Genomic DNA, 70,746 nt, shown 5'->3' with positions numbered 1-70,746 from the left:
CTTTCCAACTATCTCTTTTGTGGTGATGTACAACCAATTACTATTTTGACAGCACATTGCAAGAAACAAGGCCTAGAAATTGAATCACATACTCCATAAAGAGGAGGCCTTGCAATTTTCGAGTGCAAAGTGCAGACCAAGAGAAAGGAGTAAGATTTCCAACAGAAACCGCAACAAGTCCAAATTGAAAGTGTAAGATCATTACAACCAAAACTCCTAAAGCCAACTACACTACTCTAGTTTCAGTACCTGAGTTCAAACTGTAACTTATAAAGGATCTAGCTAAACCAACTAAACCCAGAAATATTTGTGCGCAAAACTAGCGAAGCTGAGATGTAAACAGGGAAATAGATACAGATTAGTACATACCTGCGGTTGTTTTCTCAGATAGTGATATGCACCAGGTGAAGAGAAGAAGAAAGAAGAAGCAATAAAGAAGACGATGCGAACTGCGAAGCTTCAGGAAGTTTCAAGCTTTTGGCTTTGGGGCCTGCACTATTGGAATTTTTGACTCAAGCATCGACACGTCTGCACTCATTTTACGCTGACGCGTGTATACATATATCTTCCATATTGGGCTAAAGAGAGAGCTCTATTATTCCATTTTGGGCTAAGATAGACAGATCCATAGCATTCTTTTTTTTTTGTTAAAGAATAATTCATAAAAGGGACAAAGCCCAACAAAACAAGACCCGCACAAACGCTAGGTCATAAAGTAAATAATACAAAGAGCACGGCTCACCAACTCAATCAATCTAGAAAGAGTAATAGGAAACCGACAACTCACTAATCTATGAGTTAAAGACCCTATAACTGAAAACATAAAGACACATATGCTAACAATTCTACCACACCCACCACTAAAGTTAGCTAACATTAACATCAACATTGGTAGCCATAATATATTAGAGTGTACTAAATCAGAGCGAAGAAGCCCACATACCCGATACCAATCTATATCCAAGACACAAATTATATGGAAACCCACAAACAAAACAAGATTGAACAAACCACCATCGAAACTCAACACAAAAACGAGTTGTGCCTGACGGTAAGGAACCAAGAACAGTAATCATAACAAAGAGCCAGTACCGAGGAAAATGGGGGGGGGGGGGGGGTGATGAACCCATGCGTGAGAGTGAAAGCGTGCACCCACAATCCAATTGCTAAGTGCCTAAATGCACTTTAAGCGCGTAGACATACAAGCTTTCATGAGAGTATACAATAGCTGTCGAATTGTTTTGGCTTTGAATAACCAATAATCTAGTAACCTTTGGGATAGATTGACACCAATTTAAGGAACTAAGTCCTTTCGAACTGGACCAAGCCAGTAATATCCTCCAAGGGATAATGCATCGCATGTTGGGTGAGAACTGTACCACAAAACGGGTAAAATGACTACAAACAATAGTAATCAAAGAAAATAAGATAGATACCTCATATGGGCCAAAACCCCAGATCCAGTCCAAGACCCAGGCCCAAGTTCTGGACCCATGAGGCGGACGCCCAATGCCAAGAGGAAGGGACCTGGCCCAACGGATCAGTGCAACCCGCACAATAGTCGTCGTCCACGTCGCTAGTTGCCGGATCTGATATGACGCGCCACCGCCATTATCAACGCAAAACCGGGATGGGAAACCCAATAGCATTGTGCCTCCAATCCAACAGCATATCCACCAGCCATCGAGAAAATTCAGTATGTGCTCCGACGTCGGGATCGCCGCACCACCACCAAAATCCTCAATATGCCGTCGGGTTCGATAATCATTAACCAGATCGGACACATGGAACCACCCACGCATCCATCAATTGTTGAAAGTAACCCAAATGAGAACCAGATATGGATCTCGTAATAATCCAGAAATCCCGATCCGCCAGCCACTAACACCATCGAACCACCAACGACATTGACCCGCCAATCTCATACAAGCTACTCCTTCAACCATCGCTGCTGACCTAACCATTAATCTCTCCAATTGTACAAACACCGCACCACCAAATTGGTAATCACTCTCCGATGCAACAACCACGAAAGAAAGGGACTGATTATTACCAGGGGATCTCCGTGAATCCTTCCTCTGAGCCAAAGTGACAGCATCCCGTCCGGCCACACACCGCGAGCACCAGCTAGGCCAATGGCTGTCACCGGCGCTGCTGCGCTGCCGGACGAGAGGTAGACAAGAAATGGTTTTTGCTATTTTGTATCGTGCACGTGAGGCGCGTACTAAAGGAGAAAAGCCAGCGCTAAAGGGAAATCCCATAGCATTCATTGACTCAGTTCCTTTTTTTTTTAGAATAAGTTAGGATTTAATTTAAACTAGCCTAATACTTGTGGTGTTGAGATCAAGGTATGTCAGTTCCCTTCAATTATAGAGATTGTGGGGGAGCAAGTCAATAACTGTAAAAAAAAACTTTATTTTTGGGTTTATTCTTTGTCAAATTACACTCTTATCCCTCATGATAATATACTTACATATAGTGGTGGTCAAAAATTTAACCATTCGATTTTTTTTTTATTTCTTTGATGGCTTTGTTAATAGAAGATATATCAACTCTTAGCCAACTTCCCTCCCCCAAAAGAAAATCAAATGCTCAATATCATTTGATCTTATGGTATAGTCTCTTATTTGTACGTAAGAGAATGTAAATTCAACTTACGAAATGCACGTTATTATATTTGAGTAGTTTATTTGATCAAGCAATAAAAATAATATTTTAGAGAATTTAGTAGATTAGTACCTAGTAGGCGTTGCGTTAAAAAAATATTGTGCATTCTTAACGTAGTATCTACTGGTTGAATAATGTCTCTATTGAGGGGAAATAACAATAATGTTGAGTTGATAAATTTACTAATTAAATACCAGTGAACCATTTGAGAAAATTTGGGCCACATACCTCAAACACATAGATCAATAGCTAGTATCTACCGCAGAGCTGAAATTTGTCATGTGTTTAGGTTCTTGACCTCATGGGCAAGGGAGACGTATAAATCTAGCACGAACATTTGGTTAGGCGTACTACTGCCAACCCAGCCAAAATGAAGTAGACATTGATAGAGAGATGTCAACCAAAAAAGCTTTGGGGGATTGAAAGAGTAAGTTTGCTAGCATTATTGTCTTCAAGCTCAATATGATCACCTATATGGAGGAGGCAGGGCTTGTGCAAAGAAAAAAACAGTCTAGTTCTCCCAAACTAGTAAAGGGGACAAATGCACAAAGAGGTAAAGTAGGTGACTAATAAAAGGCCACAAAATGGTAACTCCGATCCCATTGCTCAAATAGATTGATCGAAGTACCGACTCGATCAAGAGACGGTGCCGCTTAATATAAGTCTTCAGTACATTTTTGATAACATTGATCAAGTCATCGATATATAGATGAATCGATGACGAGGGCAGGCAAATTGTTTTGGCGATCAGCCTGTGGTTTCTCGGTTCCCCCATAAAGAATGTTATTGACTGTGATATATGTGATATATATATTGTTGGCATAGGCTTATGCTCGTCATAATCAACACAACTATCAGCGCATTAAGGCTAATGTATAGCACAATCTTACAATACTAATAGCAAGTCAGCCGTACTAGTTACCCAATGGGCCTCTCCGCGGTCCAAACTGACTACGGACGCGCCCTCACGCGCATCTCAAAGAAGACTCCAGAGAACATCTTAATCGGACGTCGTCCCACATCGAAAGATAGATAAACGATCTATCTCAACTCAACAATAAAAGGTCAAACTCCTAACCTCATAAGGTAAGTACACTAAATTCCCTACTGTAACTCTGCATAAATTACCATCACCCTAACTTAAGCGTCAGAGAGTTGAAGACCACGCCGCCGTGGTCTCTACTTTGACGATGTGTGCTACTCGTGACAGGAATGAGACAAGGCATACGGCGTATCACATCCACAAGGAGTACGGCGTACTAAATCGAGTGTAATCACAACATTAACATATATATAGAAAAAAATTCACCATCAATACTTAAACTCTGGTGTCAATGTAGTACTCATACTTATAAAACTATCAATGTGGTACCCAAACTCATTATTTGTTATCAACGAGAAGCCGGATGCCATTTTGCGGCACGGAGGCGTTAGTTTGCTCACTTATGCAACACATGCCCATTTAAAAAAAGACATAAATGACTTTTCTCTCTTTTAGTCTTCTTCTTCTTCTTTCTGTTTCTGATGCTAGTCGATCCCGAGACCTCATAGTCTCTACAATTCAAGCAAAGCCAATGGACCACTGAGCAGCTTCTTCCTCTTCTTCTTCTTCTTCTTTTTCCTTCTTCTTCTTTCTAACACACAAAACATGCCGCAATCTAATCATCATCATCATACGACATTCCTCTCCTCCTATGTTCTCCTCCTTCTCTTTCTCCTTCTCCTTCTTCACGTAGCTGCAACCTCTGCTCCATCTCTCTATGACCACTTCGTTCAATGCCTCAACACCCATCCAAACTTCTCAGCCTCCCAAATAGTCATCCCCCAAAACAACCCTTCTTTCACTTCAACTCTCAGAGCCTACATTTGCAACGCTCGCTTCAACACCACCTCGACTCCGAAGCCAGTCCTCATCCTTACACTGATGACTGAGGCCCACATCCAGGCTTTCGTCCTCTGCGCCGTCAAACTCAAATCCGAAGCGGTGGCCATGACTACGAGGGAGTCTCGTATGTCTCGACTAAACCCACTTTCATAGTCCTCGACCTTTGCAACTTCCGATCAATCGACGTCAATGTGGAGGACGCCTCCGCGTGGACCCAGGCTAGCGCTACCCTTGGAGAACTTTACTACAGAGTCGCCGAGAAGAGCAAAACTTTTGGGTTCCCCGCTGGGATTTGCCCCACTATCGGCATCGGTGGACACATCAGTGGCGGCTATTATGGAAACTTGTTGAGGAAGTACAACCTTGCCTCCAATAATGTGCCAATGGAGGAGGGGTGGTTGCTGGCGAAGCTGGTGTCGGAGTCGTGGAGGCGGAAGTGTTTGAGTGGAGTTGACAACGGCGGAGGGCGTGGGTTCATCAAAGGCTTGGGTCGGCGAGCGCCTCGCATATTGGCGGTGGAAGTTTTCGGGTGGGTTTCTAATCGGGGGGTGGAGATGAGATATTTGGAGATTTTGTAATTAAAACTAAGAAAAGGAAGAAGAGAAAAGTCGTTTATGTCATTTTATAAATGGGCATGTGTTGTGCACGTGAGTAAACTAACCTTCCGTACTGGAAAATGACTTCCGGCCCCCTCGTTGATAGCAAATAATAAATTTGGGTACCACAGTGGTAGTTTTATAAACCTGTGTATCATATTGACATTGCCACCAAAATTAAGACATTGATAGTGAATTTTTTTCATATATATATATATATATACACCTCACATGAACCGCAGCAAGAACCAGCTGTGTTCATTACTTGTTCTTCCGATTAATAACTGGAATTAAGGTTCACTGCAACTGTCGTATAATATAAAGAAAACAGACCAGGGTCAAGAAAGAATGAGATCACACGTACAGAAGCAACAAAATTTCCTTTCAGAGCTTAGAAGTTTCTTTCGACAAAGTTTGGAGCTTGGGAATTGGGTGAGCCAACACTGCTTCAGCTCTTTTGGCACATAGTTAATAAGTCCATATGTAGGTGTTGATAACTCAGAAATTTTGAAGAAAATAGTTCAAAACCCTTCAAATAAATAATAAGGAAACAGCTTGGCGGTAAAAGACGTACGTACACAGTCAATGTTACCCATAGAAATGTCATTTTACTTGGAAGGATATGTACATTGACCTCTTTTTTGTTATTAGGTACTCTTTTTATTTTCGTTTAAGTATAAAATGCAGGCCGAGGAGGCGAGGAATCTGTTTATCAACAAGAATAAGATATTTTCTGGGTTTATAGCATACATGGTTATATGTAAACCTGATTTGATGATAAAAATTTAGTGATCGAGTTAATATAGCTCTTTCCGTTTCACATATAGCTAAGGAAGACGAAATTTGATAATAACATTTTAACTTCTAAAAAAGAAATCGATTGGCATCTTTCAGAACACAAGTTTATTTAGAAAATTTCTGCTATGCAAAGTATAATTTGAGGGGCGGAGCTGCTAGCTAGAGATTCGGAATGATATATTACAAGGTCACATTCAGTCTTCTTGAGCTGTTGCTTAATATGTCTGGCAAGTGCTTTCCAATTATAGAAGCTCAAGGCCTTGGAAATTAAGAACTTTGCTTGCACGACTAGTGTTGCAGTTGGAGAAGTCACTGAGTTTGAATCTTCCTTGCTTAATTTGTTGTGTAAAGAGTTTCAAAAAATGAAGCAATCGCTTCAAATGATGTCAACTCTTGGCTTTAGTAATTTTAGTGCTTCTCTGCTTGATCACTTTTTCCAATTCCTCCATGCCTCCAACCTCTTCTATTTCCTGCAAATCACATGATTTAAAACCACTCGTTAATACAATGTATTCTATTTCATTGGAATATCAGAAATCAATATAATCATTGTGTTACCTTAGGTCCCAAGAATAAGCCATACGGCACTCCATTCAATATGTACGTATGATGAAGCTATATATTTAAAATTCACGAAGAAATGAGTATGTGAAATCGAATAAGAAACATAGGAAAGTGAAATGTGTCAACTTGTTGTGTCACTAACCTGGTGAGCGGCAGCAACTTTTCGTAAATAGGGCACATCCGCGATCGGTCCGACCGGGAATCGACGGTGGACGAGGCCGTCGTGCACAAACATGTATGCTATCCCAAATACTGTGATCCCTAGCCCCTGTGGACCGAAATGAAAGGAAAGCGCTAGCGACTTAGATTAAAGAACTGTTAATCAATATTTTTCCTCTTTTAGGTGTGCAAGTTAGTTGAAGGTCATAATCAAACTCATTTGCCGATGCCCAGTTTAGGGTTGTGACCGGAAAACACAAAAGTCGATTAGGACAGGCACTTACAGCACCAAAACATAGTCCGGGAAAAAGACCCTGGTTGAAGAAACCATAAGAGAGGAGAGCAATAGCAGGACCAGCATTGACTATAGCAAACACATCGTTAAGCTCGAAAGCACCATCCCTAGGTCGATGGTGAGACTGCAAATTCCATTTAAGTTACACCCCAAAAATCTAGGATCACCAATATGACTTAAGAAACAGAGTATTCAGCACCAAATAATGTAAACGATTAATTGTTGTACATGAAAATTAACCTTATGCATTTGCCACAATGAAGCATGCCACAGAGCTCTATGTGCCCACCTTGCCCAGAACTCCATTCCCACCTGTGTTAAAGAAATTTCAATCAACTTCACCACCAATCAAACAAACCCTTTTTGAAATTTAATCCAATACTTACAGCAGAGCCCACAGAGAGTAAAAATGTGCCCAACATCTCTGGAACAAGAATTTCCCCAACCTGTATGTATGGTTTGATCAAACTCATGTCAACAAATAGAACTTACTGTTTGAATTCCAATTTTCTGAAGCTTTACTATTTCATTACCTCTGTTTGCCAGGAAAATCTGTAGTAAACAGCCATGGCAGCAGCTGAAGTGACCCCCAGGCTGGAAATGATTGCAGCAACAAGGTAAGTATTTCTCTCCGACCTCTTTCTTGCTAATCTCTCTGAAACTCTAGGAGTTACAACACTCGATCTTTCTGTTTGTTTCAAGCTTTTCTCTGTAAATTCGTGCTCTGTTCTCTTTTCCATAATCACGCGTCGTCTCTTCTTTGTTGAAGCCAATACAAAACAGGGGGTGCTTGTTTGGATGATGGGTTTTCTAGCAAGTAGATTGTTTTGGCCAAAACAGTACCATACTGGGACCGAAGTGACCGAAACTCCGGTCGCCATGGGTTCAAGCTGATCAAAGCTAGCAGATATCAGAAAAGCTCAATATGGATTCTTCTCAGACTCTTAAGAAGGTAGAGGTTAATTTGTATGGGGTGCGTAGAGAGGAACCTTGTGATCAACAAGCTTTGAGGGAAAGGTAAGTGTAGGTGAAGAGGGACGTACTCGTACATATAAGCGTTCGGCAGGACAGCGTCGCTAAGCAATGAACGTGAATTGTAAATTGTGAACTTGTTCCTGCTGTGCAGATTACTAAGTAAAAATGATTTTTAATTTAAGAAGAACAAAATTTGTACAATTCTTTGTCCTTTCAATTTAAAACAGAATCTGATTTCCTGCTGAGTTTGCTAGAGATGAAAATGTAAATGTCAACGTGAAACGTCTGGGCCTATTTGTTTAAATGGAATGTGAGAAAATGAAAAAGATTTTATTTTAATTTTAGACTCATATTAAAATGTAAAAGATTTTGTTAATTCTATTTGGGTGTTTAGTAGATATATAATCTAAAATTTAGAATTATTTTGGTAAGTCATTAGAATAGAATATTTAATTAAAAAAATTTCATTATAACTCATTTATAAGGAAATGAAATACAATTTAAAAGGAAATTAGTCTTTATTGATGGAAAGGAAATAGAATACCACCCCTAGGTAGGGAAATTCATTTCAGGCTTTAAAAGGGAGTCAATTTCCAGTGAAATCACTTTTTTATTTTCCATTTCAATATCAAATGATAACCAAACAAATTCTAGAGATGGAAACTGAAATGAATTCATTTTTCATAGCATGATTTCCTATCAACCAAACAGGGCTCTAACGTAATAACTATAATATTTATTGTGGCACCGACACTTACAGAAACAGACGACAACAATATTGAAGTTAAACTATTTGAATGAAGACGAGAAATATTGAAAGAAAACATTGGCGGCGTCTGAAATGGTTATTGATGAGAAACAAACATTCATAGCTAATAGTTTTATGTGATTCAAAATAGATACTTGATTCGACACGTTAATTGTGACGTACTGTCTTTTGATTTTTATCTAATTTTAGGTGTTATCTTGTCTGATGCACATTGCAACAGATTTCAATTTAAGAGTAATACCATGATGCAGTTAGTATTGTAGTTGCAATAAAAGTGCCAATTATGGTTACATGACAACAAAGGCGTAACATAACGTTATCATCACATGAACATTTTATAGAATTAGCTATAATTGTTCACAAAAGATGATAATTAATGACTACTTTGTTTGTTTTCACTGTTTTGACTTTTGAAAAATATTATAGTTGACCGTTGTGGCAAGGCGCTCCGACGTAAACCGATTAAGTTCTTGGGCCAATTACCGGAAAATAGACGGAGAGTAAGAGCGCAGATTCCGGATTCAGCTTGTTACCAAACACAGAGATCTCGAAATATAGTACGCATTTGACCGTGAGTAGTTACTTACTGTGGTGCAGATTGACCCTTTTTGAATTGTAATGAATTTGATAAAAATCATGTCAAGAAGACAAGAACTCGGTTCGTCACTACTCACTACAAGCCTGGGAAAGGAAAGAACTTTCCTAATGGGCCCAACTCTTGATGAATGGACCTGTAAATTCCATATACATTGCATTCAGTATGCAGATATCAACCCACAACCCATGAATGAAGGGTTATGAAGCCTTTTTCTCTCTCTTTTTTGAACAAACATGAACGAGTTATTGTCAGTTCCATTCCCGGATCGCTATTCCTGACGTTAGGAGAGCCGGGGAGAGAAGAAGACGTACATGAAAGCAGTAGTCCGCATGGGACAAAGAGGAGAGAATAGAAGATGGTCCTCCAAAGCCCTATTAGGTTTTGAGGCTGGCTTTGCATTTTTGCTCAACAAAAGAAGTTTGTAACGTACGTGCCAAATTGCCTCAACATGGGAAATAGCAGTGGTACTTCGTTTTAATTTACTAGGTGTTCACTAATTGCAAACATCTACTTTAAGAGTTCGATAATTAGGTATCATGGTTTTTTTCTTATACTCGAGGTTCTCCTCGAGATTATTTGTAAACAGTAAATGTAATAGTCACCGTGATTGAAGCCTTTATGTTTGATTAACTTAGCATAAGGATAACATATGATATAGCGTACTTGTTAATGTATAAGCCATATAATTTGTGTAGAAAGAAAAAGAAAAGTATCCCGTTAGCAATATTCGATCATGAGGAGAGACTACGTACACTGAGATCATCTTAATCGATTAGTTTCAGCACCATGTTACATCATACGTACATTCATAAGCCAGAATATATCAATATATGAACCAACTCTTGAAATCACCCGAAATTTTCTTTATGGTTTACAAGCATACGCGGTATTGTGGTAATGTAACTACATGTGAATATGTGATCGATGGTCCTCAAATTTGTATCATTTTGTCATCAATGACTGTAACGACAATGCCATTGCAAAACATTCAAAGTTTCGATTGATCGAGGAGGAGTTGAAATGACTTTCTGATTGTATTATTTCCAATAATATATGTAATTACATCCTCTAATCAATGGATTATTCATTTGACAAAATGAAATGAAGAATCAATGGAGGACTAGCTGCCATCTATCATCCCAAATTCGATCAGGGCCCCATTAGTCTCAGACTATTACATATGAAGATCCTCTTTTAGAAATATTTACGTGTCATGTAGAGTAAAGAGAATACATATACAGGGCTTTTTCTTCAAAGACTGGTCCATGCCGATATAACTCGATCTACTCCCATTTTCCAGTTGTGTACCTATATATGATTATATCCTTCCTTCATTCCCAGATCTCTCCCCAAGTTTCATTGTCAATTTCATCACCTGAATCATCTCTAGCTTGAGGTTTTAATGATTCATTTATGATTGGACAAGGTAATAAGGTAATTATCCTGCATTACCATCATGGATACCAGAAAATTTTATAGGCTGAGGACGATGCCACAGGTGTTTAGGGTCAAATGATCACGGAACTAAAGGATCGATGGGATTGCTTGTTTTGTTAAAAATTCTGGTGTCGATCACTCCATGTGTAGATAGTAAGTGTCAGAATTCAACTTAGACATAGAAGGCTCTTGCAGATAACGAAAGAAATGAATTATGCAAAAACTTCCTAAAATCTAAGACCAACTCTAAATCATAAAGGAAATTGTAATTTAGAAGCCATAATATGAAATCCAGAAGAACTAGAACCAGAACCGGCCTTAGAAAACCTTAACTTTGACTAAGAGACTTTAATTGCCACTATCAGAACCACCACACGTAGAGGGTGCTTCTCCAAGAACACTAAGAATCTCAGTCAGAGGCTAGGTTAGGGGGTCTTTTCCATTAAGAACCATTTTGTTGAGGACCAATTTGATTCACCCACTTTTCGATCTCATGTTCATATCTTGACCGTTTAGTTTTTAAATATATATGAGTAGATCATGCATGCAAAATTTCATCAAAATTGACAATCGTTAAGACATTCTTAAATATAATTTAGTCATTATGAACTTGAACGGTTTATATTGAACTTGAACGGTTTATATTTGACAATTTTAGTTAGTTCACTCATTTGATCTAATTTGATATTTTAACGTTCACTAAATTTACTGAAAATTTGTATATCTAATCTATATTTATATACATATTATCTAAACGGTTGAGATGAAAAAATATAATCGAAAAATAGGTCTAATTAACAATTCATTAGAAAGTCTTCAACTAATTATCAACAAAATAGTTCTAATTAGAAAATCTCCTGCTAGGTTAGGCTCGAATAAGCTAAATTTCGGTGCTAACGAAAGACCGAAAATTCAATAGAAATTCTAAGATATATACATATATTTGCATATTGCAATAACTTAGATTCTCTCTCTCTCTCTCTCTCTCTCTCTCTCTCTCTCTCTCTCTCTCTCTCTCTCTCTCTCTCTCTCTCTCTCTCTCTCTCTCTCTCTCCGCTCAAAGGCTTTTATCTTCTTCGGTCGTTTTTGGGTTTCTCCTATTTCTTTCTCCAATTAACAAAAAATAGTGGTTGTACGTTTTCGCATTGCGCGCAAAAAAAAATATACCTTGTGGCCAGAATCCACAATGATCGATCAATATATTTTACTTGGTTTAGAAATGAAATTATACAACTGCTAAGTGCTAAATAGCTAGGTCACTGTCATCATACATTCGATCATAATGCAACATTTATGTGTAAATATTCGGATTTGTCTACTATACATCTCATGCATGTTATACATCTTACATCTGACAGTTGATAACGGTTATTATTTTTTCTACCCTACTTACAAAACAATGTCGACTATCAGATGTGAGATATATATATATATATAACATGCATCAATGTATACTAGAATTTTCCGAAATGTTCATATACGTAATACTGGATGAGGAAATCAATCATAGTCGATAGAGTTCGCATATCATTAGTCGAATATTATTTCAAGACTACATATGGGACTGTTGCAAAGACAAACTCCAAATAAGTGAAGCTGGTAGTACTGACCATCACAGTGAACACTTACAATCGATCGATCGATCAAATGTTCGCAGCTTCAGCAGCTCGAAGATAGTAGATATTATTCGTGGATTGTTTATCTCGTACATCGATCGAAAACTGATAGACAAAAATAGACACTAGTTTGACGTACGATTATTGTTTGACACTAAGTAGGGACCATTGATATCAATATCATCATATGTTGCTCCGTCATAACTACCAGTAAAGGGGTATTAAAACAAACTGCTGACAGCGGTACTCAATTGCTGACAAGACCTCAACATGTTCATCAGTCATCACCGGCCGGGCAGTTCATTCGTAACTCCATCTGCCAATTCAATTCTCAACGATCTATGCTCCACTATAGTTAATGTACCAAACTACCAATATTGGATAGCTGCATGTATATCTGATCAGTTGGTAGAGTTCGGGCCGGTATTGAACATTCAAGGGCATAGTGCAAAATTTGAAATGGAAATTACATAACAATAACTATAAAAAGAAGAAAATGATATTCGATTTTTCATTGAGATTTTGCTCTAAATTAGCGGCATTGACTAAATTTTGTGGTTCCTTAATAAACAAGATCCCTTTTTTGAGATATGAATTGGTTAACTGTTTCTTCTATTTTCTTGAGTTTAGTGGGTATACACTACAAAAAAAGGTAGCAAAGCCCACGATTTTGGGCACGTATTTAAACGAATCGTGAAAGAATCACTGTTCTGCACTGTGGGTGTAGTGCCCCCACCTCCAAAGTCTATATATTGTCACATTTTGATACTAAACGTGGGAAACAGTAACTTTTGTTCTGACACCATCACACTACAAATATATATCTTATAATTTCTTCCCTTTAACTGCTACAATTATGCCAATATCGTGAAATTACGCTCCACTATTCTGTGCATTCGTGGGGGTCTTAAAACACTTAAATTAAACACGGGCATAGCAGAGAACCAATAGTGCGGCTTCTCTCTCAATTTCTAGATCCCTTTTCTAGTTTCTATTAACCCTAGAAATGGATTTAAACACTCTGAAATCAGCTGCTGTTATCAGAGAAATCAAGTGCAGAGAATTCTCCCACAATCGAGCGCGCCTCCTCAATTACTCTTCCGAAATCGTGAGTTCGCAGAGCTCTTATGGTCCTCTATTATTTGTCTTACTTCCATTTTCTCCCAAGGTTGTGTTTTTTTGTGCAAATCGCCAATACAGATTACCATTGCAGCTCTACAATTGTGTTTTTTTTTTGTAGTATATTGGGGTTATATTGTATTGATCAATTATACATATAGTGAATTTTCTGTTGAACTTATTTATTGTTGAATCTCAAATCAGTATTCAGGATTTGATCTGGGTCTCTGATGTGTTGCATCTTCGGTTTTTTCTTCATTTTATGGGTGATGGATCGATTAGCATGATTCAAGGTTCATATTTAATGATATGAAGATATGTAGGGTATGTATATATGTGGCAATACTTGATCAGTTTGATCTTGGTAGTATTTCGAAAGAGAAACCCTGGCTCTTGCTTTTATCGAGTTGGCAGTATGATTCCTGGCTGTAATTGGCATGTTGGTCTTTTTCAGGTTTGGACTTTCTATTTTTTGGTCACGTCAACTGTATATATAAATTGTTGGTGTTATAAGGATGGTGTACAATTTACTTGGATAGTTTCTTATTGCAATACAAGTGGGTGCAATGCAAGCCTTGCTCATCTTCTCTTTGCTCCTCTCTTGTTTCTCGTGTTTTTCCATTTTTGCTTTGACAGCTTGTATAACTCAATCGATGTTGGCTGAATATTGACATCTCTTTTCATTTTAGCACTTAGCCTCTAGCATTTAATTTTTGCTCTGCAATGTTGAGGCTCCTATACTTTTTGTTTACTTGGCATACCATACCAAATCTTCGATACCAGATCCACTTTCTCTATCTTATTCTAGAAAAGATGATATCTTCTAATTTTTCTTACAGATCTATTTATCTCTCTCAAGTGAACCCCCAACCAACGCAGATTCAGTACATACAGTGTCGATCATCATAGCTAAATCTCTAACAAGTACTGTTTGGTCGGTTTGGATGATGAACCCTCGTTTGAAGGAAGATTTCATGATTTATTTCTCTGTTGTGATAAATTTGGGAATCCTTTATAACTTTTGTTTAATTTGGGTTGCAGAATCTTTCAGGTAAAGGCAGACTTAACCTAAAAAGAGATGGTAGTTCCTTGAATTTTGGGACCAAATGATTATATTGTTCTTCTGATGTTTAAGCAACACTTCTGGAGTTCTGGAAATTTTAGGTCTACTCTTTACATTTTGCAGGAATATAACTAGGTTGGATGGATGACTCTCCTCATGCTGTTAGTGTTCAGCTGAAGCAGATGTTTGGATTTTAGACATCATATCACTAAGTTGAAATTTCATTATTTTAAACCTCTTTAATGGTAATTGTATAAACATCCCAATGTGAAGGCCATGATGACAAGAAGTGGCAGGCTATTAGATGTTCCATTGCAGCCAATCAAGAAGGCCATGCCTTCTAAAGACAAAGAGGCCGAGAATTTCAATGCAAATGACCAAGAGAAGGACCCTGCCTCCTCTGAGGTCAATGATGTCGTGCCTCTTCCCACAAGTGATCATGACGCGCATGACAAAGGTAAGGATCCTAACTCTAGTGGTTTAGTTTCAACTAATGCCCTTCCTCGTGTTCCCTTCCCCAATAGATTTGCAAAGCAAAAGAAGAATGACTCTGATCAAGTCATGCTCGACATTTTCAAAAAGGTGGAAGTGAATATGCCTCTTATTGAATGCATACAACAGAATCCTAGGTATGCTAAGTTTTTGAAAGAATTGTGCACTAATAAGAGGATGACTCGAGAGAAGGAGGTTGTCACAATGAGTGAGACGGTTTCTGCCGTGCTCCAACGGAAGCTACCACCAAAGCTTAAGGATCCAGGGAGTTTTTCTATCCCTTGTACAATCGGAAACATGACATTTGAAAAGATAATGTTAGACTTAGGTGTATCGATCAATGTAATGCCTTACTATATTTATGAGGATCTAGGTCTAGGTGATTTGAAACGAGATAATGTTGTGATTCGATTGGCAGATTGTTCCAACAAAGTCCCTTTGGGCTATGTTGAAGATGTTCTTGTGCATGTTTCGAGCTTGATATTCCCTGCGGACTTCTATGTCCTTGACATGGAGCCAACTGAAGGAGATGACAAGGAGGTCCCTATTCTGTTGGGGCGTCCCTTTATGAGGACTGCAAGAACGAAGATTGATGTGTTTAGTGGATCACTCACCTTTGAGTTCGACGGTGAAGTGATTAGCTTCAACATCTTTGAAGCTATGAGGTATCCCCTTTCGGAATTAAGTGATTGTTTTTCAGTTGACATTCTTGATTCCCTTGCAGATAACTATCTAGATACCTTGGCACATGACGAGTTGGCACTCACCATTGCCCAAGGGGCCGGATTTGCAAGTGATGGCTCCAACATTTCTGAGTTGGAAGCCAATGATGCCGTGCCATCATTTGTACTAGAGAATGTGGCCTCTCTTGAGGTTTCGCCACGTGAGGTAAGTTATGTCTCTCCTAGTCCAATTCTCTTAACTACTAACAAGAATCTTCCTTCTGTGGTGCAAGCCCCAAAGCTTGATCTTAAGGTTCTTCCGGACCACTTGAAGTATGCATTTTTGGGAGATGAGGATACATTGCCAGTGATCATTTCCTCTACACTCAACGAGGAACAAGAAGAGAGATTGATTGAAGTGTTAAAGAGACACAAGACGGCAATATGATGGACCCTAGCCGACATCAAAGGAATCAGCCCTACCATGTGTGTGCATCGAATTTTGCTTGAAGATGGTGCCAAACCAACCAAGGAATGTCAAAGACGCCTTCACCCACCAATGATGCAAGTTGTAAAGAATGAAATCACTAAGTTGCACGACTGTGGCGTGATCTACCCCATCTCGGATAGTAGGTGGATCTCTCCCATTCAAGTTGTGCCAAAGAAGTCCGGAATCACGGTGGTAAAGAACAAAGAGAACGAGTTGGTGCCTCAAATGACAGTGACCGGTTATAGAGTGTGTATCGACTATAGGAAGCTGAATGCTACAACAAGGAAGGACCATATGCCATTGCCATTTATTGATCAAATGCTTGAGAGGTTAGCTGGTCATTCTTTCTATTGTTTCCTTGATGGATATAGTGGATACAATCAAATTAGTGTTGCGGAAGAAGATCAAGAAAAGACTACGTTCACATGCCCTTTTGGTACGTTTGCTTATCGTCGCATGCCTTTTGGTTTATGCAACGCTCCAGGTACGTTTCAACGCTGCATGTATCACATTTTCTCTGAGTATATTGGTTCTAAAATTGAAGTTTTCATGGATGATTTTTCTGTTTATGGTGAAAATTTCGAAACATGCCTAGAGAATGTTGAACTTGTGCTCAAACGTTGTGAAGAAACTAACTTGGTTTTGAATTGGGAGAAATGTCATTTCATGGTCACACAAGGCATTGTCTTAGGCCATATTGTTTCATCTAGAGGAATTGAGGTTGATAAATCTAAAATAGATCTTGTGCGTCACTTACCCCTCCCCACAAGTGTGAGGGATGTTCGATCTTTTCTTGGACATGCAGGTTTCTATCGTAGGTTTATCAAGGATTTTTCCAAGATTGCGAGACCAATGAGTTCATTGCTTCAAAAGGACGTTTCCTTTCACTTTGATGATGATTGCATGCATGCATTTGAGACTTTGAAGAAGCTCTTAACTTCGGCACCTATCATGGCACCACCGGATTGGTCCTTGCCATTTGAGTTGATGTGTGACGCCTCCGACTATGCAGTTGGAGCCGTGCTAGGGCAGAGGAGGGACAAGCAGCCCTATGCCATCTATTATGCCTCACGAACACTCAATGATGCTCAACAAAACTACACCACAACCGAAAAAGAACTTCTTGCCGTGATCTTTGCTTTAGATAAGTTTCGTTCTTACTTACTTCAATCCAAAGTTATTGTTTACACTGACCATGCAGCCTTGAAGTACTTAATGATGAAAAAGGATGCCAAACCAAGATTGATTCGATGGATTCTCTTGCTCCAAGAGTTCGATCTCGAGATCAAGGACAAGAAGGGCAGTGACAATGTTGTGGCGGATCACTTGAGTCGTTTGGTGAGAGATGCCGAGCCCTTGGCTATCCAAGAGAGCTTTCCGGATGAGCAACTCTTTCGAGTTGAGGTAAGTGAGCCATGGTATGCAGATATTGTCAATTATCTTGTTTCTAAGCAATTTCCGGATACTTTATCGCATGCTCAAAAGAATAGACTCAAGGCTTTAGCTAAGTATTATGTTTGGGATGAACCATATTTGTGGAAACATTGTGCTGATCAAATCATTAGGAGGTGTGTCCCTGAATCTGAACATCATTCTATACTTACTTTTTGCCATTCTGAATCTTGTGGAGGACATTTTGGTTCACGTAGGACTGCTCTAAAGGTGTTAGAATGTGGTTTCTTTTGGCCTACGATTTTTAACGATGCATATCATTTTTGCATGACTTGTGATAGATGCCAACGCATGGGAAATTTAGGATCTAGAGATCAAATGCCTATGACACCGATTATATATGTTGAAATATTTGATTGTTGGGGCATTGATTTCATGGGACCTTTTCCTAACTCAAATGGTTTCTTGTACATACTCGTTTGTGTTGATTATGTTTCGAAATGGGTGGAAGCAAAAGCCACCCGTACTAATGATTCTCGAGTTGTTGCAGATTTCCTTCGTTCTAACATTTTCTCTAGGTTTGGTATGCCGAGAGTTATCATTGGTGATGGAGGATCTCACTTTTGCAACCGGACCATTGAGGCGTTGTTGAAGAAGTATGGAATCAAGCATAAGGTTGCTACGCCTTATCACCCTTAAACAAGTGGACAAGTGGAGCTATCTAATCGTGAGATCAAGAAATTTTGGAGAAGTCTGTTGGACCATCACGCAAGGATTGGTCTCAACGATTGGATGATGCTCTTTGGGCCTATAGGACGGCATACAAGACTCCTCTTGGCATGTCACCATTTCGATTAGTCTACGGCAAGGCGTGCCATCTTCCTGTGGAGCTTGAACATCGTGCATGGTGGGCTGTGAAGAATTTTAACATGGACATTGATGAGGCCGGATTGCATAGGAAGTTACAATTGCATGAGCTTGAAGAGATTAGAAATGAGGCCTATGATTCGGCAATGGTTTACAAGGAGAAGACTAAGACATTCCATGACCGCATGATTAGGAAGAAACACTTTGTCGTTGGGCAAAAAGTTCTTTTGTTTAATTCTCGACTTAGATTGTTTCCGGGCAAGCTCCGTTCTAGGTGGCTTGGACCGTTTGTTGTTACTAATACTTTTCCTTCTGGTGCTATTCAGATCAAAAGTATCGTGCATGGAAAGGAATTCACGGTCAATGGACATCGCTTGAAGCCGTACTATGAGAATTTTTTGGAGCATAACGTGGAGGAGACGTCTCTCCTTGATCCTACGGCAAGCAAGTGATGCTTTGAAGATAGTCTAGGCTATAGACTCTAAACTTAAGCCAATGAAGGAGCCATCAATGAGTGTTTGCATCCCTTATTTCTTTTTAATTTTTGTTGCTTATCATATTGTACATCGAGGGCAATGTAAGTTTCAAGTGTGGGGTGGGGTATACATCATTCGTTGTATTCTATTGTTTGATGTTTATGTGTTTCGATTTTGTTATTTTGATTTTCAATTTTTAGTGTTATTTTCGGTTTTGTTTTTCGATTCTAAGTTGTTTTTTGTTTGTTTTTGAGTCTTAGGTATGCCTTTAACTGTCTAGGATGAGTTGATCTTTGAATGATTGGTTGAAAGATGATCACAAGATTGGAAATTGAACTTAATTGCAATTTGATGGTTAATCGATGTGTAGAGATTGTACGAACATGTAATAGATGAGGATTTTGAAGCTTAGGTACATAATGAGCATGTTCCCTACTTGTTTGAATTCATGTAACCTATGTGAGTTTCGAGCCATATATGTGTTTTTTTTTGGAGAGTTTAATCTATCATTTCTTGGCTATATAACCTCATTACATCTATTTTGATCAATTCATATGCCATAGAATTGCAATGAACTAGAGAATGCTAGAACTTACTTTGTGAAACTTTCAAAACTTTTATCATAATATACTCTGATTTTGAAAAGGATTGTTGGATCTTTTTAGGACTCCACCACTTAAACCAAAAAGCCGTATGCCTTATTTGAGCCCTGCTTGGGACACCTTAGTATTAACCCATTTGAGCTTACGTTAAACCTTTTTTTTCATCACCAGCATGTTAATATCCTTGCTTAGTATAGTTATATCTCTACCTTGTTCTCAAAGCTTGGCAGAGCCAATTTCTTGGTGTTAATATGGATGGAGTGATGATTCGATTCAAGTGTGGGGTTATGCTATCTATGTATTTGTGCCTTAAGAAAAAGGTGAAAAGAATGAAGAAAAAATAGAAAGATGCCGTGAGAAGAAGAAAAAAAAAATACATGAACACGGCTTGAAAGAAAAAATATATATATACAAAAAAGTTACGGCATAGCTATGTTTGATGTGAATTTGGAGTTGTAATGTATTTGTTGAAGGCTCAATAATGTTGTACTTTAGCCTTTGTTCGTTTTCACAATGTTTAAAGTGAAGAATGGGTCCAACATGATAAAATTGGCCCTTATTTTATGGAGTATGGCGACATAAGGTGAATGATTATTGCTCTGCTAAGTCTTAAGGATGACATTTGTGATTCCTTTTCCTTGAAAAATGATATCCTTACCGAGCCTAAGCCTACCTTTTATAAAGATCCGCATGATTCTTAAAATGAGTAGCTCTTGATCTGTGGAGTTTGTTTCATGAGTAAGCATATGGTTTTGGTTTATTTGTGCATATGATTGGTATCTTTCATGAGGTTTTCGAATTCACTATGTGTTCATAACTCTTATGTGTGAAAAGCTTTTAAGCATGTGACATGTTCTTGAGAGAAAATATTCGGAGTGCATATCCCTTGTGAGTTGAATTTGAACTTGTTTTGAACATGTTGAGCTTAATATCACCTATGTTTTCTATCTTGTCTTACTTGTTCTGCGAGATCACATGTTTATTAACCATTAAATTCATTCTATCTATTTCGATTAAGTGTTATTCTTGATGCTATGAGTTTGAAGATCGCTGAGACAAAATGTTGAAGGCATTATAGTTGAGTCATTAGTTTAGTTGTTTTGATTTTTGTTTTATGTTTTTGTTTCCCTTTTCTATTATTTGCTAAGGGACTAGCAAAGTTCAAGTGTGGGGTTGTTGATAGGAGCACAAAGTGTGACGTTCTTAATGTGATTATGCCCTATTCTTACTCTTTGTTACCTCTTATTTAGTATGTTTTAGTTTCTTTTGTAAGAATAAGTGTCTAGGTAGAGCTTATATCAATTATGAGTGAATTGATGATGAAATCGTGCTAAGTGTTAATAATCCTTGTTGAGATATGATTCCTTGTTCGAGTAGGATTCATCCTTTCATATTTCTTTATTTCTAACATACTTATTCTTATTAGGAAATACAAATCCATGTTGGAGAAGGAAAGCAATCCTAGTTCCACAAGGAAAGAGAAGATTTGCACTTAAAAGCCCAATCAATGCAAGAATGAAAATGCTGTCAAGATTCGTCGTCCAACTTCGACGGGCTCCCCTGGATAGCTCCGATTGCGTTAGAAGACGTACCTTATATGGATCAAAAGGATTTTGAGTCTAGTTTCTGTAGGATTTGGAATCAAATCAATATCTTATTCCTACAGGGAGATATGACCAAATCATTACTCGAAGGTCAGGTGAGCTCGGCGGAATTATCTCAGCCATTGATTTGCTTTTGATCCAAGGGTTATGAGGGAAACTTGGGACCTTGTTTGTCCTGCATATAGAGCACAAATATGATCAGAATCTCCATAAATCCCTGCACCAAAGAATGTCAAAGAAGGCATGCAGCAAATTAAATGAAAAGAGGCAAGAAAGTCAAAGAAGGCATGCAGCAAATTTAATGAGGAGAGGTAAGAAAAGTCAAACATGGCTGCAACAATTAAGACTTTTGCTGCCTCCCTAATTCAAATGAAGAAATTTGTGCAAAAGAAATCAGCATTAAAGGAGGAAGAAGATATGCAATTAATGCAAAAGATATGCAATCCTTATAGAAATCAGAATTCTGGCACTGCAGATCATCCAACTTTGACGAGCTCTCCTGGACAGCTCAAAAGGTTTGAGAAAATCTACCTTATATGGATGAAAAGCCACGGAAGTCTAGTTGAATTTGCCAGTTGGAATCATCTCAATATCTATTTTCTAGAGAAAGTTATGTCCACAACAAGGGACAAAGGTCAGATCTGCCGAATCTTGGAAACCTCAACCAATTTGGTTTCAACTTTGTGGACTTTGTGGCCATCCTCCCTTGGGTTTCCTCCTCTATATATAGCACCTCAATTCCACAGAAAAAGATCATCAACCTTGTGCACATACTAGCCAAAGCTCTACCAAATTTCATACTCACCCATTCAAGAAATCCTAAAACCGATTCCACCATTCTCCACCAATCCTTAGCCTTCAAGCACGCTTGTGAAGAGGTTCCATCCCCTTGGAAAGCCACGGCTACACCTTGTGAGATCGCTTGATTGATAAAGTGTAACCATGATTCTCTCTATGTTTATTTCGGTTTTTGGTTTTTCTTGTTCTTGGTTGTGTATGTGTTTTGGTCATTGTAAACTTATTTCGATTTTGTTTATGAGATAGTTACTTGTTTCAAATTATATAAAGTTTCGATTTTAGGTTTGTAGTTCTATGATTTTAGTTTATGCCGTGACATGTCTTTGTGTGATTTCGAGAGTATCTATGTGTTATGTATACGCTTGTAGCATGATATTTAGGTTGTTGGATTTATGACTTGTGCTATGAACATGTTTATCTTTTCTATGTGATTTTCGAAATTGCATGATTGGGGGTTAAGAGGTGACATGCTTAATGAATTCAATATGCGTGGCTTTGAAGTTACATGGTAGGATAAGTATGTTAGATTTCGATTAAGACCGCTTGGAATGAATCGAATGTGTTAAGTGTCTATGTGTTTAGGTTACTGCTTAGGACCCTAAGTGCATGATCCAACCTTAGTTATTCATGATAGTGTCTCGGTAAGACTGTTAAAGGAGGACTAAAATCTGATTTTCGTTAGCTTTGTATGATTTGTTTTGGTAATGTATTATGTGTTGGTTGGTTGATCACATGTATATATTAGTTTAGGTTTATTTTATGTTTGATCCGAAATATATCTCAAATCTTTGAAACACTCATGAATTCGTTGATAAATGTTTGTGATTCTTTACCCTGGTTGGATCCCCGGTTTGTGAACGATACCCTCTTGCTTTATACTACTAACGATGCTTACAGGGTTAATATTGATCTCGAGTAATCGAACCGATCAATGATATCTTCTAATTTTTCTTACAGATCTATTTATTTCTCTCAAGTGAACCCCCTACCAACGCAGATTCAGTACATACAGTGTCGATCATCATAGCTAAATCTCTAACAAGTACTGTTTGGTCGGTTTGGATGATGAACCCTCGTTTGAAGGAAGATTTCATGATTTATTTCTCTGTTGTGATAAATTTGGGAATCCTTTATAACTTTTGTTTAATTTGGGTTGCAGAATCTTTCAGGTAAAGGCAGACTTAACCTAAAAAGAGATGGTAGTTCCTTGAATTTTGGGACCAAATGATTATATTGTTCTTCTGATGTTTAAGCAACACTTCTGGAGTTCTGGAAATTTTAGGTCTACTCTTTACATTTTGCAGGAATATAACTAGGTTGGATGGATGACTCTCCTCATGCTGTTAGTGTTCAGCTGAAGCAGATGTTTGGATTTTAGACATCATATCACTAAGTTGAAATTTCATTATTTTAAACCTCTTTAATGGTAATTGTATAAACATTTTTCGAGATGAAAATCTTATATTACATGAAAGAATTGTGTGGTAGCAATCTCATTTTAATATATAATTATTAGTTATTATATTTTATGATTGATCAGTTGAATGCTTGTTTTTGCTGCATAGAAGTAAAATTGATAGATTGATTACTGCAAATTAGGACTATAAATCAATTTGTATATATTTTTTATTATTCTGAAAGCCTCATTTTTGCTAAAACGTGGGATAGTCTTACTACTTTCATTGAGGTGGGTCCCTTCTGTTATTTACCACGTAATTGCAGTATTTGTGCCTTTGTTGAGCAATAGTCACGGCAGCAAAGCCCACGTTATTTTAAAATGTCCCCATTTAAAAATGTGGGGAATGAGGTCAATGCCCATGAATGAGGAACGTGGGTACCGTCAAACTTTTTTGTAGTGATATATTTTCTAGTATGAGCGAGTCATTGAGATATATAGATAATTATTAAGAATTGTGGGGAGTTTCTAATGTTTCTACACAAATATTAAGTTAGGATATCAAATTTTTGATTAAAAATTATAATAAATGCTAATTTAGAAAAACAAATTCAAAACTAAAGTGTGAGTACTGTTGGGTTTTAAACACAAGACGTTTGCAAACTTAGTCAAGAAAAAATAACCTCTCTTGCCAATGGGACAAAAATGTATAGTGTGTACAAAATTATTTTAAAATAGTATTTATTAGAGTTTTAGGTTTTAATAAAATTCGACTTCTGGGGTTTTACCGGATAAGAGGGCCTTGTGCGACCGCTCAAGTGACACTCCCCATGGCTGGCCCGGGTAGAGTTCGTGCACTAGTTTAAATTGAGCTGATAATTTTCCATCAGATTCTTGTGTATAACTTTCGTATGAGCTAGCCAGATAGAAAAATTTAAACAGCAAATTAAGTTCCAATTAAGATATACAAATTTAATTTGTTTATGCACGCCCCGGCCGGCCTTTTCAATCTTTAATATCCCATCTCATCCGTATATATACACCACTGTGTGCTGTGTGTGTTATGAATGACTCATCGCCCATACCAGTGAAGTAGCACTGCTTTATTAGCTCTTTATATAATGTGGGTTTAGGGCCACAAATCCACAACCCACCTGATCCTGTCGAGTTAAAGACAGTAGTTAATTGATTATGTTATGGTTAATTTATTGACAGTGATTTATTTGATTTGCATGTTCAATAATCAAACCATTAATTAAGGGAATAAAGAAAGAATCCAGTAGGGTACTTGATAATATGTGGAAACAAATTTGTGGTCTGCTCAAATCATCCTCACCGTTCTAAGTAAATCTTAACTGTCTTTTATAATAGTTATAAATTTATTAAAAAAATTACACTTGACATTTACTTAGGATAATGAACATAGAATGTGCATAATAAAGGTTAACGAAAACAAATTTTTCGTAATCTGTGGCCTAAAATTTCATACAACAGCAACAATGGTCAACTTGTAAGAATTAAGCCATATGTGTCCAGTTGTGCAATTACCATATATCGCTAAGTAATAGAAGCTTAAAATTGCTATAAAGGTAATCAAGTTCAGAATTGATTCTGACCTTCAACCAACTTAATTATATAATTCCGTTTAGCCACCTTTCAAAGCAACAGTTCTAGAATATAACCAGGATTTATTTTTGGTTAAGAACCAGGATTTTAATTTCTCTTGAAATCCAGGAATTATAATCAAATAGATATGTGTGTGTACGTACGTGTAGTGCATGCTTATACGTACGTACATCAATTTCCGGTTGTAGATGGTCAAAAACAACACATCCCTCTTTTTCATGCCTGTATATGCATGCCTTCTAGCTTCTATTTGTGTAGTTAGAGACACAAGACCTTAAGAACAAAAACAAATGCTGAAGACTTAATTAATTGATTAATTAGTTAATTACCCCGCAACAAATTAAATTGCAACATATTTAATGACAAATTAGGTATGCACTGTCAGCCTCAGTGTATATATTAGGGCTCCCTTTCCTTCCCATCCCATTTCTGATATTCCTGATCGACTGAGAAGCCATGAGTAGAGGCGGGAGCTATGGCGGTGGACCGAGTTCATTGGGTTATTTGTTTGGCTCAGAGGAGCCACAAACTCCACCCCCAGCTGCTAAGCCAGTATTGCCGCCATACGGCATCGATATCACCACCATTGATGATTATCAAAAGCCATCATCAGATCATCAGACTCCTACCAATTCCAACAACTATCCAAGAGCTGACGGCCAAAATTCTGGAAACTTTTTAACTGTAAGTACGTTAACTGTCATATCATTGTTATAGATTTTTATATTTACGAGTTATATTATGGAATTTAATCCTGGATCTGATCATTCAGGATCGTCCAACAACAAAAGTTAAATCAGTTCCTGGAGGAGATTCATCACTTGGCTACTTGTTTGGAGATAAGTGATCGATGCCTCTATTCTTTAGCTTCCTGCTTCGATCAGTAACAACCAATTAATAATATATATCTTGTATATAGTTTCTAATTTTCTATGGATTCTTTATGTGTTATAAGGGTCTCCTGTTATAATAAAAGGGATATATCTTTCCCCATGAGTGTCGTATTTGCAAGGGTTTCTTTCAGGGTTGGACGAAGAAGATCGAGTGGGGTGTAGAGAGATAAGAAGAAAACTTCTCTAGCTATGTGTGTGTGTGTGTATCGTGAACAACTAGGTGTAAGTTTATGGATTTACCTTCTGCTATTTGTAAAATTAGGTTTCATAGATTTGAATTTTCATTATTAATCAAGATTGACATTTATGATATATATTTGGTGTTCTGTTGTGATCGATATGGCTGAATTATATAGAATTATACGTTTGTCTAGTGATATTCTTGGTCAAATTCGGAAACCCAAAAGCGACACTTTCCGTTCTGGTGTGAAATATTGGAATCCAGTACTAGTATTAAAATCGGGCAGCCATTAATCTTCTGACCAGCCGATTCCTGATAGAATTGTTTATATGAATTAGAACCCTAAAGACTATACATATCCCTAAAGACCGTAGAAAATTTGGAATCAATCTCATAAAATGAGAAGTTTCTTATATACTTTTTTTATAGTTCTAATCAGCTTTTTTTTTCTTATTGTAATCATATTGTCTGAACATAAAGATTATTCTAGTGCTATTTCCTATACTAAAATTATCACCCTATCCCTATATAAGTTGGAGATGATATATAATACTGCTAACAAAATATATTAAGCGGAACAGGTCAAAAAAGGAAAATGCTCAAAGACGTACCTCAGGTAGGTTCAAATTCAATAACACCCATATGGATACATGCTTTGTTTGATTCTTTTCCCCTCTGGGCATCTAGCTAGTAGCTGGTTGCCTGGTTTTGTGTAATTGTGTTGAAGCTATATATCATTTCGTGCCCTCAGAAACCAGGTCCTGAGTTACTAAATCCTGCTAATCACCGGCCAAGTACTTAATTATTGAAGTAATTGTATCAATACTTGATGGTATTAAACTATTAATTGCTAGCTAGATAGCAAATCAACCAAATGAATTGAAAAATTAGCTAGAACTGGCCATGAATTGATGATCGAGTGATTGAACAAGATGCATGAGCAACTAGCTGGCCATGAATTGATATATTGTCATCTGTGATAAATTTTAGTGAAGCTTATGCTTGGGACTGATCAAGACTGAGTAATGCATTTAGATCAGCTTTCGTGCTGTGGTATATATTTTGGCTGCATATGTATTCATATGCATATAATGCAGCAGTAGCGTGAGCCTTCAATCAATAATTAACTTCATTACATAATAATGATAAAGATATATATACATATTGTACATGCATTTGCACTGCACAAAATGAGCATATGCTGATATACAATTGCTAGCGGTTTTGCATGGAAATGAATATCGATGGTGAGTGTATATATATAGATCGCAGTTTTGCAGTGAAAGGATTACCTAACTAGTCTAGCTAGTTAATTAGCTAACATCCAAATTCCATGTATCACATTCACCTCGATCTGGATTAAACTTAGATATATAAAGACACCAATTAATTAGGATATATAACGTACAGAGTAGAAATCAAGTTCTTATAATTGAAGTGCTAGCTCGTGCGAAGATTTGCTCTTTGTGAGATAGCCTTATATTATATAATTGGGCTATAAAATTACCAGGTGAGATTGGCCTTGCAATTGTTTTATACTTGATATTTGATCAGACCAGCAAAAGAGGCCTAGCTGGCTAGCTCTAGTTGGTTTTGTTTGTTGGGTGGGCATTTTAATTTGGTTCAAAACTGAGCTAACTTGATAGAAGAAATCTCAACCTGATTAATTCTCCCCGCCATTGAAACAAATTGCAACAGTACTTTACCTGTATAAACTATAGTTATAGTATGATGATTAATGGCTATTTTCTTTAATTTGGTAACATGTAATCTGTTGCAACGTTCAAGATGATCAGGGTCATAGTACGTAGCTACTAGCAATTGATCTGCAACTTCTTGACCGATGAATCTGGCTCAGTTTGATTAACTTGTAGTCTTGTATCGCAATCCAATCTCACCCACAATCTGTCTATCCTGCATATCGTATTCTCTTTTCAAATGTGGCTAGCCATTGAAGTTGACAAGGATATATAATGCATCGAAGTTAATGGACCAAAAGGTGCATGTACTTTCTTACCTTCAGAAGCACATATATAAGGCACACGATTTACTAGAAGATTCAGTATTTGTTCGATGTTACAAGTTTCAGAACTCATGCTAAATTGTACCCAAACAGTCTATATCCATCTACATTATGGTTCATAATTCACACGTACTAAACCGTTCTTATTTGGGGGACAGCCAAAAATTGAAGGCATGTGACGGATCTAGAATTAGAATCTAGGGAGGGTTTCAAATTTGGCTGAAGGCCAAAAAAATATTTTGACAATGTAAGTGTATTATTATGCAAATTGTATACATCAATGAAGTTTTCAATCGTTTGACACTCTCAATTGGCTCATCTAACATTATGAAATTAAGCATACAAAAATTAAAGATGGATTCAAGCAAACAATGTACACAAAACATCACCTCTTAATTGTCAAAATTGAATCATAATAAATCAAAAACCTGCTCAAACGATCTAATCATCCAAACACACAACAACACAGATTCTTAGCTTATGAGCTTGAAGTAAACACAAAATCACACTAAAAATGAGATCACAATCATCACATACTTCAAATTTCAATTCGATGCAATAAACTAACAAACACAACTAGTCAACTACAAGAAAATAATCCATATGAGCTTTGGAATCAATCGAATTGAAAATTTGAAATCAGAGAATTGACACAAAGGAAGGTGAAATCGAAGGAGTCACAGAGGTAAGGGTGGGAGGAGTGCGGCAGAGGCCACGGAGGACTGGAGTTGTGGAGCAGTAGTGGGCGGCTGGGCGCAGAGGACTAGAGCAGGCCGAGCAGCAGTGGGCACGGAGGTCAGAGGATTAGAGACGAACGATGCCGGAGGATCTCGATCTTCTTATCCTTATGTGTAAAGTGTAGATTGATATTAGTGATATGTTTTTTTCTTGGGCAACAACCCAAGCAATCCCTAGGCTAGATCCGCCACTGATAATATTTTCATTACAATGAGGTCCATACACAGTCCTTAAGATTCCATTTTCACCTATTAACTTTTGAAAGAATGAAGTAAAGCCTTGTATTGCTAATCGTTGATTACGCGGACACGATTCACTCTCGTGGGTCACGTTAAAATCAAACCATGTGAAACTACCAAATTCTAACAAAAACTAAGAGCATAACAATTTCAATGAAAACCCTTGAAATGAAGCTCAAGAATCTAGAACTAACAAGGTCCAAATCATCTTTTTTTTATCAACTGGAAATTCATTAAAAGGGGCAAACCCCAAAAAACCAAAGCAACAGAATAACCGAAACAAGGGAAACCAAAACAAACATAAAGAAAACAAAAGTAAAGAAACACAAACAAGCTTAAGAAGAAAGAGGAGGTCCTGGCAGACCATCATTCCTCAAAATATCAATTGGGGAGGTAGGAGACATGCTTTCCCAATCCGAAGAGCTCAACCTTACTACATGGTTAGCTTTCCTAGGGACCCAATTCCAAACCACCTTCTCAAACAAAGGAACCAACTTCAAAATCTTTTTGTACTAAGGTAGAACTTTCCAATTGAGAATAAAATCTTGATTGGAAAAAAGCATTAAGGACCTCTTTGCAATCACATTCCATAGCCACAACCCTCATGCCAAGATGGTTAGCAAATTGCAAACCTTTGACAACCGCCTCCGCTTCTATAGCCGAGTTGTGTTTTCCAACTAAACTAACACCAGCCAAAGAAGAGCCTCTATGATTGCGCACCAAAACACCAATGCCACTACAATGACCAGCCCCCTTCCAAGCAGCATCAACATTCACTTTTACCAACCCCGGAGAAGGAGGCATTCAATTCTCCATCTGAGCACAAGTTGACTCACACAATAGTCTGTCCTCTTAAATAAAACAAACCTAAGACCATTTCCGGAAAGATCGATTAACATTCTCAATCACCATCATCCGATTTGGAGCCACTCCCTTAGACATAGTCGCACATCTCTCCTTCCAAATTTCCCAAAGATGAAAGCAAACAAATTGGAATGATCAAACTTACCAGCCACATTATCACCAAGCTTGTTGATTCCCATCAACCAATCATTAAGAGTTGTGATTAAAGCCATATCCATCTTGTAGTTCAGAGAGCTTCCAAACCAAACCATGGAAGTTCATAGACAAAGAATGAGACAATGTTCTGTTGTCTCAGGGAACTTTCCATATAAAGAGCACATAGGGGACTTGATGATTTATCCCCGTAAAACACTCCAATTAGTTGAGATAACACCCGACAAAGCCCTCCATAAGAAATTGGACACTTTCGGCTTGAAGCTAGGATCCCAAATCAATTTCCAAACTTATGGACATATAGAGTGAAAAGAAGAAGCTTTAGGGGAAATGTCATCATAGAGCTTTGTAACCACACTTTACAGAGTATAAGGGCCGCCCTTGTTAGGAGGCCCTATAAGCATGTCACAATCATCCTTATCCCCAATTGGAATGGCTTTGATAGTCTCAAAATTAGTTTTACCAGAAACGACTCAAGATGATCAATATCCCACGTTCTCTCCCTAGAAATAATATCTGACACATCAATAGGAGTGAAATGATTAGAGGTGATAATGGGTTTGATCATACCTCCATTCTTGTTCTTTTGGATCCAATTATCACTCCACACCTAAATAGCCTTCCCATTCCCCACTTGCCAAAAGGAGTTCTCATCAATTACTTCACGGCTGGCCAACAAACTATTCTAAACCCAAGAAGGCATGGACCATTTCCTTGCCTTGAGGAAGCTAGAATCAGGAAAGTATTGAGCCTTTAGGATCTTACACCATAAAGAGTCATGATTGCAGATCAGCCGCCAACATTGTCTTCCAAATTGAGCCTTATTAAAAGCTTGCAGATCCTTGAACTCCATGCCCCCGTTGGGCTTACTCTTGCACATTGCATTCTAAATCTTCCAATGAACCTTTTCCTTTGTGTCATTAAAGCCCCACCAAAAATTTGAAATATCTGAATTAATCGCTTTACACAACGAAACATGCAAGAAGAAGATAGACATCAGGTAAGCTGGTATTGCCATAGCGACCACCTTAATCAAAATTTCCCGCCTCGATTGCGACAACATATTACCTCTCTAACCATCCAACTTCTGCTGAATTCTTTCTCTTATGTAAGAGAGCACAACGCTGTGAATTCTCCCAAATTGTTGGCATCCCCAGATAAACCCCCGGCTTCTCTGCCACTGGGATATGAAGAATTAAAGCAATAGACTCTTTAAGATCCAATGGAGAGTTACCCGAGAAAAAGACCGAAGACTTCTCAAAATTGACTGCCTGACCTGATGCCTTACAGTACGAATCAAGGATAGACCTTAGAGCAATACAATATGCAATTGTAGCTTTTAAGAAGAAGATTGTATCATCCGCAAACATTAAATGTGATAAGCCCAGGCACTTTAGGCTAAGTTTGATGCAATGAAGCTAATCATTAGCAATTGCATGAGACACATCCCTCGATAAAACCTCACCAACGAGCATAAACAAATAAGGGGACAGCGTTTCTCCCTGATAGAGACCCCTAGTGGGATTGAAGGACTTCCCCTGATTTCCATTGATGAATACTGAAAAAGAAACCGAGGTGACAATTCTCATAACCATCCTTACCCACCTCACATCAAACCCAAACCGGAGCAACGTAGCTTCCATGAAATCTCATTCAACCCTGTCGTAAGCCTTATTTATGTCTAACTTCAAGGCTAACTCGTGCACATGTTCAATTTCTTCAGCTTTAAGTAATGATAAGCCTCATGTGCGATAATCAAGTTGTCTTGAATTTTGACGCCCCGACACAAAGGCATTCTGATGCTTAGAGCTCAGTTGAAGAAGTAAGCACTTCATTCTATTCACCAAGAGCTTATAAAATATCTTGATGGAGCTGTTGCACAAGCTTATTGGACGGAACTAAGACATAGTGTTCGGATGAGAGACCTTTGGAATCAAAACAATGTTGGTTTTGCTAAGATTAGCAATAGAATAACTATCATTAGTAAGCCCCATGGCAATCTTATTTACATTTTTCACAAACTAATTCCCAATATTGCTTGTAGAACAAGCCTTGGAACCCATCCGTCCCCGGGACTTTGAGATTTCCACATTGTTCAGTTGCAATAGTGACCTCCTCGATTGTGAAAGGCCTAAACATACCAAGATTGTGATTAACTGAAACTTGGTATGAAATAGCATCCAAGGTACATCTAAATTATTCTATAAAACCTCTAGAACCACCTTTTGCAAAGGACGATTGTCTCCACAGGAGTAAACTATAGCGAACCCAACACCTAAGGTCTCAAATTTGGCACAGTCCTTGAAAAGACCCAAAATCCAAAATCTACAAAGACTAAGGGCCAAAGAAGTGGAGAAATCAAAACTACTCGGGACACCCAGAGAGATTCAACCTCCAATCACTCTTTTTGGTGTTAACCCCAACCGTCAACCCATCTAACATCTCCGTCGTCTCCCACCGACCCTTGCCGGCACTCAAAAGCCGACCACCTTCGATGCACCGATGTCAACCACCACGTATTGAGTGTATTCTCTATTACTTTCCTGGCCACAATTAAGATTCTCATGTTCCCTTGGGTTTGGTAACAGATAAAAGTTGGTGGCCGGCTTGGTGCCGATACATTTCTTTCTTATTTTTTAGACCAAGAAGCGCAATTACAAGTGAATCTTAATCATTATGTATAACCAATTCATTTTCAAAGATAATGCGGAAGAATGTGATAACTATCCTCAATTCTCTAGCATCCACTACTTGAGTGTCCGTGAAGAGATGGCCATAATTCCAAGTGTCACGGGGACAATATATTATGCTACACAATCAAACAAATCATACCATACAATGATACAATCGGACAAATCCACCGTGAATTTGCGGACCCAATCGGCACTGTTCCACAGGCCCCTGTTGTAGCGTTATTTTCTGTTTCAATTTTGATTAAAATCAATAGTAATCTAATTTTGCGGCTTTGAACTGATGTCTATTTTGTGGTTTTCACACCCAGAAATAGCAAATTCTTCGTCATACTAGTCATCAGAAATAGCAAATGTGATGATCAGATTTTCAAATGGAATAGAAATGGGAAAAGTGGGAATGCTTTCTATAGTGCGCACAGTTCATAATGTGAGTTCCCTTCCGCATGTTCCACATCATTAGTTTATCATCGATGTGTATATCTTTCTGACCCCATATTGCCATATTGGAATACACTGTTGGCCTACTCCAACTTCCCCCCATTCTAATTTCAGAACTGACCATGTGATCTCACAATGATGCCCCTTTCTCTTACTCCAGTACACCAAGAATCAAAGTATCTTCGAATAGAGATGAAGCTAAAGATGGCATTATCATAATCTATTTATGTCATAGATATCTCAACTCACAGAGTCGCAGTACGCAAATCTTTCTTATATATACATGTCATAGATTCTAACGAATAATTTGTTGAGATAGATCTATACAATATGCTACAGTTAATTAGGGATGATATATCGAGAAAGAATTACACTATAATTGACCCAAAATTCTAAAACTTTGGAGTCCGAAAGCTGTTTGATTATTCATTGTTTACTATATTGCGTCACACCAATTGATCCTACGTAGGCTTTGGTCCCCAAACTTTCAATGATCCAAAGACTATGTAGAATGATTACAGCGCTTTAGGACTTGGCCATTGCTTATGTTTTAGGCTTTATTCTCAAACAAGTCACGGAAAAAGATGTGGCGTGAAATTAGCCGGTAAACACAGAAAACAAACTGCAGAGTTTATATATACTTTGGCTCTGCAACAAACCAAAATACCAGGTTTGAGAAACTACGATTTGTATGATGGGTGGATTTTGGAGGACTCCTCAAAGAGCTCAGGTAACCTTTATTCCATTCCATTACATTCAATCATTCTCTCCTATTAGCTCTACAAATTTGGTTTCACAGACCAAAGACATTAGACTTTGATGTTCATCATTTTCATTGGAGCTATAAATGAAAAGAACAATCTTTATGCATAAAGTTCTCTCCTTTACATTTCTAGCTATGATTGCTAGAAATGGCTCTCTTAATGCTTAGTTTTCGAGCTATGCTTGTGAGTTGTAGTCGGAAAAATAAAATGGCAGTTATTGAAAAATCATGTTGAACGTTCTGGCTGTGGTTTCAATGTGACAGTTATCTAAGATGGCTATGGTGGTACTACTGGTTCTGGTCTTCTTATGCACAAACGGAGTTGAAAGCCGGAAGGCTAAGAAGGCGGACTGCTTTGAGTACTCAGCCATTAGTTGCAGAGCACAAAGTGCATCACTAATAGATTTTGGAGGAGTTGGTGATGGTACCACATCGAACACCAAGGCTTTTCAGGCAGCAATTCAGCATCTGAGTCAATATGAATCACAGGGTGGATCTCAACTTTTTGTTCCTGCTGGGAAATGGTTAACTGGGAGCTTCAACCTCACCAGCCATTTCACTCTCTATCTCCACAAGGATGCTGTTCTTCTTGCCTCTCAGGTTAGACAACAGAAACCTGTTAGACAATAACCCTTTTTCATTGACCAAAAAAAAAAACAATAACCTTTGGTCATTTTTTTTTATCCAATTGCTGAACATTTGATTATATTGTGATAATATTATCTCTTCATAATTGTGCTAGGATGAGAATGAATGGCCTGTGATTGATCCACTTCCATCGTACGGTCGAGGGAGGGATACAGCTGGTGGAAGATTCATCAGTCTGATATTTGGAACCAACCTCACTGATGTTGTAGTAACAGGTAACAAGCACGAGATATGCTTCAATTGTGGATAATACTGTTGAGAAATTTTGCTGAGTTTATGAGGTACATATATATTAGGGGAAAATGGCACAATTGATGGTCAAGGTGAACTATGGTGGCAAAAATTCCGTAAAGGGGACTTAAAGTACACTCGGCCATACCTGATCGAAATCATGTTCTCAGAGAATATCCAGATTTCCAACCTCACTTTGGTGAATTCTCCATCATGGAATGTTCATCCTGTTTACAGCAGGTAATTTCTTGCTCTGGCTCTGCTATTTGTTTCTCTCTAATTGCTATGCGATTATGTCTAATGCTGTAAGAACTGCATTCAGAGTTATTCAGTCAGCTTGCATATATCAGCTCTCAAACTCACTAAGTTTGAGTCTTTTGTAAGTTAAAGATTTGAACTAACAAAGATGAAAAATGCAGCAATGTTCTTGTTCAGGGCCTTACAATCCTTGCACCAGTGACATCACCAAATACAGATGGGATCAATCCTGGTAAGCAAGCTCAATTAGTATATATATTGATTTCTTGCTTTTGCTAATCTGCAAAAAATGTTAATTAAACTTTAACATAAAATAGTAAAGTGCTCCTCAATTATTAACCAAACTATCACATTTTATTGTGCAGACTCTTGCACTAATACTCGAATTGAGGACTGTTACATTGTCTCCGGAGATGATTGCATAGCCGTAAAGAGTGGTTGGGATGAGTATGGTATTGCTTTTGGGATGCCAACCAAAGCACTTGTGATCAGACGTTTGACATGCATTTCTCCATTTAGTGCTGTGATTGCACTCGGAAGTGAGATGTCCGGTGGGATCCAAGATGTCAGGGCTGAGGATATCCTTGCCATCAACACAGAATCAGCAGTCAGAATCAAAACCGCTGTAGGAAGAGGAGGTTTTGTGAAAGACATATATGTCAGGAGGATGACTATGAAAACCATGAAGTATGTATTTTGGATTGCAGGAGATTATGGATCGCATGCAGATGATGGTTATGATCCTAATGCACTTCCAGTGATTCAGAACATAAATTATCGTGATATGGTAGCAGAGAATGTAACAATAGCAGGTAAGCTGGGGGGATTAACTGGTGATCCATTTACTGGGATTTGCATATCTAATGTTACAATAGCAATGGCAAAGAAGGCAAAGAAAGTACCTTGGAACTGCACTGATATTGCTGGGATTTCAAGTGGAGTGGTTCCGCAGCCGTGTGAGCTTCTGGCAGACCAGGGTCCAGAGAAGCTCGGGGTTTGTAATTTCCCAGAAGAAAATTCACCAGTTGATAGTATGCAACTTCAGCAGTGCACTTACAGAGGAAAATACTTGTGACAGATCCAAATATCCTCAGAACACTGTACTTTAATAATCATTGATTAAAAAACAACTAATGATTTCTTCTCAAGATAGACGAACTATATCTAGGCAAAAACAAAATATTACTATGTAAGATCATATATTACTCTTCTGGTCAGTGACAGATTACTTTAATATTTGTACTATCTTGAGAAACTGCTTCCATAGAGGTTAGGATCCCTATAATATTGCTAAAACAGATTTTCAGAACCAAATCCATAATTACAATAAACGAACAAGCAAGCAATAATCCATCATTAGAGAAGTATCTACTCGAATCGAGGTTTGGATATGACCCCAAGGTTGATACTCAGGGAGCTGCAAGAAATTCACCTCCGATCCAGTAAGTTGGGATAGAGCTTTGTGAATAACTATTTCTTCTTCATTCTGTAAGAGTACGAAAACTTCAATCGACTTAACCAACATAAAAAGATCTAGGGAAGACACAGGTTGAGACACTTGGCAAATGCCAGAGACCGCAGATCCAGAGAATGACCAGAGATGTTTACCAAATTAAGTTGTACATTGGCACTGATTGCAATTGAAGTTAACAAATGTGCTATATTTTGAAGACCAAAATCAAAGCAATGTTGATTTCATGAATATGAGAATATCCAATCAAATGAAGCATATAATACACGTAATTCACTAATTCCATAACACAAGGATGACCACAATCGAGGTCCAGTGTAAGAAAATTAGGTAAATGGGAGATGTTCAAGCAGGCTCATAAAAATTCTGGTCACTGAATTTAAATATGGCGTTTGTAATCATCCCAAACAGGGGAGTACCATCCAAAGACGTGGATTATGAAGTGGATCGTTGTAAATGATGATGAATTGTGCAGACGCAATTAACTTAAAATCGGCCGCCTAGCCAGCCTAGGTGCTAGGGGGTGGGAGACCTTGGAGAAGAATGCCTGCCTAATCGGGGCTTCTAAGTGTTTTAGGCATTCTTCCCCTAACGAGTGTTTAGCCAATAAATAAATAGTTTCTTATTTGGTGGGCTCTTACGGTCTCACCCTAATGGAGGCAAGCTTAAAACAAGGAACACCAGATTCATTCTTACAATAAAAAAAGAAGCAAGCTTCACATCTATTGATTTTACACCAGGTGGTTAATTGTAAAAATCCATAATACAGCATGCACAATCTTTCTGTCCCAACTGAGATTCTACTATGCCCTGGAGTCTGTCAAGAACATAACAACCATCGAATTCAGCTCCTTGTACATCAGTTGAAATCAATTTGCAAGTACACAATCTTTAAGTAGCTATTCCGAATGTGATTCATGATACATTGTTACAGTGGGACTCGTTCATAATATGTATTTGCAGACCTAGAAAAGCATGCCTTCTAATGAGTTGGCTCTGGATTATACTTCACTGCTTCCCTCCAGATGAGCTCTTTGATGTGCTCTTCAGTGCATGATGGTTTCTCAAAATCAAAATGGAAAGGCCTGGGGCAAATAGGCTCATCATTGTTGTCGTGAAGGGACGACAAGTACGGGTGACAAAGTGCTTCGTCAACTGCAAACAGATATAACCATGAGTCAGATAAAAACATTGACTCAATATGATCCAACGCTTGGAAAAAGCTCTACAACGTATAAACCCATTTCTTGTACCAGTAATGCGTCTGGTGGGATCAAAGACAAGCATTTTCTCCAGCAAATCCAAACCCCCAGGCGACATATTAGGGAATCTAGCAGAGAACTGTTGCCTTCGGAATTGTGGGAGCTGTTTTACATATCTGCGGGTGTTATCACTTCGAAGGAATCCGAGACTTGCATCATCAGGTGAACCTATTAACTTTAACCAACCAAAACCATAACATTATGTTCCATGCACATCTGACTATCACTTGTAATCAACTTCCCATGTTAAAAAAAAAACTCATAAATTTGTTCACTAAGAAAGTGGCAGGACGTAATAGACCATCGGCTACAGCCAGAGATTTTGCGTGATGTACTCTAAACATATGAATACCTATCTTTAACTAGCATATATTATTACAGCTTACTGAAATTAGTAGCTTTTGAAAATAGAACTTGGCAAGAAACAACAATGCCCAAACCATTTCCCAGGACTATAATCCCCTGGCGATAACTTCGCAGACTAATGATTTAATGAACTATTAACGTATAGAAACTGAGCTGTTTTGTTTCATTATTGATTATGGTGGCACCTACAAATGTCCAATATGAAATATATTTTTTATATTCTTTTATCACAAGGAGGTCTGAACCAAGGATCTCCCCCCCACACACACAAAAAAAAATAGCATATGCTATAATGAGACAGGAACTCTCCAGACAAAGAGAATGACAATAAACAGAGAGAAGTGGATTGAAGAATGTAGAAAACTATCAAGCTAGGTTGCATTTTCCTTTTATATTCAATATTTATTGATGCAAATTCAACCACAGATCAGCAGAACAAAATATAATGCTTGTAAGCTTGTTTATGTTCATCTGAAAGATCTTAAAGTAGTACCTCTGTGATAAGCCTCAGCTGATGAACATAATCCTTCCCAGGAAACAGAGGTTCTCTGGTTATGATTTCACCAAGTATGCAACCAACAGACCATATATCAATTGCAGCAGTGTACTCTGAACAATTAAGAAGCAACTCTGGTGCTCGATACCAACGAGTAACAACATATTCAGTCATGAAATCCGTCTCAGATGTTGTTCTTGCTAGTCCAAAATCTCCGATTTTAAGGTCGCAGTTAGCATTAAGAAGCAAATTACTTGGCTTCAGATCCCGGTGCAGAACATTGGCAGAGTGAACATATTTTAGTCCTCTTAACAGCTGGTACAGAAAGTACTGCATGTTTCAGGATAAGAATCTAGAATTAGTTCGTCAGAAACACTCAAACTAAGAGACGAGCAAACCCACACTAAAACATTCAAGAATTACATCACACACTCACATCTTTACTTGAGAGGATATCACACTCCCATCTATAATTTTAACCGGGATAGGTAAACATAATCAGACGGTCCGTTGATTGACAGAAAACATTAATACCACACACAGTCCCCATCCAGAGCGGAGCCCCGTTTTGAAATTAAAGTGCGGGGTTCCTTATTTGACTCACTTTTCAATCAATTTTTCACATTTTCACCATTCAGTAGTTAGGTATGTATATAGATCATCCACACAATTTCATTCAATTTGGTGATTTAATTGTTTTTCAATGCCTTAAGGATCACCAATAATTACTGAATGGTGGAGATGTGAAAAAGTGACCGAAAAGTGGGTCAAATAAGGAACCCCGCACTTTAATTTCAAAACAGAGCTCCGCTCTGGAAGGGGACTGTATATATATATATATATATATATATATATATATACTCAAAATCAACAAGAACTTTTGAATTCTAACAGTTGAAATTTTTTAAAAATGAGACTACTTCTTTTCTTTTTATAAGTTTATATAACAGAATCTTTACATATCAAACATTAAACAATTTCCCTTCTATTAAGGTGTTTATCTTAAGATCTCATCAACCTTTTTCATTAAAATGTACTCATCAAGCATCAAAATTAGGAAGTTCAATTTTGAAAGCTATAATAATTACTGCAGCAGCAAAAAGATATTGAAATGTATAAGAAAAATGACAGGTATGAAGACTCATTGATGCCGTTGTTCCGTACCTGACAATGATCATCTGTGAGTTGTTGGTCAGAACGAATTATCTGATGAAGATCAGTGTCCATCAACTCATAAACAATATATACATCATTGAAGGTGTCTTTTTTGGGCGGTCGTATGATGTCCTTGAGGCCAATAACCTGAGGAGACGATTAGCTGAGCAGTTATACAGAGCACTGAGAGCAGACCCAAATATAAGTAACGTATGAAATTTAAGAGAAAAGAAACTCATAAGGGCACTTGTGAAAGAACCAGGTCTGGATATGGCTACACAAACGTGGACATGCCTATACATAATCCCAGACAGACAAGAATGAGGTACCAAGGTCATAGCACACTGATCAGGTGTGTGAGATGTTTCCCCTCATAGCCAGTGAAGTGCACTTATTTGATACACATAAGAAACACCTATCTGAGTATTAAGCATGGATAACTGATAACCATTTTCAGAACCTTTTAGGCACTTGTTTACCGTCCCCATTGGCAGATGCTATTTTATGGAACACCAATTCAATAAGTATTTTTCCCATGGGATAAGTGAAACTAAGAGTTGCAAGTGGATGAGTAAATTTGGCATATTTATCCAATCCATAGCCACATAACACTGTATCAGAATGAATTTTATCTTAGACTTCCTTATAAGTTCAATTATTACTCAAAAATAAAACTTACATTCTCATGATCCATATGGCGAAGAAGCTTGATTTCTCTCAACGTCCTCTTGGCATCTATTATGTTATCGAAAGCATTACCGATCTTCTTAATGGCAACTTCCTCATGTGTGTCTGAATTAACAGCAGCACTGAAGAAAATAAGAAAAAGGAAATTGTTATCAACCACTATCATACTATGTCAAAAGAAACAAGACATGCATCAGTTTATACGCAGTATTGTAGACTAATTTGCTCTTGATTACAGATTGATGACCCGAATAAAAGCATAAAACCTAGCAAACCGAGCCTGCTCAACTACCAAGAATCATATTCAAGAAATCAGCTCCATGGTATATCAGCAGTTATCACCAAATTCATGTAACAATAAGAGAAAAATAATCAGTTGACATGGTAACTGCAACTTCCACAAGAATAAAATTCCCACCATATTCCCTCCTTTTTATATGTTAGTACAATACCAAGAGATCAAATAAATCCAACAAACAAAACTGGAATAACAAACCATACCAATCCAAAACAAAATATTATCAGTTAAATAGTCCCTCTAAGCTTTATTTCATACACGTTTTCTTCATAATGGTCCTGATTATCATTACCCATTTCACCACATAGATAGTACACAAATATTAACCCAATTCCAAAGCCAAAAAGATCAAAACTTTAAGCAGAAACTTACCAGACAATGCCATAAGCACCTCTACCAATTGGCCTAATAGGCGGGACATACTTGCTAGAGACCTCAAACAAGTTCCCAAACACATTGTACTGCGCATATCTACCATTGTGTGTCAGCACCCTTTTGATTTTACAATCTGTTGAAGCAGCAGAGCTTGATTCCTTAGCAGCCATTTTGCAATCTCTACTTGAAAGCTCAAACTACCCAAAGGACGCTCCTTTCTGTGATGGGTTCAAAAACCCTCAAGTGGGTTGTTCTGGGCTATAATGGTGCTCGTGATTCTCAGCTGAATATGTGATCTCTTTGGATAGGGAGAAATGGGTTCTCTGTGAAGCTCTGAATGCAATGCAATGCAATGCAAAAAGCTAGCTTTCTTCAACTTTGCTAGAGCTTTCGGTCTGGAAATGGTTTGCAAAATCCGTGATAAAAGTGAGAGACTTGACTAAAGTTACCTCAAAATATATTGGAGAAAGTAAATAGGGGAGTTGGGCTAGGTTACATCATGGAGCACACGCGTCTAGTTTACTTTGACCACCAAACCAAGCATTAGATTTTGGACTTTGATTTTATAGGTTTTAGTCTTTTCTTTTCTTTTCTCCTACAGCCTACAGTTACAATAGTGATCAAACCGTTGATTTTATAGGTTTTAGTCTTTTAGATATCTTCATAACAATATAAAAACAAAATATTTATTAATGTCATATTTGAAATCAAGGACTAAAATATCCATTGGAAATATCGACAATCTAAAAAATAGAAATTTCTATGAAAATTTCGAGAAATATCGACAGACATTATGAAGTTTGTGGAAATGTCTAAACACTAAATGACATGTATATATTAATTTTATTAGATCAATTATCTACCTTACATCTAAGTATATATGATATAAGTTTATTAATTTAATTAAAATTGACTTAGTAAATTAAGTCATCACACCTTTATAATCCTTGATAATTTACTATTTCATTTTATTTGAGTATAAGATATTTAAGAACATGTAATTAGTAATTACATATAAGAAGTATAACTGATAAACTCATTTTTGATCATATATAGATTAAAAGTTGGTAATACTTAACTGAAACTGTTGTTGCACCAATGGTTTGGATGTTTGGTTTACACACTCACTCTTAGCGAAAGTAATTAGTGCCATAAGCTACTTGGTTGGCCAATCTCCGACTCTCCTTATACGTTGTAATTAATTTGTCAATTCTTAATTAGGCAATAATACAAAGTTGATATCATTTACATGACTCGATAATAAGAGGAACTAATGATTCTACAATGTTATCTTAGCGTTGTGCAAACATTCTTCAAATTCAGCATACGTTTTAGGAAAAGAAATGTAACTGAAGCGTATATGTTTAGGCGAATACGTTTAGTATGACACTATGACATACATCAAAAATACGTAGGGAAGTTTTCTACAGACGTAAAGTTTATTGCTGCAACTTAAGCTTCTGGTAAACCTTCAAATGACTGTTTATATGGTTCATTAGTCTCTTTCAATGCCTTTTTCAAAGTCAGCAGCTACCCATGATATTAGACTTTGGTGCAATTTTGGCCAAGGTTCCTTTATCACCATTACTTGTGCATTGAACCAACATAGAAAAATTGGTCACCAGTTCAATGAATTTTCTCAACATTTTCTGATTTTTCTCTTTTTAATTTTTGTGCCCTACTGTTTGGTTAGGTAATAAACAATTTCCCTCGGAAAATACTTGTGTCCATACACACACATGTTTATACCCTTTTTTATTTTTATATTTTTTAGAAGTGTGATTTTAAAATATTAATCGTCTAAACGATCAATCGATCAATGAAGATTATCTATGTAAAATATGAATTGAAACAAAAATCATTTGCTAAGTCGATTACATCAAACAAATGAATAGTCATGATAAAAATAGTTATCTCATAATCAGTGGTATGTTTGTTTGTTACAATTGGCTACGCAAACGATATTTTTTTACATTGATTTTTTTACAAAATGTGATATTTATTGATTATTAAAATTTTTCAACAGTTAGTATTTTAAATTCACATTATGAAAAGTAAAGAAATAAGAGGAGTTTGCACCCATACGTCCAATACTAGTATATGGACACAAGTATTTTCCATTTCTCTCCTGCAAAAAATATTTGGGTTCCTAACTTGAATAACATTTCAAAGAAACCAGAAAATAGAGCAGAGAGCTGTAAGGATAAAATGCTCGGGTGTACTGACTACTAAGAGAGACACAACTATTTGTTATTGGGAGTTGGCCAGTTGGGATCTTCATCATAAGCTCATCTCATTTCTTCCAATCCTTGGACTTGGTTTGTTGATTGTGTCTGGACTCTGGACCTTGGCCCGTGAAAAGTTGAGGACACCCAAACAGTCAAATATATCTCCATTACTATAAAGCCAGCATTCTAAGTACTACCAAATTACGAACATCCAAAAATATCATTTCACATCTCACATTAACATACAAAGAAACATAGATTTTATAGTCAAAACATAAATATTTTTAGAAAATCACATATTCACAATAATAACCGCTCATTTTTTCACACTCATAGGGGTGTGGGCAGTTTCTAGTACTATAGTAAAGGGAACACATATCACCTTTGCTTAGAGTGCCACGTGGAGCAGCGAAAACACAATTGTAGCAAAAATAAGCTTATAGGCGTTGGCAGGAAAGTTCTAAACGAATCAATTAATGCGTCTCGTTACAATCATAAAATCAATGTGACTATTTACCAGCTTTAACTAGACTCGGAGGCAGTGAGGCTCGTTGCGGTAGCGCTCATCAAAATGGAAGGTCTGGGCGCATTTCTGTAGGAAGCGGGGGAGCTTTTCTTCTAGAAGCTTCTGGGGGAGTGAGTCTTGAAGTCTTCGAATCCCTCTACACCCAACATTTGGTTTAGACTTTAGAGAAAAGTGTTGGATTGAGATAATGGGAAGAATAGGAGGACCTTAGCCAAGGGAGAAGTGGGTCCTTGCCGGAGTAGGATTTGATGTCGGAGATTAATGACGTGAAGAGATTGTTGCTGGCCATCGCGGCAATGGTGGCGGAAGAGGTGGAGGGAGGTTTTACTTATTTGAATTAGAATTAGAGGAGCCTGCAACCTTTTTCAAAGTGAAATAAACGACAGCAAACACGAGACCAAGGTATTCAAATTGTCTTACAAAGGGGTAGAACTGTCTTTTTGGCCACGTATTGTAAACGTTTTCGATTGTTTGCGTCTCATATTCAGACCTTTCCGGCGCGTTTCCTGACATTTTCTTGGATTGGGGGACATTGCACCGTCAAATACTATCGGAGTCACTTTAAAAGCGCTCAAATAAGCGTCAAATAAGTTCGGCAGTGTTTGAGAAAGACAATTGTACCCTGCATTTTCTAAAGAGCCACATTGGGAACCCTTGGTGCTAATGCCGCAACCGGCTAGGGTTCAATGAGGGTAGAGCCGTAGAAGCGAATTCTTCTACAAATTGTTTAACCACTACTAGTGATCTAGTAGTTTTTATGATGTTACCAATACACTAGTCTCCTAATTTACGTGTAAATCACGAATATTATTATATAAAAAATTAGTAAAAGGGCTACAATATTTTAAAATACCGTCATTTAGTATGAATTACAAGTCTTTTAAGTTTTAACTTATTATGCTTTGATGATATAAACAATTTTTTATTGGACTTTCTTTAAGCTCACTACAAACACTAGTTCTTTGAATTTGATAAAAGGAATTTGAACATCTAAGACATAGTCCAGAAAGTAGAAGCAGCAAGATCGATCGTACATTCGTACCATCTATATCCGACTCGCTAGGTCGGCAACGAACCCACCAAAACCTCATCCAAATCTCTCTCTCTCTCTCTCTCTCTCTCTCTCTCTCTCTCTCACACACACACACTGTGAGTGGAATGTAGTAGGTATAGTGGAGATAGTGGAGTGAGTAGGTGGTTAGTATGAATTAGCCTATATATACCATTGTAATCTGTATATGAATTCATCAATTCAAATTCAAGCAATATACAAGCTTCATACCTTTTCTAGTTGGTATCAGAGCCTTCGTACTCTTTTCTTCTTTTCGCTTTTTTCCGGCCGGTTAACCGCTGCTCCGGTGCTCCTCCAGCCGCTGCCTAACCCTCTCTCGCCGCTGCTCCTCATCGCCGCTACCAGAGACTCGCCTCTCGACGACGCCTCCGTAGCCGCGGCCTACCTCCGGAGCTCATCGACCCGGCCTGCTCCTCCGCGACGCTCCAGTCTCTCTCTCTCTCTTTGGTGCTCCCACTGCCGGTCCGGTCACGTTCCACCACCGTGACGTCGCTCCTCCTCGCTCTGGTCACGCTCCACCACCGAAGACGTCGCTCCTCCTTGGTATCCTCCACGAGCTTTCAAGCAATTTCAGAAACCCCAATTTCAAAAACCCCGATTTCGGCGAAACATATTTATCTACCCGGATCCGACCCGGCCCGCTCTTGATCCGGCCCGGTCCACATAGACCGACCTGGTCAACAGATCTGACCCGGTCCTCCGACCCGACCCGGTCCTCCAACCCGACTCGGTACTCCGACCCGGTCCATCGATCTGACCCGGTTCGCCAGATTCTGTCATTGCATACTCACCGTCAGTGCAAATACACCGGCGACAGATTGTTCTCAATTTTGTTTTTGTTTGCTATCTTAATACCTTGTTTCTTTTTAATGGGTTCTGGACACGAAACTGAGGGTTCTCAGCTCCCGACCTTCGAAGTATCTGTCAAAAGTTCTGACAGTGGGTCATTTGGGGGCACCAAACTGAACGGAACCAATTTCCGTAAATGGAAACGACTCATGACTGCTCATCTTCGAGGCATGCACAAGAAGGGACATGTCACCGGCGTCACTAAGGCTACTAGTCCTGAGGATATTGTTGCCTACAACAAATGGGACGACGACGACGGTCTTGTCAAGTCCATCTTATGGAAAGCTATGAATGATGAGATAGTTGATCTGGTGGAGGCATGTGCCACCGCACAGGCAATATGGGAGACACTAACTAGCTTATTTACTAATGACTCTGATTTCATACAGGTTCATGAGTTAATGTGCACAGCTTTAGCCATACACCAGGATGGGCAACCGGTGGCGCACTATTTCACCAAACTAAAGAATATTTGGGCTGAGATTGATGTGAAACGTCCTTGCATGATTCAAAATCAAGAGGATATCGTTTGGTACCAAAAGGAGAAGGAGCTTGAACGAGTTCACCATTTTCTGAAAGGTCTTGATGCAAAGCATACCAGTGCGAAAGGCGAATTGCTCCGAATGACCGAACCACCTAGCCTACTCACCGCTTTCACCTATATCCGAAAGGATGAGTCTCAGCAAGAGAGTATTCTTCCGGCACCGGCTGTCATTTCCAGCCTTACTGTTCATGCTCGATCTCCGGCACCACCCCTTCCGCAAGCAACTTCCGCTCCCCTTCATCGACAAGGACCACCACCAGGTTTCGGGAATCAGCCCCGCCCTCCTTGCTCTTATTGCCATGACACCAACCATGCTCGTGCGACCTATTGGAAATTATATCCACATCTTAGGCCCAAGAGGCCTAATTATCGTCCCCAGGAAAAAGCAACAGCAGCTCTTCACTTAGTTCCGGAACCCGATATCTATGGTGTGGTTGGGCAGGATCATCATACTGCTGGAGGAGCACCTACCGCATCCATCGTTGGCCGTGGTCAAATTGGTATGGCCTTCAATATTTCTCACTCTGTTAGTTCTGATACCTGGATTATTGATTCTGGTGCATCTGATCATATGACTTATGCCAAATCTTATTTTACCGTATTATCCTCTCCACCCGTACCTTATGTTACTAATGCTAATGGTGAGGCATTCCCCGTATTAGGGACAGGGTCTGTTCGTATTACTCCCACCATAGAGCTTCACAATGTACTCCATGTTCCTGCTTTATCTCATCATTTGATATCTGTTCCCCAATTGAACGCTGACGCTCAGTGCTCTGTGATCTTTTTTCCTATGTATGTGATATTTCAGGATCTTCTCACCAGACGGGTAATTGGTCGGGGGTATCTGAGGGGCCGGTTGTTTCATCTGGATCTGACATACGCAGGGGAAAAACCAGGGGGACCGTCTCAGACCGCTTTACTCTCCACTTCTGACAAGCTAAGTGAAGTTTGGTTATGGCATCGTCGCTTAGGGCATCCATCCTTTAGTGTTATGAAAAAATCCATGCCTACTTTATTTATTAATGTGGACGAGTCTTGTTTATGTTGTGAGACATGTGTTTTGGGCAAGAGTCATCGATCTACTTATTCCCCTAGTACTTCTACTAAAAGTTTTCTTCCTTTTGAATTAATCCATTCTGATGTTTGGGGACCCTCGAAAGAGTCAACTGTATCAGGAATGCGATATTTTGTGTCATTTATTGATGATTGCACACGTCTTTCATGGATTGTTCTTCTTAAAAATAAAAATGAGGTTTTTCCAGCTTTTCGTGCCTTCTATACCTCTGTCCAAACACAATATAATGCCACCATTCGCATTCTTCGGTCTGATAATGGGGGGGGGGAATATGTGAATCATGTCTTTCAAGAGTTCTTTAACACACACGGGATTGTTCATCAAACAACGTGTCCTTACACACCTGAGCAAAATGGGGTTTCTGAAAGAAAAAATCGTCATTTACTTGAAATGGCTCGGTGTATTCTCTTTAGTGCCAACATGCCTAAATACCTTTGGGGTGATGCTGTCATTACTTCCGCCCACCTTATTAATCATCTTCCATCTCGTGTCCTTCAAGGGAAAGTTCCCTATGAGGTGCTTGCATCTCATGTCTCCTTACCCTCTTTTCATAATCTTCTTGCCCGTGTTTTCGGTTGTGTTGCTTTTGTTCATCTTCCATAACATCAGTGTTCTAAGTTGGATGCCCAGGCAATTAAATGTGTGTTTGTTGGGTACGGAGGACATCAGAAAGGATACCGGTGCTATCATCCCCCTACTCGGAAGTACTATGTCACTATGGATGTTACCTTTTTTGAGGATATGAGTTATTTTCCCTCTTCTGATACTACTCTTCAGGGGGAGAATTCATATTTTGAAGAGTTATATCATGGAAAGGGGAAGAAAAGTGAGTCAGTCGATGTGGTAACAGGTCCCGTTGAGATTACCAAAGTGTCAGCCACACAGGCGCCACCAGAGGTTGTCACTCAATCGATTGAGACACCAGAAGCTGACAACACAACTGCCCCTCATGTCTCCCGTATCACTGTTTATACCCCTGACCAATGCTCTCCTGGTACAGAAGATCACTCATCTGAGGTTAGTCATTCTATTAGGGATAATAGTAGACAATATGTTTTGCCAAATAGGTCTACTCAGGGACAACCAACAAAAAAACATGAGCCTACCTTTCAGACTAAAGCCAAGTATCCAGTGGAAAATTTTATATCTACCAAAAGATTATCTAAGTCATATGAGTCATTTGTGAATCAAATATCTACTGTATCAGTACATACCAAAGTGCAGGATGCATTGGGAGATCCGCAATGGAGGAAGAGATGGAAGCATTACAAAAGAACAATACTTGGGAGCTTGTACCTCCACCATATGGTAAGAAAACTGTAGGATGTCGTTGGGTGTTTACAGTGAAACATAATCCAGATGGGTCAGTAAGCCGATATAAAGCACGCCTAGTAGCTAAGGGGTACACCCAGACATGTGGCATAGACTATGATGAGACATTTGCACCTGTGGCAAAGATGAACACTATCCGGGTATTGCTCTCTGTCGTTGCTAACTTGAACTGGCCACTTAGGCAGTTTGATGTCAAGAATGCATTCCTTCATGGAGAATTAACAGAGAAAGTATACATGGATCTTCCGCCTGGATATGTGGCCACCTCCCCAAGTAACTCCGTATGCAGATTGAGAGTCTTTGTATGGTCTTAAACAGTCACCTCATGCTTGGTTCGGAAGATTCTCACAATTCATGAGGAAACTTGGCTACAGACAAAGTAATTTAGACCACACGTTATTTCTCAAACATCAACAAAGGAAGGTAACAGCCCTAATTATATATGTTGATGATATGGTAGTTACTGGGAATGATACTTTTGAGGTGGATAGATTACAGAAACAGCTTGCCACAGAGTTTGAGATGAAGGACCTAGGTACACTCAAGTACTTCTTAGGCATTGAGGTAGCCCGGGGAAGCAAAGGTATCTATTTGTGTCAAATGAAGTACATCCTTGATCTACTAACAGAGACAAGTATGTTGGACTGCACTCCCATTGATACTCCTATTGAGCAGAACCACCAGTTAGCAGAGTATCCAGATCAAGTCCCTACTGACAAACCGCGTTATCAGAGGCTAGTCGGGCGCCTGATTTATTTATCACATACCAGACCAGATGTTGCGTATGCAGTAAGTGTAGTAAGTCAGTTCATGCATAACCCCAGTGAGGACCACATGGATGCTGTTGTAAGGATCTTGAGGTACTTGAAGTCAGCTCCAGGGAGAGGAGTAATGTTTTCTAATCACAACAATATCGTTGATGTTTGTGGCTTCACAAATGCAGATTGGGCTGGAAATATTACAGATCGGATGTCAACATCAGGGTATTTTACCTTTGTTGGAGGTAACCTTGTTACGTGGAGGAGTAAGAAACAAAATGTGGTAGCTCGATCTAGTGCTGAAGCAGAATACAGAGGTATGGCTCAGGGAGTGTGCGAGTTGTTGTGGATTAGGAATTTGCTACAAGATTTGGGTGTTAAACCTAATAGTGCTATACAACTGTACTGTGACAACAAGGCAGCTATTAATATTTCACAGAATCCTGTGCAACATGATCGTACAAAACATGTAGAGGTTGATCGTCACTTTATAAAGAGAAGCTAGACGCTAAGATCATTTGCTTTCTGTTTGTTCCTACAGAAGAGCAACTTGCAGATATACTCACCAAAGAAGTGTCCAAGAATGTTTTTTATGACTCACTTTGCAAGTTGGGCATGGTTAATGTGTATGCGTCAACTTGAGGGGGAGTGTGAGTGGAATGTAGTAGGTAGAGTGGAGATAGTGGAGTGAGTAGGTGGTTAGTATGAATTAGCCTATATATACCATTGTAATCTGTATATGAATTCATCAATTCAAATTCAAGCAATATACAAGCTTCATGCATTTTCTAGTCACACACACATACATTATATATAATCAGAAAACAAAAGAACACATGGTAACAAAATCAAAGCATTGCAAAACGAAAGATCGAGTTCTAAAGTTAGTAGTAGTGAAAATGGTTGAAATGGAGATGGAAGCCGACGTCGAGACCTTCACATTTCAGGGGGAGATCAACCATATTTTGAGTTTGATCATCAACACTATCTACAGAAACAAGGAGATTTTCCTGCGCGAGCTCATAAGCAATGCCTCTGATGCATTAGACAAGATACGGTTCGAGGGCTTGACAGATAAAAGCAAGCTCGAGTATCAACCCGAGCTCATCATTCGGATAGTTCCTGATAATGAACACCCTTTTTTGTTGCTTTCTTAAGGTAATATAACTATAATTTCGAATGATTTAACTGATCAATTTGGTGTAGAGCTGGTGAACAATTTGGGGACGATTGCGAGGTCCGGGACAAAGAATATTATGGAGGCTTTGGAGGTTGGGGAGGATGTGAGCATGATTGGGCAGTTTGGCGTGGGGTTTTATTCGCCTTATTTGGTGGCTGAGAATAGGTCATTGTTGTGACAAAGCACAATGATGATGAACAATATACATGGGAGTCTCAAGCTGGTGGGTCTTTTACTGTTTCTAGGGATGTAAATGGAGAGCCGCTCGGTAGAGGGACCAAGGTGATTTTATTCCTTAAGGAAGATCAGCTCGATTTCTTGAACGAGAGGAAGCTCAAGGAGCTTGTGAGCGTGTGAGGAAGCATTCAGAGTTTATAAGCTACCCGATTTACCTATGGGTGGAAAAGACCGTGGAGAAAGAGATAAGTGATGAACTGATGATGAAGATGAGGTAGGCGAAGATAAGGTTACAGAGGAGGGTAATGTTGAGGAAATTGATGAGGAGAAATACAAGGCAAGGAAGCCGAAAAATAAGAAGAAGAAGAAGGTGACACATGAGTGGGAGCTACTCAACAAGTAGAAACCGATTTGGCTGAGGACGGAAGAGGTTTCGAAGGAGTATTGCTCTTTCTACAAAAGCCTTACCAATGATTGGGAAGACCCTATTGAGTGGAAGCATTTTGCTGTGGAAGGCCAGCTCGAGTTCAAGTTCATCCTCTTCTCGCCAAAGAGAGCAGCTTTTGATCTTTTTGACACCAGGAAGAAGCCGAACAACATTAAGCTTTATGCCCGCAGGGTGTTTATAATGGACAATTGTGAGGAGCAATTATTCCATAGTACCTTGGTTTTGTGAAGGGTGTTGTGGATTCTGATGATCTTGCCCCTCAACATTTCGCGTGAGATGCTGCAACAGAACAAGATTCTCAAGGTTATTAGGAAGTATCTGGTGAAGAAGTGTCTCGATATGTTCATTGAGGTTGAGGAGAACAAATAAGATTATACCAAATTCTATGAGGCTTTCTCAAAGAACCTCAAGCTGGGTATACACGAAGACAGCCAGAACAGAGCTAAGCTGGCTGATTTGCTCAGGTACTAATCCACTAAAAGCACTGATGAGATGACCAGCTTTAAGGATTATGTCACAAGGATGAAGGAGGGCCAGAAGAACATAAACTACATTATTGGCGAGAGCAAGAAGGCTGTGAAGAACTCGCCGTTCCTGGAGGCTTAAGAAAATGGGATATGATCAGGTGTTGTTTATGGTTGAACTGATTGATGAGTATGCTGTTGGACAGTTGAAGGAATATGATCGGAAGAAGCTTGTGTCTGTAATGAAAGAAGGGCTTCAGCTTGAGGATGAATCAGAGGAGGAAAGGAAGCAACGAGAGGAAAAGAAGCAATCGTTTGAGAAGTTGTGCAGGAAAATCAAGGAGTTTCTTGGGGATAGGGTAGAGAAGGTGGTAGTATCTGACAGCCTCTTTCTTCGTTCGTAACATCCGAGACAATATCTGTCCTATTGCTGAATAAAGATTGTCTTGTCTGAAAGTCCAAAGGCACGTCAACATGAACCTGACTTCCGGAGTTGTAGACTCGCCTTCTGTATTGGTGACAGGGGAATATGGGTGGGCACTGGACAGCCAACATGGAGAGGATCATGAAAGCTCAAGCTTAGAGGAACAACAGGATGGGAGCCTACATGTCTTGCAAGAAGACTATGGAGATTAATCCCGACAACCCCTACAATGGAGGAACTGAGGAAGAGAGTTGAGACTTGAGACTGATGAGAATGACAAGTCAGTGAAGGACATTGTGCTTCTGCTTTTTGAGACTGCTCTGATGAGTTCAGGGTTCAGCCTTGATGATCCCAATAGGTTTGCTGGGAGGATCCACGGGATGCTGAAACTAGGTCTCAGCTTGATGAGGATGAGGACCTTGACCTAGTTGACGATGTCGACATGCCTCCACCGGAGGTGAATAAGGTTGAGGAGAGTCAAATGGAGGAAGTTGACTGAGAAACACTGTTTTAGACCTCTAAAAATGTATATTTCGTTTGGTAGTTAGTGCCTTCCGGTTATGGTTGCGTAACTCTATACCAGTTGTGGATTCAGACATTGTAAAATTAATGCAAAGGGTCAGTATAAACTATAAATGTGTTGGGAGTCTTCTCCTAAATAATGAATATTAAATGGTCTGTCCAAAATTGGGGAAGCAAGTTCTATGACTTGGCTACAGCTTAGATGAACTCTGGGATAATCCAGGGTCGACCAAAATGTACACGAAGGAACAGAAGGGAAGGGATATTGAACCCAATTGAAGAGCAAAACAAAGGGAAGGGATTTTAATATAAGCCAATTGCCAATTGAAAGGTCAAAAGGGAGATGGGGGGATCTCCCAGTAATGGGAGAGCCATGGAGTAAAAAATTTGGAAATCACATATACAATGCAAGCAATGCTTATAGGATTATTAGGATATACAGAATCTACATACTACCTCTAAAAATACACATTAGGCATCATAACGTGAAGAATATGATTCATAAAAGGAAAACCATTAGGCATCATAACATGATAAAATTGCTACAGATTGATGCTAAGTATGATCAACAGGGACAACCATAATAAAATTTATCAAGGAATTTATAGATAAGCCAACATGAAACTGTTTTCCACAAATTGGGTTCAAAAGGCAAAGTAGAACAACCTCCGAATAGAATCCCAATACAAGCAATTAAACAAAACTGCTATGATCAGTTCTTGAAACCAAAGACCTATTAAAACATCTACTTAAGAAAGATTGGAGCTAGCTGGACCGGCACCATAACCACCAGCACCACGACCAAAGGCAGGTCTTGATGGAGCACCCTGCAAAATTGGGAACAAAACGAAGTGAGCAAAATTGAGTAGCGACTGCAGGACAAACAGAGAAAAAAAGACAGACATTTCATTGCAAATTAGCGGAAGATGACAGTTTGGCTTTCTAACAACTGGTAATCAATTGACTAATCAGTCATCAGAAACTAGTAGATTAATTGGTAGCATGCAGATAATCTTATCATTGTAAAGCTTCCAATTTCTCCAAATTGTACTGTATCAAATCTATTAGACTTCTTTTCATACACATTCCACAATCCATGCTGATAAAAGCACTTATTATTAGGAACTTCTAAACCCTAGACATAAATAATGGATAAGAGAACAAATTTTAACCGGCGGAAAAATTACCCCAAAGGAAGGTTTGTAATCAGCAGGGGCTCCTGCCTTGTCACCACCAAAGTCACCCCCCGGTCCACCACGAGGACCTCCACGGTAACCATCACGATCGCCTCCAAATCTGCGCTCTCCATCACCAAAGCGAGGTGGGCCACTAATGCACATCAACAAAACCAACATCAACAATTACGCCTTAACCATGCCACAATTGGGACAGAATTAACAAGTATTAGACTCCATAGCATGCCATCAATCCAAATTCACAAACACATTCACAATTCTACAAGTACTCATCCTATCAACTCGCATTACATAACATCACAAATCGAATCACCATATCATACTTCAATTGAAAGGACCTACAGAACTATTAATTCACCATTCAACAAAGCGCAGTACCAACACTCAATGTAATTAAACGCATTCAAAAAACAACAATGTGGTGACCGAGTCATGAAATTACCGAGGGCGGTCGCCTGGTGGGCCGCCGAAAGGACGGCCGACAGGCTTAGCCTGCTTCTTCAAAGTGTTGGGGACAATCTCCGACGGAAGGTTGAGGTAGTTCCTCAAGAACTCAATACCATCATTGGTGAGGTACCAGTAGTAGTGCATCCAGGCGAAGGTCTCCCTCACATACTCCTTGGACTTGAAGCTCTGCATGAGCTTGATGACCTGGAGATTCGGCACATCAATCTCTGGATGCTTCGGGAGGTTGTAGTCCTTCTTTGCATAGCACACTCCCTCTGATCAAATCAAAAATCAAAAACACCGACCACAAATCGGTCCATCAAGCACTTCAGTTACACAAAACGAAAGCGAGGATTTAGATTTGGGAGATTTGGAGTGCGAACCTTGGAAGAGGTACTTGGAGATCTCGCGGCGGTTCTTCTCTGAAATGATCTGCAAATAGAGAAGGAGATCAGCTAAGAAACCGAAGGAGGAGGAAGAAGAAATGAGGAGAGGCGTACCATGGTTGCGGTTGGGGTTGAGAGACGGCGGCGAGAGGGATAGAAGCTTTTGGAGTGCGAACTCTTATCGCCTGCGCTCTTATGTAAACCCTAAAACTTTGATGGGTACAAGTATTCTGTCGAAATTTATACTCGTCTTGTAGGGTAAACAGAGGGAGAGTTGGGCTTAGGTTTGCTGATATGTAGGTATGGAGTTTCATGGCCCAATTGCTTTGGTCTTGGCCCGAATTTTCTCTCCTTTTTTTTCTTTCTCTTTTTCTATCTTGGCCGATCTACAATTTTGATACTTAGTCATGCTTGTATAAATCTCAACCATTAAATTCTATCTATAGGACGTTACGTTATATGAAAAAAGGCAATGATTTTTACTTCTCTATCTTTTCAACTTGGCCATTCAATGGTTGGGTTTTTTTTTCCTGGGGTAAGCATAATTCAATGGTTGTTGTGTATATTGTAGGCGGTGTAAATCGTGTAGATTAATACAGATGAGAAAAGAAAACTGTTTACATTTTTCTTGCATCGATTGTAAAAAGAAAAACCGTTGTTTTACTGTTGTAAATCTACACAAGTCAACGTCAATCAAGAGGAAAATATACACGTACAACGAAGACTTTATTATAATTCTTGTGGAGCGCTACAACTTCCCCACAATTTAACCCCTCCTTACCTCACTACAATTTAACCCCTCCTTACCTATAAAAGAACGAACCAACTACTACCGGGTCATGATCGATTCCACTTTGGGACCACCCCTTGCTCTAAATGGAGGTATGGGCTTCGTGACAAAGAGACATTAAGCCAAGCATGTTAGTTTTTCTTTTGTACTTTGCTTGGATATCAATTTGCTATTCTGTTAATTTCTTCTCTTCTGATATGAATCACCAATTTACAAGTATCACTAACCACAAAGCGACCCCAAATCTTACTATGGATTACTTCTTTGGCTGTAGAAAAGGTCCCTTTGGTTTTGTTTCCAAAAGCTTGAAAGCCGCCAACCGTACCACTACTACTCCTAGCAGGCACAAAGCTAGCTGTTGAAGTACTGAATGTGGTAGTTGTAGACTTGTACGTGTCTCAAGTATGGATGAGGAAATTGTTCCTACGCAAACTCGATTGGCGAATTTGAAACTCTTAAAAGTTATAAACCATGATCTGAAACGGGGTAGGAGAGCCATAGCTATACACGAAACAAATGAAACAGGTGATCGACGACTATATTGTTGATGAAGACGGATCAATTCATCCAAGATGTTTTTTTTTTCTTTTAACGAGGGGATAAGCTTCGAACTAATCTCGTTGGAAGGGTTGACGAAAAGAGGCAAATCTAGCTTCTTCATCATTAGTTTCTTAAATGGATGTCTTATATGGTACGGCAGTTAGAATTCATGCACTAAAATTAGCTAAGTGAATCCAATATCGGACCTCTTTGTCAAATCACAATTAGAAAGGACTAATACAATTTCATTTTTCAAAAGCTTACTATAAATAAAAGGATGGATCGATGCATCGTCATTCTTTTCGGAAAAATGTTTGGGTAATATTGGCTGTTTCTTCATATATTTCAAGGACAGATGACACCAGGATTTTGGAGTATTCACTAAAGCCACTGAAGAGTCATTACCCTCAAATATCGAGAAACTATACAGATGGAAGATGATAAAGTGGAATAGAAATCATAGAGAATTAGAGATGGCTCATGGCTGTAATACATAATGACTTTTTCCTTCTTCTTTTTTCTTTCTTCTTTGGCTATAACTTTTACTGGGAGTTAATTTTATTTTAAGTATAAATTGTCATTCTACAATCAAATGTCAAAATATTGATATATCGATCACACACGTCCACAGTGCGAAGATAAGTGTTATCTAGTAGCATTCGTGAATAATTTTGGGCGTATGCATGGTTTGCATGTTCAATTTGTTTCCAGCTAGAACATTTGCTCAAACTGTTCCTTCCACACAACCGTGCTGCCATGAAAGTTCAACTTGCTTAATGTATGTGTGTGTGTATATATATATAGTCATCTTCCGGAACGGAACACTATTTTGAAATTAAAGTGCATAAGTCCTTATTTAATAATCTTTAAAGTATCGAAACACTATTAAATCTATGAACCAACCGAATTTATCCAATTAGAACCGTTATTGTAAATCATAATTGTGAAAGTTTAAACGGTCACCAAATTGAATTAAATTTTGTATGAATGATTTACACATACATATTTAACTACTGAATTGTGGATATGTGAAAAACTGACCAAAAAATTAGTCAAATAAGGACATCCGCACTTTAATTTCAAAAGCGGAAATCCGCTCTGGAAATGAACTATATATATATATATATGTAGAGAGAGAGAGAGAGAGAGAGAGAGAGAGAGAGAGAGAGAGAGAGAGAGAGAGAGAGAGGAAGCTAATACAATTGTTGGCCGGCTGCTGGTAATAAATCCATTGGTTATAAACGGGTTTACCGCGCGCAGGATAACAGGATAGAGACGTGCTAACAGTAATATACAGGATTCGCAGGCTCGAGTAGCCAGTAACTTGCTAATTAAGTTAACTTGTTGTCTTCTTTCTGCAGTAACAATAACAGCTCTGACTTCAGAAATGAGAGAAGCTGGAAAACAGTGCCTCTAGGAGAGCTAGATTGACAAAAATGAAGGATCAAAGGTTTACGCATGCGCATGAAGACTTGAATCAAATTGCTATTCTTGTCGCATTGCATTATCTTATTTAGAATTTCCTCTTCCGTTCGAATTACAAACCCAAATTAAATAAACATCGCATGCATTTGCTCATGTCTTTTATACATTAATTAGTCTCACAAATCCAATATCATATTTCACCCCAAAAGTAAAAACCAAAAGAAAAGAAAGAAACTCCAGGTTTGATCAATCGCACCATTTTGAAAATCTCTTCCGAGAGAGAGAGAGAGAGTTAGCGGACATCGGTCAGTACAGTAGGATCACCACCATGGCACCATTAATATCTTAAAGAGATGAAGGATAATAAGACAGCAAGTCTGTATTAGCTCCTGTAGTTGATGAAGTTGCCGGTACAATAAAATTATGATGATCTTCTCCAACAATATTAATTGATCCTGGCCCTTGATGATCATCAACCACACCATTCATCTCGTCCCAGAAAAGAAAGTTAGGACATGATGACGAGTACTGTTGTTGGGACACAGCCCATTCATTCAACTCTGCCATTTGATTCTGATGGTGATAATGGTCTCTCTCCTCCATATCCATGTTACTACAATTGTTAGGTTGCAGTACTTGATGATCATCGATGATAGGCAACATGCTGTCCATGTTCTCTATCAATGGCGGCAAATAGTTTATGTCCATGGCTGGAGAAGGAGGAGGAGGAGGAAGAGCCTGGACTTGGTGCTGGTTCAGATTCCACGGCACATCGGAGTTACTAAAACCCACAGAGACCATGTGTTGGAAGAGCTCAACTCGGGCATTGTAGTTCTCGGCAGCCAATTGATCGATGGCAGTGGTGTCAAACATGAACATAGGGCATGTTGAAGAGAATAGGGTTTGATTTTGAGCGTGAGGCTTCGATGCAATGTAATCTTGACTTACAAAATCTAGTTGTTGGACTGAGTCATTATAACCCGTTTGGGCAATAGGTGCAACGGTGCTAGCTGTTGTCGAAATCGATGAAGGAGGGGAAGGCTTTCGAATCTTCTTTTTGATCCATGAATTCCAGTAGTTCTTGATCTCGTTATCTGTTCTTCCAGGCAGGTGACTAGCTATATGAGCCCATCTAAACAGATGGATTAAGAGTGTAGTTAGCACCAAGTAGTAGTACGTATATATGCATGTAAAAACAGATCACGTACTGTATATGTGCCTGTTTTGCTAAAATCTTTAAAAATATGCCAACCTAATTCAAAGTTGACTAGGTAACTTCTGCGGATTCAGGTGACAGGTGCTTTGTAGGAGTTCTACATGGACTGGATAGTGGCTACGTACGTACGTATATAATTTCTGAGACTTATATTTGACAAAATAACTTGATTTTGAGGTTTGCTTTATTCAATTAGAGGTCCATTTCACTTGAGTTGTTTCCAAACACCTGCTTAGTTAATTTTTAATTTATGGTTAATTGCGGAAACAGACGTGATTGATCAGTTCATTTTGAATTATCTAGTGACAACTTCAAGCTTCAAAAAGCACATAATAAAACAAAGAAAACAACAAGGACAACAAACCAGAAAATGCATGAACTCAAATTCTTTAATTAATCGCAAATCCCAATTCAGCATGTTTGAGAGCTCGAGTTTTGGAGGCTTAGATACTAAGGTACCTGGAAGAATACTGTGCGCACTAATTTTATGATCGATCAGATTAACGTAGAATATAATGCAGATGTTTAACATGTAAATCAACCTGTTGCCTACGACCCCATGAAGGCTAATAATCAGTTTCTCTTCTTCTGGAGTAAATCTCCCTCTCCTAATATCAGGCCTCAAATAATTAATCCACCTCAACCTGCAGCTCTTACCACACCTTTGAAGCCCTGAAATTAATCGCAATAGTCCAGATTAATTAACCCTATTTTATCAAAATAGAAAGGGAGAGATAAAGAGCGAGATGATGGTCAGTACCAGCTTTCTCAGGGACTTCGCTCCAACAACCATAGCCATGGGTGGTGATGTATCTGATAAGCTTCTCATCTTCCTCAGGTGACCAAAGCCCTCTCTTCACCTTCTGTTGGTTGCAGCAAGAATGGTGACCCATTAAGCCTTTGCCAACTACACCTACTATTCCTATTCTCTGTTCCTTCCTTCTTATAGCTACCAATTCTGATCAACAATCAGAACGGGATCTAAATAAACTGAGAGAGATTGATGAAATTTATGGGGTTTAATTTGCAAGGGAGACTTGGGTCTCCAGCCCCCTTCTCCCCTTTGAAAGTAAGAACAAGTACACACAATGGCCCCGACATAAATAAATAGAATGGGCTCCATGCAAGGCGGAGGCAAATTTCCATGTAAGCCCTACAATGACATTCCATCAAACCTTGTTTACTATTTTCTACGTACAAAATATTTGTGTATTTCTCTAACCAACTTCAGTTCACGTACTCGGAGAATTTGTATACAATCATGCCGGCAGGGGTTCACTTTCAAACCCTTCGCTCTCCTTCTTTGGTCTGCTACTGTAGGAGCAATCATACTCACCCTATGGAAACCTCACAATCACTCTGTACCAACTAGCAGCCACCTGCGTATTCTACACCAGAAATGATTGGGAGGAAGAAGAAGGGCACTGCATGTAATTATGTTCTGTGTGACTTCTGCGTTCATGTTTTGAAAAGGATCAATTGTACTGTGTCCTTAACTCCTTATTATGTACGTTAAGCTCGTTTCGAATGTTCTCAGTGTTCATCCTACTGCCACCTTTTGCCTTTTAGGCTCTTAGCTTATTGTCTACGACTCTACTGGATAGGACAGTACTGACAGGGAAAACTCATTGTACGTATTAGTTACTTGATTTCTCTACTAGGTTCATACTTGCCTGTAGATATCACAGTATCAGCTACTTGATTACGCATCTAATTACATATCTATAGACAATAGGTAGAGATCGATCGAGAGATTCAGAGTTTTATGCATGCTATACTTGTAAGCTTTGGAATTTTCGACATCGATCAGACTTTATTCTTATATGATTCCCTTATTATGCATGCAACCACGTACATATATAACCGTATTTCGCAAAACATGTCTCAAATATATAACCACATATACACAGGAAGACATCATTTACCATCACACAACATAGTGTACGTAGTGAGGTTTTATACTATGTAAAGCTCTAAGTCAAGCACTTATCGTAAATTCCATTCCCAGTCAGCCATTTTTATTAGCTTGATTGCACTTGCTCATTTTATACTATGTAAAGCTCTAAGTCAAGCACTTATCGTAACTTGTATGTGTAGCATGCAATCTTCAAAAATTCATTGCTGATGATACTAATTAGACTGTTAGCTAGGGAGCAACAGACAGAGGTCAAATTGCACCCTATGATCCCTGATTTTGGTGACTACTCACATTATGGTACAAGTCTCGTGGGCCTTCTTATGCATTGTCTATAATTTCCTTTCGTTCAGCTCATCTGAAAACAATTTCTGCTTCTTACAAAGTTAAAAGAAGAAGATGAAGAATTATTTCAAGTATGTGAACAACCATGGATCCTGAGTATGGTAACTAACAAGTGCTTCCAACAGAGATGATGGGGTTACGTTGTATTTTAAATTACCGGTCAGCCGAGAGCACATACATGTCATATACACATATTAAGAATATATGCATGTTCAATAATTATTTATGATAATTATTATATATATAGTAGACATAAAATTAAAAGCATGATGATAAGCCTTCACTAGAGATCCGGAGGATACAGACATTGATCTTTGAGGTTTCTTAATTTAACGTGAAAATAATTTCAGGCATCAAATATTCTGCTGGTTTAGCTGTAAGGGGACATAATTACCCATTGAAAATGAAACCACTCGACTCTAATGATCCTTATTACGTGTTATTACCTAGAAGCATACTTACAATTCAACAAATTAAAGTTCCTTCAGTTAACCAATAATACATATAATATAATGGTCGGTGACGATGGCATCACGTAATCCATGAGTTCCCGAATCAAATTAAATTGTGAGTTCATCGTCGACATATCTTCCAAATTAATCATTGGCCATTGAGAATGACAATTTAGTATATGGTTTGTTGAAGTATGCATGATATAAGTGTTGTATTAACATGTTTGCTTTGTCAACAAGCATATATTATTAACAAAGCCCGGTCATATATAGTGTATGAATAACGTCTATATGTGCTGCATAATTAATCTTTATTAATTTCATGCTTGACATCATCCTATTGGGTGGTTAATTGTTCTTCAACAACTCCTTGTGATTAGACCCATTCTTCATCATTCGTGTATGTACTTTTTTTTTTACATTTAATGGTTGCATGCCTTACAAACTTCATCACATAATGCCTCATTTTCCACGAGGCTTTTACATAAATGGTCCGACTGCCTAAGATCCATCTTTGATTAGGAAACCATCTAAGAATTTGTTGTCTTCCAACCCAGCTCGATCTTTCGCTATTAAATTTGAAGGTGTATACTTTTGGAAAGCGGAAATTGCCGAATTATAAATTGAGGATGCAAACTCGTTTTCTGATAATTATAAAGGAAAACGAAGATGTTCTAATATATATATATATATAGTTATATATTGCTTTTTTAAGGGTAAATTCTTCCTATGATACCTGATAGATTTTAGATAATTTAGTACCTGATGTATGAAATCGGACAATTTAATATCTGAAGTTCTCATTTGTAAGCCAATTTGGTACTTCTATCAATTGTGACTATATTCAAGTTTATTTTCGTCATAATAGATCTAAACTCATTAATTCACACTTTACTTCATTTTTTTTCCTATTGTCTCTAAATTGTCTTTAAATTATCACCAAAATTTTTGATATAACTCATCCACTCAGGGTCGGTCCTATGTTTATCAAGGACCCAGACGAAAAATAAAAAATATTATTAACTAATTAAATAAAATTCAAAACACTCACATTCATAATATAATGTAATTTATCATTTTCATACCAAATTCATGATTTCAAGAGTTAGATATCATATTATATTTACAAAGATGAAAAAAAAATCATAATTTTGAACCTAATAATTAATTATATATCAATTTTTATTGAAACTTTATATGTAAATTTAGAAAAAAAAAGACCCATATTTTTTTGGGCCCCTAGACCTGGGCCTACTTGCTCTTGCCACATGGCGGCAGTGCCTCCACTTAGCATTTGTTATGATTTACATATATATCTAAATTTAATCTTCTTGATGTAACTTTTACATCTAAACTATTACTAGTTATAAGTTATTTTATTTTATTTTTGAATAAACAAATTGAGATTGCATAAAGACAGTTTAATGTTTTCACAATATATGCAAATGGGATGATAAGTGGAGGAGATATATCAATTTAATTATCTCCAAAGATAAGTAATTATAGGAAAAAATGATATAAAATGTGGATTTAGGAAGTTTAGGGTTAGAATGATGAAAATAACCCTAAATATGTCATCAAAATTGATAGAGGTATGACTTACAAATGAGAACTTCATGAACTAAATTGTTTATTTTTATATATCAGATATTAATTTGTCCAAATAGTCATACATCAGATACCATATGAAGAATTTATCCTTTTTTAATAGCTAAGGAGAAGTGGATATCATAATTAGTTGTTTTTTCTTCAAGAAATGACTCAAATGAGTAAATTGTTTGACAACATGTTGCATTTTCTATGTTCATAGACGACAGACTAATTAAGAAATCAAAACTGAATACCGTCGACTTCTTGAACAAACCAAAATGACTCAATTAATATATATATATATATATATATATAGTCCATATCCAGAGTGAAGTTCCAATTTTGGCACACTTTTCGGTCAAATTTTTTCACCATAATTGATTCAATATTTAGGTATGCTATTCAAGATCATCTCTACAAAAATTCACCTAATTCGGACATCGTTAAGGTATTGAAATTAGATTAAATCAATGAATGAATTAAAAATGTTCAACGTGAACCGTTCGTGTAAATCTCAATTTTGAAAGCTCAAACCATTGTCAAATTGGATGAAACTTTGTAGAGATGATCTTGAATAACATACCTAAATATTGAATCACTTATGGTGAAAAAATTTGACCGAAAAGTGTGCCAAAATTGGAACTTCACTCTAAAATTTCAGAATAAAGCTTCACTCTGGATATGGACTATATATATATATATATCACACATACATACATACAAATTCCCATCTCAATATATACTGCACATACTCGTCATGCATTTCCCTCATGAATTCATGCACTTCTTTATTGATTATAGTCCATGACTAGGGACTATTAAACACTAGTATTATATTGATCGATTAATTTGTACGAAAGATTGGAATGTTCGTATCTAAAAAATAATGCATTTATTAATAAAAACATGAAAAATCTTGAGACCTGAAATGGTATATATGCAGAGTTTTATTTTTCACAGCTGAAACTAGTTAGCTTGCGTCTGGAGGAGAGAAGGTCCTTGTCTTGGCTTGGATATGAATCCAAAAGATTAGTTAGAAGTTAGAACGAGGAAGACATAAGACCAGCTAGTACTATCCATAGTAAGCTAGGTATATAACTATTTATCTCTTTTGTATAGTTTCTGATATGACATGTTGAATTCCCATACGTAGTTTCAAATTTAAAATATAAAAATTAGAGACTGATCATGGATGAAGTGATGGATTGAGTGGTACGTGATGAAAGCGAGGGGATGATGCAAATGATCTACCACATTCGATGTGAATATACAAAAAAAAAATGACTTTTGCTTGGATGGATAGCAAGCTAAAACTTTGAAACTAATATTAATGTGTAAATCGTTTTTTTTTTCGTTTGAAAGAGTTCTCGAACTTCAATTGGTTTGCAGAAGAAATGAAAACGAGAAAAATGATTATTAGTCTTAGCTTTAAGGAGGAGCAATGGAGGAGCATTATGGCCTACCATTGGAGATTTTTTGAATAGGAATTAGAGAAACAAGAGATATGGGACTTTGCCTTTATAAGCATTGGTTGATTTTTTTTTTGGTCGAAATAAGCATTGGTTGGTTAACTCATTAAGTCATGGATGAAACGTCTCTAGCGTAATATTACTTAGTATATGGTATTATTGGTCCCGGCATTCTGTCTGTAATCCTCTCTCTCTCTCTTAATTAAATCTATAAATTCAAGATAGCAATGAGTTAACCCACACTAGTAAGTTGTAACCTACATGTTGATTTTTGGTATGCGTTATGGAGCCCTCCCCTTTCCTTATATGTTAGCCAATCTTTAGCCAATCGTTGCCCCCTTTTCCAACAATGGTAATTTGTTCTTAACTGTTGGGATTGTCATATTTCTCAGGTAACATAATATGCTAATCCCCTTGGGTCGACGTAGTATATGTTGGTAATTAGCTGGTTTAAAATGCATGGCTGAAGCCATGTGTAGTTCAAGTTCAATTGCATGACATAATTGATGAAGATAACAGGGATAAACACAAACTTAACCTTTTAAAAATTCGTCCAAAGATGAGTAATTAGAAGTTTCTTGATCACCGGCCAATTAACTAGTATTAGCCCATCCAAATTTTGTTTACTCATATATGTTCTATACATTAATGGGCCTGCCCAGTGATTCCAAGATATACAATTTGGTTGTTGAGGATTTGAGGGCCGGGGTTGATCGAGCTCTTCATTAAATAATAGTTTATCTGTCTATAGTTGAGGATATTCATCTAACTTGGTTATTTTTTTGGAATATATGCTCGTACAGCTATACAGGCCTTAATATTTCATTCTGTTGATCTTGCTGATCAGCTAATAGCTGATGCATGCTTTGATATACAATTATACAAAATTCCGGAAGTAAGTCTACATGATCTTTTGAGAAATGGAATATCTATCGATCATTCACAAAAATGTAAGAACTAAGGAACGTACATTTCAAAAATCTAAACAGGGTCATGCAAATTGATGAAGTCTATTCTCGATCGTCTAATATTTGATATTAATTTCGGGTACCAATATGAGTGAACAAGTGTGGCTAAGATCAGGCTTTAGTTTAATTTAGGATAGAAAATTCACTATTTACACTCCACATGCTTCTTCTTTATTGTCTTTTGTAGTGATGTCAATAGAACACATGATCGAATGCGGCTGGATTGTAAATAGGAAGTATGGAAATTTTCATTTCTCCAGTTTGCGTCTAAGACCTCAACACACTATCTCACGAATTTTATTTAAAGTATCAACCTCTTACAATAAGGTTTTGCTTCTTGCACTCATGCTTTAATTTGACAAAGGATTTTCACGAAACCATTGATCGAGAAGCTATTTTGAATGGTACGTAGGAATACAGTATTTGTATATATTGCTAATTAAGCTAACATATATAACGACCGAAAAGAAACAATTGATGAAAATATAAAGCATCTGGTCTCTGATAATAGAGCACAACAAAATGTAGTCTTTAATATTTGATCGATCATGTTTTACATGTAAGCAAGCAAACCTCTTACTACATACTTGTTTTATTTTTTCACTCGATCTTTTTGTACATTCAATTCAAAGCATAAAAATATTCACGGGCATAATGGCATGCCCGCCATCTGTCGTCTCTATATTAGTTTTATAGATTTTCCTTAAAATTTAGACGGAAAGATAGTAAAGCTTGGAGGATGAAGATCCTTCGTCAATCGATCTAGTCATTTAGGTTCAATGGGAAAATTTTTATTAGCCATCATTTAGTTCTCCTATGTGGGATGGGAGAGATGATTCGATCATCTTATAATTATTAGCTCCCTTATTGGATGAAGATGGCACATCGATTGCATCCCCTCCATGATGTTCTTCAACACTATTCCAGCAATATTGGAAGTTCGAACATGGTTGCTGTTGCCGTGAATGGACCACTACTGCATTCAAATCCTGATGCTTCTGCAGGCACCCAATTGAAATATCACCCTCTTCTTCAATGTTGCTACACGATTCCGCTTCAATCATGTCTGCATTAATATCAGTAGTACTTCCTATGAGGGATGGGATTAATAGATTTGCATCCATGTTTGCAAATGGTGATACAGAAGGAAGGGCTTCAACATTACACTGATCCAAAATCCATGCCCCGAGATTGTTCGAGTTCACGTTGAGTGGGAAATGCTGATCTTCTTGTTCACTAATGTTAATCTTGGGTGCATGAGTAGTACCTTCATCAGGTGAAGTTTCCTCAAACATAAATGGGGGATACGCAGACGGCCTTGCAATGAAAGTTTGAATCACAAAGTTATCTTTGTTGTTTGGATTAAGACACGCCATTTGGGAATATTGATGGAAATGATCGGCGGATGTGGTTATTGGAGAAGAAGGCCTCTCTAACTTCTTCTTTATCCATGAATTCCAGTAGTTCTTTATCTCATTGTCAGTTCTTCCTGGAAGACACTTTGCGATATGCGCCCATCTACAATATAAATAGATCGATAATTTTATAACATGTTAGAAAGTACGTACAACATAATAAATTTAAGCTTAGAAGTAAGAAAGGAAATGAAAGTATTTAATTGGGTGCAATAATGAAGTTTGATACTGAACCTGTTCCCTACAACCCCATGAAGTTTGATAATCAAATTCTCTTCATCTGGTGTAAACCCTCCTCTTTTGATATCAGGTCGCAAGTAATTGAGCCATCTCAGTCTACAACTCTTACCACACCTTTGTAGCCCTAAGAAAAACCGCATAAGCATTAAAAAAAATTGTGTTATGTGTGTGTTTGAGAGAGAGAGAGAGAGAGAGAGAGAGAGAGAGAGAGAGAGAGAGAGACCAGCTTCCTCTGGGACTTTTCTCCAACAGCCATGGCCATAGGCAGTGATATACCTCAGCAGCTTTTCATCTTCCTCAGGCGACCAAAGGCCCTTCTTAACCTTTCGCTCTTTGCAGCAATAGTGATGACCCATTGTTAACAAACTGCTAGCTCCTCTCTTTCTTAATTTCTTAGTTTTCTAGCTCAGTTTATAAACTACAAAGGTTTCATGAGAATTTAAATACCAAATATGCCTCTGGCAATACCGTTGCGTCCCTCTCTCCCTGTCCGTTTCAAATTGAGAGAGACTGTGAAAAAGGGTCGACTTCTCCGGAGTCCGGAGCATCATCTAACCCGGCCTATATTGACATTCCATCTACTTTGACATATTTGATCTGAGTTTCTATTTGTTTATAACATCTTCCTTTTAAACTTTTGGTATTAGATTTCATTTTCCCCTTTGTCCTACTCAAGCATTAAAGCTTCATTTAGTTTCATTTTGGAATACTTTGAAATCAAAATCTCCAAACCTAATTTGTGTAAAAAGAAATTGGAACTACGTAATTGGAAAAAATGAACTACGTAATGTAGTTTGAAACTTGTTCATTGCTTCTTATTATGTTTTCGATAGATGCAAGGGGATAGAAGACTAGCTATTTGTACCCTATTTTTTCAACTAATTAACTATAAAAGCTCAACGGGTATTATATATGTGCCTGTTGAGCATACAACAGAGTAAGAAACAGGCTCCAAAATGTTATGCTATCTAATCACATACAAACTTATAATCATATGCCTGATTAAGACATTACTTGGGTGTATTCATGGAAGTTTTCATATTGGTGCAGATGCAAATAAAATTAGATTCGGAAAGCTAAGGCAAATCGCTTTAGTTCTGGATGGGAGTTTGTTTGGTGATGGATAGGCTATGGTTGTTAAGAGGTCTCCATATAATTAAATTATATCCATCTCTGATAATTTGGAGTTTCATTCTTTTTTTCTCTTTTCCAAGTAATGAACAAATGGCCGGATGGCAAAGTTGAATTTTACAATTACTAGTTAAATTAGCATATAGCTAATGGTCAAGTTATCCATTTGATCACAAAAGTAGATACATCGATTAAGATATAACCAATTATAAGTATTTTGCCGGAATGCAATAGTTTTCTTATCATGTTCAATACATTATGATACATAAACACTTGAAGTCTTAAAAACAAAATCAATTAATTGTATAGTTTAATTCTTCATGATGATTTCTGTTAGGAATAGCTAGTCTATCTCTACAACTACTTCACGTAGAACGCCTATTTCCCTATTGATCTCGATTCACTTAACTACTGTATACAAAAGCTGTAATTCGGTAGCTAAACAGTTTGGAATGCATGGTTGTTGATTCTCATGCTTCGATCTACGAGTTGATGCGAGTTGCTTCTATGAAGATACTCTGTATATATGAGGTATGGAAAGATAGAGTTTACTGTAACGACCCCAAAATTTCGAGCTTAAAAACTCAAAATTTTAAAGTCGTTAAACTCAAAACAATTTCAATGAAATCGAAATCATTTAAAATGCACAGCGGATCATTACTGAGTTCTCAATTCAACTCAGGAACCAATTATTACAACCCAAATTTATAATTCAACATTACATAAAATGGAAATGTAATAATCCTCACAACTTTCACAAAACTCACAAATCAAACCACACCAATTTTCCCACAAAATTCCACGCAAGAAACCTCACCACAAGCTGGATACGAACAACTTCGAGTCTCCGGAGTCGTCTCTCAAACTCCACTAATCAACACCTGCGGAATTATCCCCTACACCATTGGATTGGTGCACCGGGATTGTAAACACAAACCCGGTAAGCTTATAGCTCGTATGAGTAAAATCAAAATATAATTCGCATATCAAAATATACGAAAAATCACAAATCAACAAATATAAATGCCCTCATGAGTCAATGGACAGCCCATCTGGTTGTCCCAAAAGAATATGAAATGAAACGCTCATGAGAAAATTAAGTAACACTTCTGGTTACCCAAATGCATTTATAATACGGGTACCAAGAATACTGGTACTAATCTGTTACCCCTCTCGTAATACACCGCCGATATTGGATAGCCACCCGCTACCCAACATCCAAAACAATCTGAGTACCCATGAGCAGATAACCACCTGTTACCTCACATGCAGTACTAACGCAGACAGACTAGAGCTCTAACTGTATCGTAACTTTCGCCCGGCCAAAGGCTAGGTTCCGACTTGCCAAACACGTACAATAATCTCACATCATATTGTACCAAATCACATCCGAAGACAAATCAACATTTTAACAATCTCAATGTTAAAATCACGTACAATAATCTCACATCATATTGTACAAATCAAAATCACATGCTTGATATATCTTGTCATCAAAATGACATCATCACAATACAATCATAACAGTATATTATATAGCAGACTATATATATATGTATTTATTTACCATTTATACGATATATATAATCCATTATATCTTATACATGTCATAATTTATAAACATGTCCGAAGACAAAACGTTAAACAAACTCCATATTAAGCTCACATGCTTGTCATCGAATTAACCAAATCCAGATGAATTCATAACAGTATATAATATAGCAAATTATATATATATATATGTACTTATTACCATTTATACAATATATATAGAATCCACTATATTGTATACATGTCGTATTTCAATATTAAAAACTCTTGCAAATATCTTAGAATCACCGCAAGGGTAGATTCGTAATTATGTGAGATTTTACTCACCTTATCAAGTCGAGCGTAATCCCACAATTTCTGAAGATAATTCATTTCCTCGCTTTATAGATCACCTTGAAAATATAAGAAAAGGATTTAGAAACGTTTCGTAAACCTTTAAATGCCGAAACAGTCATAATCGGTTACTGTTCAGCAATTTTCGGTTTTACGAATTTACTGTTTACAGTTACTATTTACGGTTACTATTCACTATCACTATTCACAGTACTGTTCAGGCATTACTGTACAAATACACAAAATAATACGTATTTCTGTACGTATACATACTATTTATGTATTTCTGTACGCATAATACTGTTTCTGTACGTATACATAATGTTTACGTATTTCTGTACGTATACATACTAATTAAATGTAAATACAATCTCAGTAAATAAAATTTACTAAATTACCTTTTACAAATTACTGAAAGTAATTTATATTTACAGTTACCGTACGTAAAATTTTAATTTACATTTACCGTACGTAAAATTTAATTTACATTTACCGTATGTAAATAAAATTTACATTTACATTTACCGTACGTAAGTAAATTACCAAAATACCCTTCT

The 70,746-nt window shown here is 37.9% G+C and overlaps 7 protein-coding genes, 1 long non-coding RNA gene and 1 pseudogene across 9 annotated transcripts; 4 read left to right on the top strand and 5 right to left on the bottom strand.

Moving 5' to 3' along the window:
• Positions 1-6,045: 6,045 nt before the first annotated feature.
• LOC126796476 (beta-carotene 3-hydroxylase 1, chloroplastic-like) lies at positions 6,046-7,954 on the bottom strand. Its single transcript, XM_050523305.1, has 7 exons — positions 7,498-7,954; positions 7,351-7,410; positions 7,205-7,276; positions 6,954-7,088; positions 6,653-6,778; positions 6,505-6,561; positions 6,046-6,416 (listed from the first exon to the last, which is right to left on the bottom strand). The coding sequence occupies exons 1-7, from the start codon at positions 7,843-7,845 to the stop codon at positions 6,333-6,335; spliced, it is 882 nt and encodes a 293-aa protein (XP_050379262.1). The 5' UTR covers positions 7,846-7,954; the 3' UTR covers positions 6,046-6,332.
• Positions 7,955-13,317: 5,363 nt separating this feature from the next.
• On the top strand, positions 13,318-23,444 carry LOC126796081 (uncharacterized). Of its 2 annotated transcripts, none has more exons than XR_007672287.1 (3): positions 13,318-13,467; positions 23,084-23,123; positions 23,229-23,444. It is a non-coding gene; the product is annotated as an uncharacterized LOC126796081 (long non-coding RNA). The 2 variants fall into 2 exon arrangements; XR_007672286.1 differs by lacking the exon at positions 23,084-23,123 and adding an exon at positions 14,520-14,559.
• A 1,897-nt stretch (positions 23,445-25,341) lies between these two features.
• LOC126794359 (protein SPIRAL1-like 5) lies at positions 25,342-26,177 on the top strand. Its single transcript, XM_050521056.1, has 2 exons — positions 25,342-25,630; positions 25,719-26,177. Exons 1-2 carry the CDS (start codon positions 25,403-25,405, stop codon positions 25,791-25,793), a joined length of 303 nt encoding a protein of 100 aa, XP_050377013.1. The 5' UTR covers positions 25,342-25,402; the 3' UTR covers positions 25,794-26,177.
• Positions 26,178-33,627: 7,450 nt separating this feature from the next.
• LOC126796455 (probable polygalacturonase) lies at positions 33,628-36,233 on the top strand. The gene is made up of 6 exons (XM_050523280.1): positions 33,628-33,898; positions 34,196-34,531; positions 34,674-34,794; positions 34,876-35,050; positions 35,230-35,300; positions 35,434-36,233. Exons 1-6 carry the CDS (start codon positions 33,860-33,862, stop codon positions 36,141-36,143), a joined length of 1,452 nt encoding a protein of 483 aa, XP_050379237.1. The 5' UTR covers positions 33,628-33,859; the 3' UTR covers positions 36,144-36,233.
• A 1,005-nt stretch (positions 36,234-37,238) lies between these two features.
• Positions 37,239-41,598, bottom strand: LOC126796456 (mitogen-activated protein kinase 4-like). The gene is made up of 6 exons (XM_050523281.1): positions 41,176-41,598; positions 40,498-40,627; positions 39,828-39,965; positions 38,661-38,993; positions 37,793-37,976; positions 37,239-37,694 (listed from the first exon to the last, which is right to left on the bottom strand). The coding sequence occupies exons 1-6, from the start codon at positions 41,346-41,348 to the stop codon at positions 37,522-37,524; spliced, it is 1,131 nt and encodes a 376-aa protein (XP_050379238.1). The 5' UTR covers positions 41,349-41,598; the 3' UTR covers positions 37,239-37,521.
• An 8,866-nt stretch (positions 41,599-50,464) lies between these two features.
• On the top strand, positions 50,465-52,757 carry LOC126794566 (heat shock protein 90-1-like; annotated as a pseudogene).
• Positions 52,758-53,356: 599 nt separating this feature from the next.
• On the bottom strand, positions 53,357-55,018 carry LOC126793702 (40S ribosomal protein S10-1). The gene is made up of 5 exons (XM_050520300.1): positions 54,924-55,018; positions 54,807-54,855; positions 54,419-54,698; positions 53,968-54,109; positions 53,357-53,607 (listed from the first exon to the last, which is right to left on the bottom strand). Exons 1-5 carry the CDS (start codon positions 54,924-54,926, stop codon positions 53,530-53,532), a joined length of 552 nt encoding a protein of 183 aa, XP_050376257.1. The 5' UTR covers positions 54,927-55,018; the 3' UTR covers positions 53,357-53,529.
• A 2,827-nt stretch (positions 55,019-57,845) lies between these two features.
• Positions 57,846-59,816, bottom strand: LOC126793701 (transcription factor MYB86-like). The gene is made up of 3 exons (XM_050520299.1): positions 59,541-59,816; positions 59,323-59,452; positions 57,846-58,696 (listed from the first exon to the last, which is right to left on the bottom strand). Exons 1-3 carry the CDS (start codon positions 59,671-59,673, stop codon positions 57,910-57,912), a joined length of 1,050 nt encoding a protein of 349 aa, XP_050376256.1. The 5' UTR covers positions 59,674-59,816; the 3' UTR covers positions 57,846-57,909.
• Positions 59,817-66,313: 6,497 nt separating this feature from the next.
• On the bottom strand, positions 66,314-67,530 carry LOC126795413 (myb-related protein 330-like). Its single transcript, XM_050522254.1, has 4 exons — positions 67,398-67,530; positions 67,169-67,298; positions 66,448-67,037; positions 66,314-66,417 (listed from the first exon to the last, which is right to left on the bottom strand). Exons 1-4 carry the CDS (start codon positions 67,528-67,530, stop codon positions 66,314-66,316), a joined length of 957 nt encoding a protein of 318 aa, XP_050378211.1.
• Between the last annotated feature and the right edge of the window lie 3,216 nt (positions 67,531-70,746).

This window comes from Argentina anserina, chromosome 5, assembly GCF_933775445.1.
Source record: "Argentina anserina chromosome 5, drPotAnse1.1, whole genome shotgun sequence".
Lineage (NCBI taxonomy): Eukaryota > Viridiplantae > Streptophyta > Magnoliopsida > Rosales > Rosaceae > Argentina > Argentina anserina.
Note: the sequence above shows the minus strand (reverse complement) of the source record. Positions and strands in the feature narration are given on the sequence as shown.

Bases quoted from the DNA above. Each gene is read 5' to 3' on its own strand.
- LOC126794359 (XM_050521056.1), top strand. From the start codon at position 25,403: ATGAGTAGAGGCGGGAGCTATGGCGGTGGACCGAGTTCATTGGGTTAT. The intron at 25,631-25,718 runs GTAAGTACGTTA...CTGATCATTCAG, and splicing joins ATTCTGGAAACTTTTTAACT to GATCGTCCAACAACAAAAGT.
- LOC126793702 (XM_050520300.1), bottom strand. The intron at 54,699-54,806 runs GTTCGCACTCCA...TGATTTGATCAG, and splicing joins CTCCAAGTACCTCTTCCAAG to AGGGAGTGTGCTATGCAAAG. The intron at 54,110-54,418 runs GTAATTTCATGA...GATGTGCATTAG, and splicing joins CCACCAGGCGACCGCCCTCG to TGGCCCACCTCGCTTTGGTG.
- LOC126793701 (XM_050520299.1), bottom strand. From the start codon at position 59,673: ATGGGTCACCATTCTTGCTGCAACCAACAGAAGGTGAAGAGAGGGCTT. The intron at 59,453-59,540 runs GTACTGACCATC...GATTAATTTCAG, and splicing joins CGAAGTCCCTGAGAAAGCTG to GGCTTCAAAGGTGTGGTAAG. The intron at 58,697-59,322 runs GTTGATTTACAT...CCATCTGTTTAG, and splicing joins CATGGGGTCGTAGGCAACAG to ATGGGCTCATATAGCTAGTC.
- LOC126796455 (XM_050523280.1), top strand. From the start codon at position 33,860: ATGATGGGTGGATTTTGGAGGACTCCTCAAAGAGCTCAG. The intron at 33,899-34,195 runs GTAACCTTTATT...TCAATGTGACAG, and splicing joins GGACTCCTCAAAGAGCTCAG to TTATCTAAGATGGCTATGGT. The intron at 35,301-35,433 runs GTAAGCAAGCTC...TTTATTGTGCAG, and splicing joins TACAGATGGGATCAATCCTG to ACTCTTGCACTAATACTCGA.
- LOC126796456 (XM_050523281.1), bottom strand. From the start codon at position 41,348: ATGGCTGCTAAGGAATCAAGCTCTGCTGCTTCAACAGATTGTAAAATC. The intron at 40,628-41,175 runs GTAAGTTTCTGC...TATTTTCTTCAG, and splicing joins GGTGCTTATGGCATTGTCTG to TGCTGCTGTTAATTCAGACA. The intron at 37,977-38,660 runs GTACTACTTTAA...GGTTGGTTAAAG, and splicing joins AGCTGAGGCTTATCACAGAG to TTAATAGGTTCACCTGATGA.
- LOC126796476 (XM_050523305.1), bottom strand. From the start codon at position 7,845: ATGGCGACCGGAGTTTCGGTCACTTCGGTCCCAGTATGGTACTGTTTT. The intron at 7,411-7,497 runs GTAATGAAATAG...CCATACATACAG, and splicing joins GATTTTCCTGGCAAACAGAG to GTTGGGGAAATTCTTGTTCC. The intron at 7,089-7,204 runs GTTAATTTTCAT...TGGAATTTGCAG, and splicing joins CATTGTGGCAAATGCATAAG to TCTCACCATCGACCTAGGGA.
- LOC126795413 (XM_050522254.1), bottom strand. From the start codon at position 67,530: ATGGGTCATCACTATTGCTGCAAAGAGCGAAAGGTTAAGAAGGGCCTT. The intron at 67,299-67,397 runs GTCTCTCTCTCT...GGTTTTTCTTAG, and splicing joins AAAAGTCCCAGAGGAAGCTG to GGCTACAAAGGTGTGGTAAG. The intron at 67,038-67,168 runs GTTCAGTATCAA...TTTATATTGTAG, and splicing joins CATGGGGTTGTAGGGAACAG to ATGGGCGCATATCGCAAAGT.